The following is a 71,786-nucleotide window of genomic DNA, read 5'->3' as shown; positions in this document are numbered from 1 at the left end:
ACCATCTTCTGCACGCGCCGTGATTGGAAGGGGCGACTTTGCATGGGTGGGATGAGTAAAGACTGACCCCGCACAGAAATTCTCCCAAAATAGAGACGTTATGATTAATCCAACCAGGCAGACGAGCTCTAGATGAGATAGTGTTTGCCACCTCTGATTTCTGTCATTTCTCACCCTACTTCCACCAAGGCAGCGGGGAAGTAGACCAGGTTAATTGTCTCTTTGTGGCATCTCTGGCAGGAAGACTGTGAAAATAGCTGGGACCCCTGATTTTGGTGTTGGCGTGAAGGCAGAGCAGTGTGTTTGCCGGGTTTGCTGTTGGTGACAGCCCGGCATACCTTGCCAGTTATCCTGACTTCACCCCAAACGCCTGTTTCTGTGACGGGAGCTGCGGATGCATTTTATATACAACTCCTGTGTTTAATATTAAAGGGAGCTTGAGACTTTCACAATAACATTCCTATTCCTTGCTGAAGCCCTTGCATGGAAAGCGTCATCGTATTCCTTTCAAACATTAATTTGCATGTTTTACTGCCATTTGTGTAACAGATATTTTTTCCTTTCCTTTTTTTTTTTGGTTTGTTTCTTGATCATCTCTGATATTTGAAGTCTGGGTACCACTGTCTCCTTTCTGGTTCCCCCTTTCCTCGCTTTTTTCTTCCTTTTCTCTAAAGCACAAAAATTTGCTGGGGAATAAAACAAAGCATCTCCACGGGGCATAAGGGCTGCACACTGCTACTGGGAACACTGGTGAAATGATGACATTGCAGAAGGGCAGATTATTACTTTTGGGCCTGTTGAGGACGTATTTGCGTATTGAGGCTGGATGAGAGCGACTGGTGCTGAAGGCTGTCAGGCCAGGGCTGAGTGATGACAGACCCTTGTCATTTGCCCGCATCCAGCTTCATTGCTATGGTGACAGTATGCGGCGATGAAAGTTGCCGCTGAGGGTCGGACAGCATCCTCCATGGTTGCTGTAGCCAGCAGCATCTTTGCGACAGCGTGTTCGAGCTGCTGATGGCCCTCGGTGTCAGAGCAGCACCAAATCTCTAATGACAGAAAGTCCGCGCAGGTTTGCGGGTACGCGGGGAAATCACTCCTGGCGCCGTCACCAGCCTTGGCAACTTCTTGCGTTGGTGACAAAAATTGTCTTTACCTGTTTTAGTCATTTTTATGTCCCTCACCGTGGATTTTCTTGATTTGTTTTATGTGGCACACAGGCTAGGATACATTCTGGTTTTACAGCCTGGCACTTACCTGTGTGGCGGCACGGGATGGCCATGGTCCTCCTCCTGCTGCACGTAAAGCAAACATATTAATCAGCGTTTAGGTGATGACCACTTGCATTAAATATGCATGCAAGGGGCCCTGGTGAACGGGCTCTTTTGTTCCCGGCCAAACCAGGAGGGATCAAAGGTCAGCGGGAACCCAGAAGCCATCAGTCAGGATGGGTTTTGCTGGATCCCAGGGTTGTCGGCTCTGTAGTCACCCCTGGCAACCTGGGCGGCCGCCCGCTTGCCTTCCCCACCTCCTGGTGCAGCAGCGGAGCATCCGCTCTCCCAGTTGCCATAAAAAGATGCTGACATGAAGTCGGCATATGAAATACAGCGTGAGCATCGCCATGCACACCTTTGTTATCGAAGTCATTTGAGAGTGAGATTAGAAAAAAGATACGTTGGCTTTGTAGCAATCATTTTGCAGCATTTAGGATGCATTTTAAGGCTGCAAACTCATTTTTGGTTTAGCGGCAAATGGCAACTTGGAAAGAAGCAGCAACATGCTGCTGAAACATGCTTCTATGTTTTTGAATATAAAAGTTGACTTTTAAAAAAATTTCTGGTATGGTATTTATTCCCTTTGAGCAGATCGATTTATTTTTTTCCCTCCTCCCTGTGATGCTAAAGTACATTTGGCAGTAATCAGTTTATCCTTATTAGAAGCCGTGGTAAAAGGCATAGTTGCTGAGTCAATTCACTCCGTTTACTTCCCCTATTGAGCCTTAATGTGTCCCAGTCCCCACCCCTTACAGTGAAAACATCATCAATTATAGGGCTGACAGGAGCCTGGGACTCGATGTAAGTTGCTCCTTGGGGTTATTCATCTTGCACCAAAAAAACTGGCACTCAGCAACATTCATCACTTCCCCCTACCCAAAATGATTGAGTAAACGGTGGGGTCAATTATCAGAGGGGGAAAAAAAGGGGGGGAAAGGAGTTTGAATACGTTGGAGGCAACTTTGAGCTTATACGGCAGGAGGAATAGAGCCATCAGCTGACGTGCACGCTTCCCACCACTGTTTAATATTGCTGCTGAAGCTGGAGGGAGGCTCAGTTATCCTTCAGCCAGATGCCTTACGGTGCTGCTTCTCGTGGCCTGACCTGCAAGAGCTTTTCTATTTTGGCACCCGCGCTGGAAAAGCAGCTTCAGCACTGGAAAAGCAGCTTCAGTGCTGCTGCGGAGGTGTGCTGGGTGCCCGACGCTCTGTCGGCTCTTTAGGGTGAAGTACCTTTCAAATGCTACTAAGTTTGCTCCCACAATACATATATTTGTTCCAAACGCCCTGAATCCCTTCTGGTGGGAAATATTTCAACGCAGGATCTTCGTTCTTAAATGTGATACAGCAAACCTTTTCCCCAAAACCTCCAGAAATACAAAAGCATGGAATAAAATGTGCTTTGTTACCATCACCTCCCCTCCCAACAACACAAAGCAAAAAAGCCCGGCCAGCTGAGCAAATCTAAACATCAAAACCTCGAACTTTGGGATTATTGACATTTTCAAAGTCATCTTGAAAAAAAAAAAAAACAACTTTGCTTCCCTTTGCCCCAAAATATAATGCAGTCATGATAAAGCAGGAGAAATTCCCTTAGCCGTACACCTGGCTTTTTTTTACGCCCAGTGCTGCGGTTAGATGGTTGTCTAAATAAACAGAGATTAGGTGGAGGGCTTTATCTCAAAGCTGGCACTGGTTATCACACCGCTTCCTCCCACTCCCTCCCTCTGATTGTGAGTTGTATAAGAAGACTTAGCAAGCATAACTTACAGCCGATAACCTTTGAATGTTAGTTCAAGGAAGCTGTGCCATAGTAACAAAAAAAAAAAAATCTTGCAAACTCCATCACAGCCTATTCGAATGAGCGGTAATTTGACTGTAACGCTGATTTAAAAGAAGAAATACTTGGTAAGCTTTTTGCTTTGAGAGCCCTATTTGAATTTGGCCTGATCGATAATTTTAATATTTGAATGGTAGTAAAAGATGCCAGGAATGAACTCGTGTTTGTTCTTCAAATCATCTCTCTACTGGGGGTCTTATTTTTAACTTGGTTTAACAAAGGGAAGCTGTAATGATTCATTTGGACAAATTGCTCTAGCCCTGCCATTGGAGGTTGAATTGATCTTGACTCAGCCCTGGAAGAAACCACTGTTGACATTTGTGTTTGATGGTAAATTTTATATATATATGTATGTGTGTGTGTGTGTGTGTGTGTATATATATATATATGCACACACCAGCACGTGGGACTTTAAAAAGAGGCAGCAAGGTAACGAGCAGCTTATGGCCCTCCGTAAAAGCAAACAAGCAAACTCCTCATGGTTCTGCATGGGCATGAAATCAAAATACATCTTTTCCAAGCATATCTTGGCGTACTGATGGGTGACATGCAACATGCGAAGAGGAGGAGAAAGGTCTTTGGGTCATGCCTTCCAAAAAAAAAAACCCAAAAAAAACCCCCACAACCAGGGAGAGGAAGGAGGGGGAAGGCGTCCATGCGCTACCGCGAGGCAATGTCATCACGATGTTGGGAAGCCAACTCACAGCGAGCGGGTGAGCGCGGGCATCTCTGCCCTTGTCGTTCGGATTACCGCAGTGCCATGCGCCCAGTTACACAATGCGTAAAGGCGAGGGTTATTTCTAGGACAGATAATTGAACATTAATACTCGTTGACATTGTCGTAGGAATGATATGTCAAGCTGACAGGGCCTATGTGGTTACATCTGCTGATCGGCTGCAGATGAAGGGGATGTTTGGCAGATCAGACCCGGGGCCTTGCTGCCGCCAAGCCAGGAATGATACAGCCATTAATCATGAGCTACCATCTTGGGCTGTCTTCCCTAAAACAGTGGTCAGGTCCCTGCTTTTGGGGTGGAAGGCATAGTTTGCAAAACTACGTCTGATCCCCATACGTGCACATACACCCCTGTGTGTGTAAAGATATGTACGCGTGTATAAAACGTATTAAACAAGAGCATCCTTAATGCTGCTTACGCATGAGTGCCGCCGTTGTCTGAAACAACTGTTTTCAATATACTAACGTAAAAATAAAACAAAGTGGTGTAGATGAGAAGTTCTTCAGAAGGATTGAGAGCATGATCAAGTTTGATGAGGTGTTTCTGATTATCTCTATCTTAGGAATTAACTGACATAAAAACGGTAGCAGAATTAGCATTTTTTCTTTTTAGCATCTTTATTTTTTTAGCATCTTTTTTGTGTGTCTCTTTTTCTGGATGTCAACAGACCCTTCAGGACAGCCTGCTACAGAAAAAGTAGTTACATTGCGATCACTCTTGTCCCCTCCCAGCCAAAATGCCACACATGATGCCTTTCAATATCATTTTTTAACAAGTCTTCGGAGAGCTAATGCCTTTGTCACAGTATTTCTGCAGCCAGACTTAGCTGCACGAGGAACTGTTCAGAGGAACGAGGAGCAGACGGAAAACAACAATTACAGGGGCCTCTGACACCAGAGTCAGTTCTACTTTCTTAAAATAGGGCTAAACATCATGTTTGTAATGTCTCGCGTATAGTTTGGCTCTGCATAAAATGCTATAAAATAGGGCCCTTGAGAACATCCATTATCACATTTTGGTTAACATCACAGATTTTAAAAATCCCAGTTGCACCAAAGCCATGAAATAAAGCTTTCATCTGTAAAGATCTAGTTTCTCTTTGTTATTAAAATAAATGAAGCTATTAAACAAAATATATGCATATAATAGTCAAGTTCGTCATTTCGTATTATCAAAAAGATAAATTCGACTTTTTTTTTAATTGGAGCAGTCATCTTAGAAAAGTTCATGTATGGAATGAGATCAAATGTGTTTGGTTGCTCTTTCTTACTTTGCAACTTGTTAGTGGTGACATTTTTTTGGTCTTTAGCTATGTTCGTTTAGGTCTTTCTAAAAGAAATGTGGAGTTTTGTTCAGGAAGGAGGGGGAAGCAGAGGGACTTTGAGCTTGGTATGGAAAAAATTAATTGATTATATGTTATTATCCTTGCAAATTATTAATGGCCATCACATCACAAATATGCTGAAAGTGGCATGCTATCTCAATGCTTTTGCTTCCGAATACATTGATTGTCTCTTTTATGGTAGTATCTGTGGAGGCATCTGCACGTGCATGGTGCTTGATGTGTTCAGACCTCGAAGGAGCCCAGGCAGGAGAGGATGGAAGGGATGCTTAGACTGGGCATGGGGTGGGCACTGGCTTCTTGTAGCTGACTCTCTTTGGGTTTTTGAAGAGCCCCCTCCAAAAACCCCTGTCCTGGCCTCATCCATCCATCATCCTGTAGAAGACACCCACCGAGGGTCTTGCCTTACAAAGATGAGGACATATGCTTTAGGCACCCCAGGCTTTCGCTGAGTTTGCTGCTAATCACCATATCTAAAGTTACACAGGCTCAGACAGGTTTGCCATTTCAGGGCTGGTCCCCCCAGCATTGGCCAACGCTAAGCCCCAGGGAGTTCCATGCTCCATGAATATTCCCACCGAAATGCAAAGTTCGGTCCCGTTGACCTGCCGTGAGGGAGGATACAGTTTGGTCTTTAAAGGTTTTTGAAAGCGAGGCAAAATTGGTAGAAAGCTGCATCGACTTTGGAGAGGAAACATGTTATTTTTTATGGGGGAGCGTATTTGGTCCAAGCATGTTGCCAAAAGGGAAGAGTCACATCCTGGAGACCATCCAAGCCTTTTTAATGAGGTTTTTATAAGGACAGGAATCAATATATAGTGAACTTGTGGGCAAATGCTTGTTAATTTAGGGTTAAATCTGGAGATTTGGGGGAGAATTGGGATGTGTTTTTTCCCGGCTCTCAGATCTAAATTGCGCTTTTTTTGGTGCACGTCCTTGTGCATATAAATATCATCCTGGGAACGCACGTCTGTTTTATTCTTAAATTCATTAGCATTATCAGCCGGGTTTCTTTGCTAAGTAGGGTAAATAATTAATTAGAGCAGTTGTTTTCTTTTGGAGACTTCTTAATTCATCTCTCGGAGTTAAATTTTAGCCCAGGCTGGTCAAAAAGTCTGTATTTCTGTACAGGTCCGCACCCTGAAGCCAGCCAAAGGGATTTCACACACTAAATGGGTGTAGAAAAATGAATTCTCTAGTCAGAAAGCAGAACTGCTTAGTCAAGTTTACTGAGTTAAAACTTGGCTGTATTATTCATATATGCAATCTTACTGAACTTGGGCTATTTTAGCAGAAGGGAACTCATTAGAGCTAAGGAATGAAGGAGGTAATTTATGAGGGACTCTCGTTTTAAAGGTAAAAATAATAGAGAGTGAACTTACGGGGATGTAAAAGCTGGGATGGGTAAAATGAGAGCACCTGAAATAGTTTGCTGGGTGTTGGGAAGTAAAGCCCAGTTCTAGCCCAGGTAAACTGCATTTGAATTTCAACCTCAGATCTGCGTGCGCTCCTGTTTGGCAGATGTTGAATTGATAATGCCTGTGTGTTAAAGAATTCTGATTGTTTCTTTTGCCACCTTCGCAGCTTATGAAAATGCAAGTAGACCTGCCTAATGAATATTAATAAGAGTGATGGCTGGGTAACATAGAAACTCGTGGCTCTTTGGAGCTTGGATGAGGTTAGTTGGAGGATTGTTGTGGTTGGGCATTTACATGCTTTTTAAGAATAAACTTCCTGAATACTTTTATATTCTCCTTTAAAAGCTGATGTTTGTTCACAGTGCTCGCACATGCTTGTTTTTTCTTTTCCCTTTCCTTCTCTACACAGATAGTGAGATTAATACTACAGACGAGATGCCCGTGTTTTTTAAAACACGGCAATTTATTAGATGAGCAGAGAAAGAGGCCCCGTCTCTTAAATTTACCTTCAGTCCAGGGTTAATTATATCGATAGCAACGGTTTATTTTATTTTCCTTGTTTATTTTTGCTTTTTCCCACACCCCATTCTCCCAGGCAGCTGCGGCAGTTGTTAGCAGGACAGGGAAATGACACTGATGAATTCTGGATCTCCAAGTGTCCTGCGAGGCTTTAAAGTACATTTCATGCAGTTAGTTAATAGGGCGGCTCGTTGGGCCCGTCGACGCGGACCTCACACAGGGCATTATAATAGCAGGGAGACGGTGTTGTGGAGCGGCTGGAGGAAGGGAGGGCTCCGAGGACCCAGCTCTTCAACCAGAGCCACACGGGCAGGAGCCGCCACCTCATCGGAGCTCCCAGTGAAGCCAACGCGGCATCGGGGCTCGGCAGCCACGTTAGCAACTTCGTTCTGTTTTGCCAGCGCTGTTCCCCGGCTCTGCCAGAGCAATCCTCTCTGGAGCAATCCTCTCCAGACCTTAGTTTACTCACTTGTAAAAATCCCCATTACCAACCTTTCTGCCTGTGTCACAGGTCCCATTTGATCTGCTCTTCTTCCCTCAGACCCCGCTCCCAAAGGCTGCTAATTATGCAAAAAAACAAGGCGCCTTTTTTAATAACTTCCTGCTTATTGAGAGCTGCAGGGGCAGGCTTGAAAAGGAGGACTCGAGCGGTTCAAAACTCAAAAGGCAAATAGAATCAGAGGGATGTTTATTTATTATTAAAAAACAAACACCTCATCTCGATAGTAGGGACCTGTGCCTGACTTATGTTGCTGCGCGGGGTGGAGTTGTTTTGCGGAGTGGTGGTTTGGGGCATTTTCCAGTGCTTGCAAGTGATACAGCGGTGAGAAGGGGGTTTGTACGTGTTCCAGGTCTAGAGATACTTTTGGAGGGTTTCATGAAGACTCGGTGAGGAGGTTTTAATCAAGATTCAGTGATTTAAGATGCCTCTGCATCGTCGTTGCTGCCAAATACGTAATAAGACTTACTCTGCATTCACTTTACAAGTGAACTTATTCTTTCTAAAACTTCCGAACATGAGGAAAGCCTCCAACTTTCAAAAGAGAAACACTCAAATTGACGCAGCGCATTTCCCCTTTTGCAAAAGGCCTTTTCTTTCCCTTCCCTTGTCATGACAAAAAGGCTTAATTTTTCTTTTTTTTTTTTTTTTTTTTTTTGGTAGCCAGTGTAAGGGGAGAGGGAAGAGGGGGAGAGTCATTAAAATGCAGTTCTTTCAATTACGTCCCGTTATTTGTCATCTTTATTGCTTTTCTATAGTTTTCATTGCACCTTTAATAGTACGCCTGGTCAGAAAAGGTGAGCTGGAATGTGAATACACTTGGCTGCTGCCGCCGCCGTCAGTGCCTACGAGCTGTGCTCGAATCCTCGTCCCTGTAGATTTTAATGTCCCCGCAGACTGCTGGCAGCCTGCTTCCAGCTGTGGCAGGCATGATGCAGTGAATTGCTTTTGAATGTTCTTTACTCAAATAGGCAGTAATTACAAGCTTAAAGAGGTTTAGTGGTCCAGTAAACTACATAATCACCCCTGAATTAGCCTGGGCTCATCAGTTGCAGTCCAGCAACCTCAAGACTGCTGTTTGTATGCAGGCTTTATCACGTAGCAACCTGAGCAGCAGGTGTGGAACAGCAAGAATCCCCCATAAACACAACTGTCTACTGGGGACAATGATCTCTAATGAGATGAGGCTACAGCATCACTGTAATTTAAGTGGGAAAATTAACGCCAGAGAATGCATGCTACTTCCAAGAGTCTCTGCTTCTTCGGAGAATGGCGGTGTTTTGCTGGCTTGTTTTTTTTTTTTTTTTTTCTTTTCCCTCCTCATTTTTTTTTCCCTCATGGATCTTTAAATGTATCTTTTTTTTATGAAGAACACATTGTGGTTTTGCTTATAAGTTGAGTGGGCTTTATTCTTTTACAAGGATACGTTGTGAATATTTAATGGTGGACGGGGCATCTGTTCAAGGACTTTCCATGCCAAAAAAGCGGTGTTGCAAAATAGCAGCTTTATCTTTTCATTTCCTTCCTCGGTGGTGGTTTGTTGGGTTTTTTTTCAAATAGAAGATGTTCGAATGTAACCCCCCCTTGTCTTGGCATTGGAGATTGGCACCTCGATGCGGTGGTTGCCTTGAACTCTCTTTGCACGACTGCTTGGTCCCTCCGTGAGAAAAGGTGGCCGAGCTTATGGCAGTAGGCTTCCCAGATTGCTTGGTGGCTGCTCCAAGGGTGCTATCACCCCAGGAAACCTGCCTAAAGCTCCTGCTCCGTCCTAAAGCCTGCGGTCGATATGAGGGACCTTGCTGAATACAGCAGCCCTCCATCGCCCTGGTCGCTCCAGCATGTAGGGTAGGGGAGGTAGGTGTAGGGGAGCGTTTTTATCCCCCGCTTACAGAGGGAGCTCCTGACATACCGAATGCAGCCTGAGAAAGAGAGCAGAAAGCACAAATAAAAGCTTTGGGCTTAGCTCTGTGGGATTGCAGCCGCTGGCACTGGCGTTTCCCAGCGATTGCGGAGTTATTTCCGAGCCCACCTGTTTAGAAAGTCATTTGAGGTAGATAAGGACAGTGACTTATTGCTGAGAAAAGGCTTCTGGTTAGGAGATATTTACCTGAGCTAATCTGTCTTAGACCAGCTCTAAAAACAACAGCAGCGCTTCTACAGAGTTATCAGGTAGTCGGGATTTCCTTTAGCATGCCGAGGACAGGGATGTTTTTTCCTCCTTCCCAACAGCCGCTCACCTAGGAAAGGCTGAGGTTCACCTTCCTGCCTTTCCGCGGCCACCTGATAAAGATGCTGGCTGAACTGAAAAGCTGGGTTTCAAGGATGTGAATTTTAGCTCTAACACGGTTGGAAGTCGGATGATGCATTTCCTCAGTTTCTTCGGTGTCACTTGGATGTAATACTTCATTTTTTTCAGCCATGTGCTGCGAAGAAGAGAGTTTTGCTGATCTTTCGGATGTAATTTTTCTTTTAATTACCCTATCCTTGGTTATTTTTAGGCTGTGCTAGAGAAAAACAAACAAACAAACAAAAAAAAACCCCAGAAAATGGGGCAGAGGATGGGAAAGCGCATCGCCCATGTCACATTAGCACAATTAATCTTGATGCTAGAGCAAAAAATCACTTCTTAAGCGTATTAAGAGAAGTTAACACGTGTGTGCAAGTACTCTGTGCGTGTTTCTGCATGCGCATACATACAGGCACCAAAGGAATGCTTAACATGGGAAAAGCTCCGCTCAATTACCCGGGTATGGTGTGGGAGTGTCTGCATAGACTCGACTTAAACTGAAGGCTGGTGGGAGCCAGAGTAAGCTCCAAACACTGAGGTCTATCAGAGTGTCTCCAAAAGGAAATAGCAGAAGCACCATTGCTTGGACTAGCTAAAGCTCAACTGGAAAAGGCAGGGGTAATAATATATGGTATGGAAGGAATAATATTGTAGCAGCCAGGGGATGGATTAGATGAGTTAAAAGGTTTTTCCATTTTCTGACTTCTGTAATATCCTGTGCAAGGGATGATCTGAACTTTTTTTTTTAATGAGTGCTTGCATTATGAATAATTTGATGGGGCCACCAGAGAAGTATTGGCAGTGCATCCCAAGCCATACCATGTCTCTCCATCAGCCTTGGAAAGGATATTTATATTAGCGAGTGCCAAAACTTGTTCACAGACAACTCTTGCAAGAAAATTATTTACAAAAGGGCAAATGGGAAAAAAAGAGAAGCACAGAGCATTTTTTTTCCCCGGCATAACTCCTTCATTAAAAAGTGTTGCTGTTGCCAGTACCTCTTCCCCACCTCGTAAGCCCCCGCAAATAAAACGTCTTTTCCACCCCCCTGCCTGCAAAACCAACCCAGCCCGTGTTTAATCAGGTTGCACTGTGAACACACGTTCAGATGTTAAAACTTCTGGGGCATTGGCTCTGTATTTTACACCCCCTGTTTGCCTTAGGAGAGTCAGATTCTGCCTCCTTTCCTCACCTTTTATTTTTTGGCAGGGTTGCCAAAGCAGCCTGCAAAACCTTTTGTAAGGGAGGTGATGGGCAGTGTCTCAGAGCCCCATCTCATAGCATTTGGCTGATGCCAGAAGTTGAGCGGCAGCGTGTGGCCTTGCCGTAGCAATGCAGGGATGCAGCATCTTGTTACCTTGCATATTTTGATGCATTTTTAACTTTACAAGACCAAGCACTCCTGTTGATATTGCATTCATAGTTTGCAGTTCAATAACTCTGGCAGCACCAGGATTTATTAACAGTAATGCTATGAAAAAAATCTTACCGCGGGGATATTAAACTATTATAATAAGTTGAGGAAATATTTTCTTTTGAAAGAGGAAAAGGCTGGCTTTGTCTGCAGCATGACCGTGTCATATGGACTGCGTTTTCTTGCTGCGCTGAAAAAGCAACGAGGAGTTTTAAATGCCAAAGCCAGCTCACACTTCAACAGCATTATCAGGCTGACTCACTGCTCTTGGCCAAGGAAAAGACCGTGCAAACTTTGCACAGGCTTTTTTCCTCCCAGCCTCATGGATGCATTTCTAATAAAACAACTTCCTTCTTGGTGTTTAGTATTTCCTCCGACATGCAAGCCGGTCCCACGGGATAAACAGGATCGAGTCTGCAGCTTCCGAGTTGATTTCCACCCCCCCGGCCCTCCCTTCCTAGCAGCTCACCTCAACTTGGCAACTTTTTTACAGCCTCGCCTGAATATAAAGCAGGTCGCGGGGATGGTCTGCAAGCCGATTCACGCAGCCTGCAAAATAGGCAAGGGGACTCAACGCGTTCTCTTTATTGCTCCCTCTAAATAAGCTGGTGGCCGATGAAGAAAGCAGGTTGACTTTACGGATAGTGATCCAACCATTTTTTGGCTACTTTGCGAATGCAGGAACCCCTGTTATTCTTTCGGAGGCCGGCATGTGTGAGGATCCAGGACTCGACTGCTATAAATTCAAGCTCTGTTCTTAGACTACACCATGCACTGCTTTTGTAATGCAAATGGCAGGCACAAAGTGTCCCTTTGATAATGTGCAGTCAGGAGACAAAAAAAGCATTCACTGCAACAGTAAAACCAATTCATAAAGCTGAGAGACAATAGGAAAGCATTATGGATATTAAAAAAAAAATAATTTATGGTAGATAAACTTGATCACTAATGTAAACAGTTCAAATGCAAACCAGAAGGTAGGGGAAGGGGAGAGACCCAAACTGCTGCGCCGCTGCCTTAGCTAACCCTGGGCAAGTTTGGGTAAAGCAAGGATTCAGAGTTCAGCATAAAACCAACGTGCAGTTTGTCTATGGAGGGCTGAACCTTGGTTTTTGTTCTGGTTACTGAGTTAAGTGTAGGCTGGGTTGCTCTTCAGAAACAAGAAAATCCTAGCGTTGGGGTTTTTTTTCTTTTTATTTTGAGGTTAGAAAACAGTTAATAGACACTCCTGAGGGCATACATTTTGGGGGGGTAGTTTCCCTCCATCACCTACCAGAGTTTAGCTCAAGGTCATCTCGCCTTGATGCGTTATGCTGAGCTGTGGAGGAGGCGGAGGACTGGAGGAAGGGGATAAAAGGACTTCCGAAATGGTTCTCCCGGCACGGTCAGCCGAGCGACGGCGCTGCCGCGATAAGGGCGACACTGGACGGTTGCCACGACATCCTTATAACGTAACGTTCAACCTTTGGGTTGGGGATTGCTTCTGCCTCTGTGCTGCGGTGAGGCTGGCTGGCAGTGTTGGTGTTGAGGCGGTTCGGTGCCACGAGGAATTAGTAATTTGGGGGGTGAGAAGGGGCGGTTTTGCCTCCCGTTATCTCAGCAGTAAGCTCTGGGTAGGATTATTTCATATTTTTCTGCGACCATTACGATGTGCCACTATGGCGGGCAAGGCAGAGAGGGAGGGAGTGTTACTGATACCGGGTTACAGATACAATAAAGTCTGTCACTGTCCTGGCATCCAGCATTTGCAGCCTGGGGTGGAAAATTTGAGGAAAGGAGTACGTTTGGACAAGGGATATCATTAAGAGACAAACTTGGATGCTTTCCATCTGTATCTACTGGAGACTTCACCCATTGGCTGTAGTCAAAGGTGGTAAAAAAAAAAAAGTCTTATTGTTTGTTTTGCTAAAAATGATCTCGGCTGCGTTAAAAAGGGGCTTTTATTAAGACTGCTGCTTCTAAATACCATTCATAAAACAGTGACGAGAGAATATGGTGGAAAGTTACATTTTTCTCTCTGTCACTTTGATTTCTTTGTTACTGCTGAAACGACTGCTCTGACTCATATTTTGCATAGTTATTTTTACCTTTTCAAATGTTCCTTAACTGTTCATATTACCCTGGGCAAATCCCCCAGGGATAATTTTCATTTGCATGCAGACTTTGATGGTGTTATTAAGCAATCACTTTCTGTACTAAGTCATTATTAAAAGTAATACCACAGAGCCTCAAAAACACATTAATGGTGCCAAACAATCCACATTTCAGCGCTAGATTTATGGGAAGGGAAAAGCACTAGGTCTCATACCGCTCGGTGGAGGCTGCTCTGTAGTGCTGTAGCAGCAGCAGGCGTGATCAGAAAATACGGGAGCCAGATTCAGAGTCCTTATCTGTTGTCAGCCTTATTCTTTCAAATGCCCCCTTTTTTTGTTTTCAACCTGCCTGCTTCCTACTTTTTTTTCCCCTTGGATTTGCCCTTTTCCTCCTGCCTTGGCACGAAAGCCTGTCTGCAGTCTTCCAGTATACACAAGCTGGGCTGGTTCTGGGAAGGAGGGTCAGCCTTCCCATCTGTAATCACCATTTTATGGCTTTCACTCGAGGTGTTAATGCAGATCAAATGGAAAACACTCCAGCAAGAGCGTTACAGCTTCTCGCGCTGCCCCGGGTACGGTCCCAATCGTTAATTCTGATTATAAGACCTAAAGGTAATTCTGTTTGCTCTCCTAATGCATTGCAGCTCTCCCGGTGGTCCAGTGTCTCTGTTCTCCAACTCCCATCTTGATCAATTGTTTGCAAATAATTAAGCTTTTAAGAGATAATGGTAGGAGCTAATGTACACAACAAAGTAAAGGTCTCAAGTCACTGTTTATTGAACAGTGGTACAGTTTGCTTTGATATCCCAAAGTGATCCGGAGTGATAGGTGGGCTTGCCAACTTGGAGTCAGCGCAGTGGGTTTAGACACACACTTCTCTATATATTTATATATTTTTATATGTCATAGAATCGTAGAATATCTCAAGTTGGAAGGAACCTGTAAGGATCATCAAGTCCAACTCCCTGCTCCTTGGAAGACTACCTAAAACTAAACCCTATGACTAAGATATATATATTTTTAATATATTTATATATATTTTTAATATGTATTTTGTACATATACACACAAATGTAATCCACATATATATGCAAATATATCTACACATATCTCTGTGCATGTGTCTTTATCCCTTTAAACAACCACTAGAAAGGTGTTGGCAGGCACCTGTCCTTCTCGCACGGGTGAAATAAAGACCAACAGCAACAGTTTCGACTGAATTTCCTATTTCTTCATAAAATGGCAGTTCTCAGGGTTTCCCCCTTTCTCTCTGTTGCAATGTGATGTCTGCCTTTGCCTGTAGCACAGGCCTTCCTAGCCCTGTGGGTGGGAATGCAACAGGGCTTTGAATGTTTTTATAGCAACCTAGCCTGTGGCATGCTGATTCTTTGTCAAGTCATTTTTATTTTATTTTTTTTTTTAGCCTACAAAGGAACAACTCGTACGATCCACAGAAAGCTTATATAATAAGGATGCCCAGTGTTTAAGATATTTTAAACCACACCGAATCATAGTTAAAAAGCCTGCCACATTGTGAACCTTTAGCTAAGAGGGATTAGCTACATGAAGTCCTGGCTGTCATGTGATTATGGCAATTATAGATTTATCATGAAATTAAAAGTTTATGCTGTGCTAGGCTATGGAAAAAAAAAATCAGATGACCTTAAACATACCACAATTTGAGGAATTTAGGGTTTTGTACTTTTAAAGCAATTATTTTTACTGTGACTATATTATTCTGATGGCTAATTTTATCCAGTCTTGTCTATTTGGAAAAAAGTCCAGAACAATTGAAAATTGCTTAATGGAGACAGAGTTCTTAATTCCAATAGCTAGAGGCTGTCTAGTAATTATTGCTTGCTGCATGAAATTAGACACAGTTTGTTCAATTACTTAAAATTAGATCACATGTAAGGTGGCAAAGCGAAATAAGAAAAAGAAGAATAATTTTGTCCTCGCTTGATAGCAAAGTAATGAAATGGGAAGTAAGCTATAAAGATGAAAATGTTACAAATCATCTCTGTAGGGTTTTTTTTTTTAAGAGAAGCAAAATGTTATGTTCAGATAGATGGACATAAGTACAACTGTTTGTTGTGGATGAACGTGTATATAAGGCGGATGATAAAATTCATGCTATGTTTTTGCATGTGTAAAATGCAAATTACCCGTAAAAAAGAAGTAAAATACCCTTCCCTATGTCTTCCACTTTGCAATTCTGGAGCTGTTTCACATACATGTGGAAAATACAGGGGGTAGTTTACAGGTGTGCAGGTTATCTGTGGGCTTACTGTCAAGAAAACTGTATTTTTAAAAGAATAGGAAATTCCCCACCATTTTTGGGTGAAAAAAACTGTATCTTTTGGAGCCGATGGCCACAGCTGTGTGCTTTGAAATGGGCACGTTGAGCAAAGGGAAGTTGCTGGAGTTAAAACAAAAATCCTGTTGGTAAAGTGAGGTGATGTAGGCATGTAACATAGCCATTAGATGTCAGATTATGCTGTTTACAAGAATATATAAAATCTGCTAAATAGTTACGATACCAATAAGACTGCGGAATTTTACGAGGTTTTAAATTCTTACGCTTTACAAGGTTTCAGTTTACATCTCATGTAATATTACGCCGAAGAATACCTCCAAAGTCTATGGGAATGTTTCGGGAAAAAAAAGGAATGTGTGTATAACAGCAAATACTTTGTGACAACCAACTGCTAAATGGGGTGTTGTGATAGGTCTAACCAGTTATATCAAATTATCTTTATTGAAATGTTATTAAGTACCTTGCAGCAGACCAGGTCTGAATCCGATGTGTACTGAGACTTGGGTGTCTAGGTTAGGAGCTGAGCCAGATCCTCAAAACAGGGTTTTTACTGGGAATTATTACATTTGCAATATTTGGACATTTCTGTTCGGGGCAGTGACATTTTTACATGGAGGGAAAGGACAGAAATGATATTTCTAAATTGCAAACTTGGATGTGGTTTTTGCTGTTGATTTATTAAGCAATCTGTATTCATGCAGAAGCGAATTTTCTGAGAAAGCAATCAAGTTCTCACAAGAAACTTAACTTATGATTGAATTTTAACATTATCTTCAATTAAACCAGTATTTATTTTCTGTCTCTTAAGATTAGTGCAGCACAGCTATGTTAATGTCAGGCAAAAATGTGCTGATCGTTGACCTTGCGTTGGCCTGTGTTCAAAACCCAGGCGTTTGTTTATGTTCAGGATGCTGATCTTATTTGCAAATTATTTTGGGGCACTGGCGAGATTTGTCTTCACTATCTCAGAAAACATCACCATGTTTTAGTTCTACAGAGAAGTGCTTTATTGCATTCTTTATTGTTCTGTGAAATACAGAAAAAAATAAAAAGGTGATTTGACTCTTAATCGGTCATTCGAGACAAGCGCAAAAACTTTCAGCTAATGCAACAAATATCCTTCTTGAGTATCAAGGTACTGCCAGTATCCTAAGCAGTTATTTCTCCACTTCACTAATCTTTATAATTGGCTTGTCTTTTACTGCCATTAATTAAGTGATGTAGTAGCCCATTAATAATTATAAAAGAGTGACACACCTCAGTATTTTCACCTTTCAATAATAGATGTCACGCTTCTGTTTTTTTTTTTAATTTAAAATAAAAAGTAGGCAAAAAAAGCATTGTTTTAAATGTGTGTATTTATTTTGGTGTCTTATAGCACCCTTACCCTTCAGAAGAACAGAAAAAGCAGTTGGCACAAGACACAGGGCTCACTATACTTCAAGTGAACAATTGGTAAGTAATTTTCTTTAGTGTTTCTATATGGCCACTGGCACCCTCCGGCTAATGCTTTGCATTTTTGAGGACACACCTTGCCCTTGTCTGCTCCCCCCCCGCAGCAGTTTATTGATGCAAAAGAAATAGAGCTGGGTGAGTGGTTTCGGTTATGGGAACTAGAAGGTTTGCTACCGCAGAAAACAAGCCGCATTTATTTTCCCATCGCTTGAGCAGATTTCAGTGTCTTCGCATTTGGGTACCAGTCCTCCTTCTGGCTGAGGATGTGTCTTCTTCAATAAGAAGCCACATCCATTTTGAGAAGTTTGGTCTTGGAAGAGGTTGAGATGTTGGGTGAAAAAAAGGGGCAATTGGCCCTGTTTCTGCAGAGCATATTGTTATTTTGGGATGCTGTCATGCTTGTTTTAATGTTGTTAGTGGGGTCTTTCTTTTTGACTGACATCCTTCTATCTCTTTACCAGTTTGTATTAAAAGTCAGTTTGTGAAAGCTTGCATAAACTTTGAGGACGATGGGGCTCTTTGCTGCTTAAGTGCGGTGTGGAACAATTTTATTTATTTATTACAGCTAAGGGCTGCTGGAGCCCCTGATCTGTTGTTGTACTGATTTGTTTGAAGGAAATCGGGATCTGTGCTGTTTCTGCAGTGGATTTTGGGTTGCTAACTGTCCAGGATGTGGTGAAGGCAACCAGTGAAAATTACTTGTGATTTAAGTATCAAAACACAACACCGAACCCTTAAAAAAAAAAGTTTGATTTATTACTCTTTGTTACTGCATTGAAATGCAGGTTTCTCCCACTATCCCAGAACAAGTGTCATATTTGAAGGGTATTGCAATCTAATACCTTGTAAAACTAAGTGTATCTAATTAATTGTTCTAATATTTTTAGATTAGTGTTTATGATGGGAAACCTTATCCTCTTTGAAGTAATACCCAGAAAATGGCCAAGGCACATGGCGAGCCTGCTGGGGAAAAGGGAGGGAGGAATGCCAGTTTGCAGACAAAAGTATTTTTTTTCTGTTCAATAAGTGTCAGAGATTAATATTACTGAAGCTCTGATTACATGGCCTAATCCATTTTAGTGAATAAATTTGGTCTTGATGTCCATTGCACCTACATTAACAAACCCTCCTCTCTTAGAGAGAGTAGGAGCCTATGGGAGAGATTTCAGATATATTAAACCCCATTACAGAAAATGTAATTTCTGTCAATATAATCCCATGTATTCTTCAATTTAGTACTTTAGAGATAACAAGCTACTTACAATATATTTGCCTTTGGAGGATTAATTTACAAAGTGCACTATCTGGGAGACGCAGGCGGGCTCACATAAGCATAGCTTGTAAGGGTTATCAATTTCTGTGACCCCACAGCAGCCCTGGGAGATCAATTTTTTGAAGCCCTTTAAGACACTGAATAAAGGAAAATACCAAATACTTAGCGTATGTGAAGTATGCTTCCAAGATACTTACTTTAAAACGGAGCAATAAAAGGCACTAAACATAACATATGTGTACTAAGGAAACTTAACCTTTTTGGCTCAGCCAGAAAAAATGAGTGTTTGCTTCAGCTTTACATCCTCCAACCTTCATCCATGCGATACCCTAATTTATATGGTTGTCCTTCAGTTTAACGATAGGCGCTTTGGCCAGTTGAGAAGCTTGTGTACGTTCGTCAGGGGTCTTACTTAACGATGGGTGGAGCGAGCGTGTGCTGCTTCGGAGGGGTCCGGGAGCGTAAGGTTCGGTGTGGGCAACTGTGTCAGTTTAGGATGGGCCATCAAAGAAATTTTTCGAGATGGTGAACATGGGATGCTTTGAACTAAAACTGGTGGAATTTCTCCCGAGTGACTTTCCAGGGTGTTTTTCAGTACCCATCTCGCCTCGGATTTGTGGAGTTTTTACTTTGGTTTTGTGTCAGATGTGTTTTTATAAGTTCCTTATGTGCAAGGAAAAAAAAAAAAAGTAGGTCAAAATACATTATAACTGAAGTCTTGTGGATGTAGGGCAGGCTTCCTCTGCTTGAGCTAGTTTGGTAATTCTGCTGTGGTGTTACAATTGTATAAATTATTGAGATGATTCCCCTTCCCAGCCCCACGAAGATTTAACGCTATAGAGCCGGTCAGGGCTTTTTTAAATAACAGGTATCCATATGTGGTGGGCAGAGATGCCAAAATATGGTAATTCAACCCCTGCTTTTTGTAATGGATGCTAAGGAACAAGAAGGCTGTGTGCAGGTTGCACAAACACACATACGTGCAGCCTCAGGAAACGTCCAGCCATGGGGTGACCAACGAGCTGCTCATCCTCTCCTGAATCCTGGGGATATGGGCAACCCTCTCCCAACCTTTTCCTCAATCCCTTTTCTTCTGAGGCGGTATGCAGAAGAAACTCTTCGTGCCTAAATTGTTTGCTGCAGGGAAGAGCTAACGTATCGTTTCTGGCTAGCTTTGCCTTTCTTCAGTGGGCTCATAAGTCATTCAGCCACGACTTGCAAAAAATTTTGTCTTCCTCCTCAGATTCTTCCAAACTTGTTAACACACATGTACATTTTTGTATTAATGATGAGTCATTGTAAATCACTCTTGCAGAGATTAAATAAAATGCTGAAGGGCAGGCTGGGTGCAGATCAGTCATAAATTATTGGCAGCAACACAGCATGTGGGAATACATGAAATGTGCATGAAAAACGTAAACTCATGTCTGGTAGCATGGTCGTTAGCCCAGACTGGGAATGACGGATTTTCTGGATGGAATTAGAAGTTTGCCACAGAGCAGTCAGTGAAGAGAGCATTTGTTTTCTGCAGATTGAAAGCATTTGAACAATTTTTTTTGTCATATTTTGAATGCCTTTACAGTATGTGCTAGTTGCATACTTCTTTTCTCTGCCGTAACGAAAAAAATAGTGCTTTTCACATACGGGCTGCCCGGTGTTCAGGCTCCCCGGGTTGATGCACACAACTCCTATTGATGGTGGAGGAGTCACAGGAATGGGGTGATGATGTGAGACGTGCCAGAAAATGTATCAGTGGTAGGGCATATGTCTTTAAAAATACCATAGTTTTAACTTGACCTTTTTCCTTGGGTTGTTTTATTTTTTTTAAAGTAATGAAATAATCCATGTGGAGGATTTTTTCTTTTTTTTTTTTTCACATGCGACAATTTTGCTTGCGAATCACTAGCGTTGCCTTTTAGGACCATCTTTTTGCCACAGCTGGATGTTTCTGTCCTGGGAAGAGGGAGCACTTACCCTGTTGCAAAAAAAAAAAAAAATCTGTGGCAGGTAGGAAGGTAGCAGAGTTCAAGATGTCGTTAGTCTAAATGAACACTTCGGGTCTCTGTCTTGTTAGTCGTTTAACCTCGCAGCAGTTTAGGGTTCGAGGAATGGTAACGTGAACTAGAAGGGAGGGGCACTTGTGTGATCTTGACAGCGTTGCATACATGGACATGGAAGGGACCTGACCAAGTACAGGTTAATAAGGTGCTTTTCCCCAGCGATAAAAACTGTGATTGAAATATCCAGGAGGTGTGATCCAATCACTTCTTACCTCAGTTGAGAGCCAGCCAGGCTATGTTGAACAATCTGTGCAGTTTTCTTGTTTACTACATCCCAGCTGAATCTCTTCCCGTTAAGAACTAATGGTAAATAATTACTGGTGGTACTCTATGGAGAAGAGAGAGCAAGTCTCATCAAGGGCTGCATTAGGTGTCAGGTGCTTGTTTATGTTTCAGGGAAGTCTAGATACACACAGATAAATGTCTGTATATCTGTAGAATAATGTGCCTATATAACCTCTCTATATGTGCATGTCTATATGTGACTATCTCTCTAAATAGAGTTGCATACAATTGCATTAAAATGATCTTAAAAAAAAAAAAGATTAAGTTTGAAAATTCAAATCCTTAAAGCTCCAGCCTTTTATTAGGTGTTTCCATTCTGCTTTTTCCAAAATACCCTTGTGCTATCTAGGGCACAGACCAGACAATGATGGAGCAGCTAGTCAATATTTTATCTTACCCTCATTCTTCAGTGCTTCGTTTGTTGAGCTGTATTCAAACCGTGCTTGAAGATGGAATTAATAATTTCTGCTGGGCTTTCTTATGGCGCTTACGGCTGTAATACTCGAGTCCTCCCCTGACCTCCACTTGCCTATATATGCATACAAGGTCGTGGGTCTGCATGATATTTTTACCGTTCCCCTACAAAGAGAGAGAATAGTGTTGTCCCCATTCATAGGTGAAGAAGTGAGGCTCAGGGAGGTCCAGGTCCAGCACAGCCACCAGTTTTGGGTTGGTTTGGGACTGTGAGATGACTCAAAATGACAGCATGTTATCCACATTTAAGGTCAAATGACCACCAAGTTCAGTGGAAGCTCCAAATTTTTAATGCCTCGGCATCTTACGTTGCCAAGCTGCAGTGCTGGGCACGGAGGAGAGATGCAAGAAATCAGTAACTGCTGGGGAAAAGTTTGGGTTTGATGCTTTTCTCAGTAGCTCCCAAGCAGTCAAATGTAGACACAGAGCTGAAAATTCCCTTCTTCAGTGCAGCGTTCAGCTGCTTCAGCCAGGACTGCTTTGCTTTGCTTGCCATTTGCTGCCTTATTCGTTCAACTTTGACAAAATTTATTTCCTGTAGAAATTAGTCTTTCTACATTCTCGTGCCCTGGTTTGTTCTTATAACAAACAAAACCATCATTGGGGTGGTTGAGGCATTGGGCCTTATCAAAATTGTACTGTGAGCTGGTAACTGAACTGTTTGCGTATAAAGTAGATAGGGTGCAAGCAGCTCTAGTAATATGGTTTCCTAACTCTTTGAGTTCTTGATTTTATGACCTTGGCTTCTTTAAATGTCAATTTTGTGTATAATTTCCTAGGCTTGCAAAAAGAAAAAACAAAACCCCAACCAAACGCACTGGAAAAAATGATCAAATAATGTAAATTTCCCTAATCTCATTCTTGGAGACAGCTCAAGTTATTTTTGCTGAAACTTTATAAGGAAGGAATTAAAAAACGGCTCCAAGACGAGCCTGAAGATGAGTTTGCAGAATCTGAGCTGGGTTTGCGATAGGAAGACCAGACCACCTTACTGGTTTACTTTATTAGTCTTTTAGCCCCATCACCAAAACCCCTCCAGCAGGGAATTTTCTCCTGCCTCCATTTCTTTGCTCGTGGGTAACCGCAGTGGTAGAGCTTTGCCGCTGTAGTCGCATGGGGCAGGGGATGAAGCTCCTTGCCATGGCAAGGGCAGGCAGGGTGGCATGGTGGGGACAGGAGGATTTTGCACTTCTCACAGGGGGTTGCTCCCCAGCACTCAGCGACCAACGCGAAGCACCACTGCAAAGGGTGTCCTTCCCATCTGCTCACCGGTTGTGCCCGGCCCGGCTTACAGATGGCGGGGTTACGGATGGAGCAGACAGGGGGCTGCAGATGGGGGGGATGCAGATGCGGCAGGTGGGAGGGATGCAGATTGGGAGATGCGAATGGGGGGCGTGGGGGAAGATGCTGATGGAGCAGATGAGAGGTGCAGATGGGGGGATGCAGATGGGGGGATGCAGATGGGGCAAATGGGGGGATGCAGATGGGGCAAATGGGGGGATGCAGATGGGGCAGATGGGGGGATGCAGATGGGGACAGATGCAGATGGCACAGATGCGGAAAGCCCCTGCCCGCCCCTCCGCAGAGGTGCAGGGGAAGGAGGAGCGGCTGCATGGTTCTCCACCCCACCACCTTTTGGAAAACAGTCCCAGACCCCTGTTGTCTCACTGTGATTTTTTTTATCATAGCATGTCTGGGGTTCGGTGCATCTAAAGCACACCCCAAACACCCCCAAATCCAAGTGATAATGTTGTCTGGCAATTCCCATGTGTGGAGCCCCTTGTCAGCCCCTTGGAGGGGATGGAAAGGCTCCTTCATTGGTCTGGGCATTGAGCATAGACATCAGCCTCACTCAGTTCCTTCGCTGAGGGTGATACTCCCCCTGAGCAAAAGGCCAGCACATGAGCAGCGCACCACTTTAGTCCCACTTAAGCACTATTTTTAGGGTGTAAGTGGGGGAGGAGGCTGGCAGGGAGGGAGCATAGCAAAAGCAGGTGCTGGTCCTATACGCAGGGGTGGATTTTCACCCCCGCTGCCTACCAAATCGCAGGCTACAATAAATAGGCAAGCTGTTCGGTTTGCCACTTTGCAGAGCACGTCACACGCAGGGATTTTTAGTCCTAGGCGAGTAAAATATCTGCTTGTTTTCAGATGTATCTATTACTGCTTTTGTTGCAGTAAACAGATTAAACGAGAAAAGGTCAAGATGCAATTTGTATCTGTGTAAGAACATAATAAATACTTTTCCCAGTAATCAGATACAGTAAATACAAGTACTTATTTACTTGTAAATGTTAAAACATTCACGAATTATCCTCTCAACTTCAGCACTGCAAACTTAACTGTCAGATTTTGGAAACTATTTACTTTTCTTCTTTATGTGATTCAAGAATACATATACAGATGTTATTTAAACACTGTTTTGTTAATGGGAATACATGCAAAAGCAGGAAAAATAGAAGTAAGAAAGATAGTATGTTGCAAGTTTAACGAATACGTATTGTTTGTTATTCCAGAGTAAAATAAGACAGTAGGTGTTTGCGACGTGAAAATCATGCCGCCCCCCCCCCAAAACACAACCCCTCAAGAAAACCATTAAAAAAAGGATCTTGCTGGGTGAATTGTTACACAGTTTGAGCAATTCAGAATATGTGCAGTAAATTAGCTGTTCTAAATGTACCATGTGCCGGGCTTTTCAAGCAGATTTTTACATTTATGTTTTCACTAAGTCTTAGCTAATTGTTATGCCTTTCACCTTGAATGCCAATTGTAATAATAATATTACATCTGTAGTCTATTTCTCTGTTCTTAAATTACAGCAATCAGGAATACTCACTAGGTAAAATCCTGTATAGTTACTCATAAGAAAATATTGAAATCAGACGAAAAAATGTTTAGCTTGCATATTGCCTTAGACAGCCCTGGAGAGCTGCCAGGCAGCCAAGGTATTATTAGAAAAGCTGAGCAAATAGCTTGCAGGGGGAAGAGCTGTGAATTCAGAGCCATCAGGTACCGTTGTATCACTGGATTTTAGTCCGGTGGTTTTTTTAGTTCAGTAAAGCCATTTAAAAATACAGTGCAGTGGTTTTAACCTGCGGGGTTTCGTTTTGGCTCACGGGTTTAAGGAGTAGCAATACAGTTTTGGCACGAAACACGAGTATTTCTCCAAAGGGGGCAGATGCTCGGAGGAGGTGGATAAAGAGGTTTTTTGGGGAAATGCTCCCCTTGGCCTCCAGGATTTCAGGTGGAGCAGAGGAAGGGTGTTCACCCTGGAGAACTGATAGAACCTGGCGGTCTCCGTGTGTCCCAAACCGCCCCAAAACAGGGGCCACGACATCCAGGAGCACTAGGGGAGGATGTTGCCCCTAACCTAACATCCCCCGGATTCAGGCTGGGCAAAACCCACAGAGGAAACACAATTTATTTCAAGAGCAAACGTGGAATCATTTTGCACAAACTAACAGACTAATTAGTGGTGCCCTGAGCATTGAGCAAATAACTGGTGTTATTTTATTCACACAGATGCTTTTTTGAGAGGGAGAAAGGTCAGTTCCCACCGCAGAGCATCGTACGGTGCAAACGGGGTTTACCTGTCTTGATAACGAAGGGTGCTCAGCACTGGAGAAATTAATACGCAGCCAAAAAAAATCCTGTTTTCCCTTGGGCCTTCTATCCTCTTCTGGGGTGGTTTTGTACCTGACAAACCTTCTTTTAGTCGGTGCATTAATATTCTGTAACGAATGTGCTGTCAGGTGTCAGGGAAATAAGATGAAATGGCGCCGTGCAAACATTCACCACTTGCTCTTTTCTCCATTCCTGCCTTAGCCTTGCTCTGCAGGGTCAGGGTAGGGGTCAGAAGGCTTTGGTTGCCACTTTTTATTTTAAAAGGCTGAGATTCAGGTGTGCATTGTCTCAAAACAAGAGTTTGGCTTTAAAAAAAAAAGTCTAGGACACTGTTGTACTGTGGAAATGCTGTGTTGCAAGCAAGGAGAGGGTTCTGCACCATCTTCTGTAAATACAGTTCTCAGGGCTTGGTTCGTCTTTAGTGCAAGAGATGCTTCTGTCAGGAAAAGTACCCTTGACATATACATAAAAAAAAAAATTAAAAATATATACCCTCAATATATTAAAAAAAAAAAGAGAGAAGGGGAGAGTAATCATTTGTCATTGCTTTGCAAGTCAGGTTTTGGTCTATTCTTGTCATAGCTATCTGAAGTGTGTTTACATATAGTTTGCCGTTCTGGTATTTTGTGCTTGCACAGACCTGATCTCCACCTATTTTGTGTCAACAGTTGCTGAGATTGGTGTAGAGCGATTAACCGCTGTGAACTGAAACACCAAAGCCGTGGAGAAAGGTGCTCTCAGAGACCCTCTCTCGCACTTACATCAGGCGCTAGCTCCGGGCTGCACCTGCACAAAACAAACTGCGTGGTTAAAAAGTCAGCCTGAAATATTAAAAATGGGGCAAATGTTGCCTCCTTCTTGGCTAAACCAATTTTCTCTTCTCAAAAATGAAACACAGCCAGAGGCGCAGGGTGAGGGCGTGCTTTCGAGGGCGTGCGTTTTGCCCTTCCTGCCCTGAAATGATTTCGGTGTAAATGATGTATGGCTGGCTATACCAGTGTTAGTGCTAACGAGGCTTCTGCCTTTTATTTTACTTTTAAAAAAGAAAAGAAACGGCAGCAGATGCTGCTGAAAAAAATATTACTTCCACAGTTCTTCAACGAAATCTAGGTCACATAACAGTTTCACGGGTTATTATTTTTTTCCCCCCTGCCCAGGCGCTGTAGTCCTTGTGGCTTTTTTGGCTAATGATAAAGCGCAATAGCAATAGATCCTTTTTAATTCAGATTTATCCCAGATATGTCCAGCTTCTCACCTGGTTTATAAAGGTGGTTTATACCATCTGGGGGCTGATCCCTAAGCTTTCTGTGTCCCATGGTCTCACAAATTGTTTTTATCTTTGACATTCCTCTGACCTCCCCATGTGTGTTTTGTTTGCATTGTTTTCTGAGGATGTCTTTTCTCCTGCCCTGAATAAATGCTGTCAGGAGTAGGATTATAAGCAAAATTAATTACTTCACTTAATGGGAAATTATGTTTAGATAAAGTAGATTACAAAGTAGGTTATTAGTAGTGGTTAGAAAACAATGTTTTGAAGTAGGATGTCTTGGGGGGGACTTCGTTCAGAAGTGTGGAGTTGTTTTTCAGGTTGGCTGTGACTCAGAATTGTATCTTTTGTGGTTTCTGGGGAAAAAAAAATAAGGAAAAAAAAATTTCAAACCAGTTTTGCAGGTGCCCACATCACACAAAATACACCAACGTGCTCATGTTTGTTGTCTCAGTAGTGGTGGGGAGAACACAACCACAGGAATCACAGCTTCCCTCCTCCACCCTCAGCTGATCTCTCAGGGTATAGACCAGAGCGATGTCAAAGCCTATTTCACGTACAAATCAGTAGTCCCATATAGGGGTTCATTATCTTTTCTCTTTGGGGGCTGCGGGGGTGTTTTCCCCCAAAGACACTGGTCAGGGCTTTTGGTTTGGCCACCCTGGGTTCGCTTCTCCTTGTGCCGCAGGCTGGAGGAGCTGGTGTGGGCTGACAGGGTATGGAGTTACTCCATACTCCTTATGTGGCCTTCTGGAAGCAAGGAGGGTGAGGAGATCCGTCCAGGAGGGCAGACAGAGCATTTCTCGCATCCTTCAGTGAGCAGGAACGCACTTAAACCAGCGCCAGATGTGGGAGCAGCCTCTCTGGTTTCGCTTGGGCTGGAGGACCAGGCACGGCTTCCAGCTCCCATGTCGTATGCGTTATAGGTAGGAGTGACCAGGGAAAAAGCTGTTTGGACAAGGCTCCCAATGGGATGTATGGAAAAATCCTTGGACCTCAAAGGAGGAACCCCTGTGTTTAGACCACTTTTGTGGCAGGAGAAAGCTCAGAGATCATGCAGGCACCTCTCACAAACACTACATTCCCTTAAATAAAAAGTTATGCTGAATCAACAGAGGACAAGGAAGTTGCTGGGAGAGAGGGGTGTTTTCAAAGAAGTAGCGAGTAGTTTGCTATCAGTTCTCACCCATTCCCAGCATAATCCCTGCCATCGAGCGGGACTCGGGTTGTTGCTTTGAAGTGATCTGCTGAAGACAAGCCTCTGGGTTGCACTGATGGCGTGCACCAGACCAGGACCTGAGTTACAGAGTCCAGACATGCTTTCCTGAAGGTTCAGATGGAAAGTTGAGGTTCAGACCCCACTCAGAGCTGGGAGAAAATGCCGAGCTGGGAGATGTGCATCGCAGTCTGGGCTGCTCTCAAAGCTCGCAGAGAGCCTGCGCACTCTCTGCCACGAGCGTTTGGGAGATCCTGGGCTTTGTGGCGTGGTCTGCACATTGAAGCACGTACATCTCTATCCCAGCAAAGACAGCGCACTGTATGGCGCTGAGATGATTCGCCCTCCAAATCTGCAGTGGAAAAGCAGCTACACAGCATCAGTCCTTGGGCAGGGAGAGCATTTTTGTGGGAGGCAAGATTTTGGCTGGTAGCGTGTTGTGTACCCAACTGCAGTGTTGTATGGGGTCTGGTGCTGTCCCGGGCGTGAGTTAGAGCCGCCTTAGTGCTGCTCTACTAGATGAATCCTTGCCATATTCCTTAAAGGCTAATTGTGGCACACGGAGATCAGCAGAGTACAGCTGCGCTGGGATTTGGGAGCAGGGAAGAGACGGGAGGTCAGCTCCGCTGGCGCTTTGCCATGTAAAGATTTCCCCTTACATCATCTGGCTGCCGAGGGCGAGTTTACATCTGCTTTGCACCCCGAGGGAATTGCGGTGTCAGGGAATGAGGTTGCTGCGAGCCCTCCCCAGCGCAGCCGAGACCTGCAGCATGGCCTCTGCTCCGGCTCCCTGGCATTGGCAGGGAGACGCCCGGATGCCAGACCCGGATTTTCACTGGAAACTTTCCATGTCGGCTGAGCTTTTTGGAGGACTCAGTAGGATTTGTGGATGGGAGGGGAGGAGGAGAAGGAGGAGAGCGTACCAGAAAGGCCAACAGCAGCTCGCCTGTGATGTGGGAGGGCACTGGAGATGGGCAGAGCAGAGAGGAGCATCTCCAGGGAGCCCTTCCCTGGGCACGTTGGCTCTTCACTCCTCTCCAGTGAGTCCCTCCCTTGTTTTTCATTCAGAACTAGCTAAATAAATACAAATAGCCTTTAGCTCCATCCTGCTGGGGAACAGGGAAAATTTTGCAAGACAGGAAAAGTGTTTCCTGCTCAGCTTCTAGAAAGACCCATCAAGCAGCCACCAGTCATGAGCCCTGTGCGGAGATGGGGCTAGGGGAGCATTTGGGTCAAGGGAAGAGCAGGGCTTGTGGGTCCTACCTCAATGGAAAGCCATCAGCCATCCCTTCTGTGCTGAGAGCATGAGCCACCACTGGGCTTGCTGCCACCCCGAGGCAGTCACCGCAGCTGCGTGGTGTCCCACGGGCCTGGTGGCAGGGTGCTCCACCAAATCTGGTCTGTTTATTTGGAGGCAGGATGCGTCCCATGGTGACTTGAGAAGAAAGCATGGTACGGAGAAGGAGGGGAAGCAGGGCTTAAAGGCTCGGGAGGAGAGCAAGCACAGGAGGTGGCCAAAGGTAGAGCTGGTGCATGTTGCACTGACCGAAATGTAGGGCATTGCCGGGTCTCTTACAAGGAGCATATACCTGATCCCATCTCTCTGCTTTCTATTTTTGCACTCGATATGCTCGCTACATTAGCAGGGTTGGCTTGCGAGAGATTCAATAGCACTCTCCTGCTTTAAAGCAACTTTTCTGAATGCACAACGTGAATCCATCGGTGGGGTCACATAGTAATGCTTAAAGTCAGAAGCTATTTTTAAAACTAAATTGCAGAACCACACATGGCTTTCATTAGTGCTTTACATCAAATTTGTCAGCTAATTAGTGCTTTTTCATCACTAGTTTTTGCATAGTATTTTATTTGTTCGCTCTTCAATATTGTCTTGCGACACCCCCAGCCCTGTATACAGTCCCTGGTGCTGCCAGCGGAGGTGGGAGGGAGAGGAGAGCTTTCCGGAGACCTTCCTGATCCTCCTGATGGATGGACTTGCTGCGTTTGGAGTATATTCCAATATTACGTGTCTGGAGTGGGCGGTTAGCAGCCCGTGTGCTCTCTTCCCTCCCTACCTCCATTTAGTGTTGTAAATGATGTATTGCAGTCCTGAACTGTCTTCAGTTCGGAGGAGGAGGAGGAGGAGGAGGAGGAGGAGAAAGCAAGAAAAGTTGCCAAACATGACTTCATAAGGTTTGACTTTAAATTGAACAAAGTTTCTTGAGTGTCTTGGATTTTTTTTTTTTCTTTACAAATAAAGGGAGTACAGAGAGCATGGATTGCTAATGACTGGTAGTTACGGGTCATTAAGCTCACTAACTGACTTCAGGATCAGAACTTTCTAATAACGGCAGTAAGCACTCTTTTAACATTTATTTCTCATTTTAGGGATGGGGAGATGTGATTACCATTCGAAAGTCTGCAGTTATTTTTTCTGTTCATAATTACAGAGTGAGCTTGCTATTTTTAAGGCTGTTTTTAAAACATTTGAAAGTATTTGGTGAAATAATTTCTAGGTTTTTTTTTTCTTTTCTTTAACTGACTCCCTTAAAAAGCTCTGGAAAACAAATACACAGGAAAAAATGAAAATATGTTAAAATAAGGAATAAAGCAGTTACTGAAGTGTAATAATCCCGGTTTATAGCACACTTTCCATTTAAATTGTTTTTATTAGAGATAAACCTGTTAAGCGTTGAGGAATTAAGTGCTGAATAGAGAAGGTTGTTTCACTGCTCTATAAATGAAGGATCCCAGTATGTAGAAAAGAGTACGGCTGGTTTTACAAGTGAATTATTTGCCGGTTGGAAGGGCTCTGGTTACTTTGGCATCTTATAAAAAAATGATGATTTGTTTGTTGTCAAGAGGGATACTGTTTTTTTCGGAGGAGCAAGAGAGATTTTAGCACTGGGGTTTGTAGGTACTGTGGGCTTTCTCATCGTCTTTATGCCTGGTTTGCTAGAAGGAGCTCAAGGAGAAAATGAGGCAGAGGGATTTTGGGGAATTTCTTGGCACCGCTGTTGATACACAGACTTCTGGCTTGCCGTCGTGTGTGGCACTTTGGGACAATATTGAGAGGGAGCAGCCTGCAACTCCGCGTATCAAAAGGCAGTAATGGTGTGAAACCCTCCTAATTTGGGAGGGCTGAGGGGGAGAGAAAAATTCAATATATCACTAAGTCTCAGCATCTCCTTTCAGACAGCTGGTCCTGGAAAATTTCATTCAAAGACTGCAAATTGGAAGTCCCCACAATCGCTCTGTCGATTCTTGAGCAAAGGTGACTTTGGAAATTCGTGACAGCGGAGGAAGGTCTTGTTTTATTCACTCAACAGAAGTAAAATACAAGGGGAAGGGAGAAAGAACAGATCTGTGCAGAAAATGTCACTCGGGCTGTAACCTGAGCCTTAGCGAACTGTGCCTTTTGGAGGGTTTGGTGACCCTCTGAAAATCCTTGCTCTCTGGCTGCTATTATTGTAGCCAATTTCCAACTAAAATAAGTCTTTTGTCATCACCAGCCATGCCGCCTCTCGCTGAGAAGAAACAAAACTTGTGCGTGGCAGCGAGGGCAGCCAAGCTGAAGGTCAGAGTGCAGAGGCGGATTGCTGCATCCCCAGGGCCGGGGCTGGATCTCACCCGTGGGACCAGCGATGCACCAACCGGGGAGACTGCCAGTGACCTCTGGAGACAGACCCCGGGCGAGAAGCCTAAGAGAAAACATCCTAGTAAAATGCAAATTGGAGAAAAGAGGGTTTCCTCCTCCTCTTTAGGGTTATGCAGGTAGAATAGCTGCGTTTTTCTTGCTTTTTGGGACACGGCGGAAAGCGCAATCTCATGTATCCAAAAGGGCAAGGAAAAGTTAACTCGAAAAAAATAATAAATACTTTAAACTTCTGTGTTTGCCCAACTGTCCAAACGTTTCCTTCATGCCAGATCTTTCCCCTTAAAAAAAAAAAAACAGGAAAAAAAATGAAAAAAAAAGAAAAAAAAAGAAAAAAAGCAACCCAAAGCATTGTTTTTCAGAGTTCTCTGCTCTCCTTGGGCAGGGGGATGGGTACAACTTGTACACTGAGGGATCTCGTGTTGTTTGTGCTTGATTCTGTTCTTTGGGGAAGAAAAAACAAACCAAAAAACCCCCTTCCACATCGGAGCAAAGGTGCTGATGCATAGAGCACTGGTATGGGGAAAAATACTTTATGCAAGCCTTTGAGCCTGTGTAGGTCTTTACTCACACAAGTAAGGTTATGTGGCTGTCTTAATGATTAACTTAAGTTTTATGCTGAGTCGTATTTTGACAATACTCCATTTGACTAGCACTTAATACGCAAATATCTTCTTTAGGTCCTGATTCCTCTGAACTTTTAAAAATTAGAGTAATTTAGGGTTTCTTTCTCTTAAGATAGGTGAATGTGAACATAGGGGAAAAGGGGCAGTGGGATTTTTCCTGTTAGCTTTTCTGTTCCACCATTTTTGCTGGTGTTGCATCAGCCTGGCACTTTGGAAATTCAGAGAGTGATCAAAAGATCTTGGCCCTTCTATCAAAGGAAAAAACAGAGAGTATGAAGTATCCCCATGCCTGTATATTTCTGCAGCTACAGCTAATTTGCAATTTTGCTTGCAAAGAGTTCTGAAATGTGAGTTATAAACGTAACAGCGCTGCATTGTGCTCTCTCAAGGCAAGCCACATTAACAGTTTTAATCTGATGGGTTCTTAGGAATTCCAGGTTTCGGATGCAGGAAGAAACTTGAAAGTGAATACTTTCTTTTTTTTTTTAATGCATAGTGGTTTGGAGTCTACTATAATGCAAAGTAAAGCGTTCTGTTACAAAGGCAGGGAGGATGGGACAGAAGGTTAAAGGGCATCCTGGAAACAAACAGCTGGACCAGTTTATTTAAACAGATACAAGGATGGGGAGCTGACCTCTGTTTGACTTCTAGTGGGAGGAGCGAGAATGTCATTTTATTACTTTGCCCAGAAGGAAAATGTTCTTGCGTCTGAATTCCCCCCGAAGACATCCAAACACTGGGCTGTTTGGCAGAATTGCTACTTATAGAAAATACTTACATGAATGCGTAGGAAGAAGATAACTGTTAAGTACCTGTGTGTAAAATGTTCTTAAAGCAGATATCCCAAGCGATAGCGTGGGGCAAACAGGTGAGAATATGTTTTACTGCAGGCATGTTTTGTGGATAATTATTGGTATATTCTAGCTATATAGTTTATTATTCTAGCTATATAGTTTATTATTGAGCCCCCCTTCTTATTAAAAGCGCTTGTAGTTTGAAGGAGAAGGAAGAGAAGGTTGTGAAGTCGGGGTGTGCGTGCTTCATGTTGCTCAGGGTTTCTTTGGGGTAAAAGCTTTTGGCAAGTGAAGGTTTCGGTGACCAGCCAATCTCACGGCTACCAAAAATCCTCCCCTGCTGCTGCAGGAACAGGTCCTGGCAGTCAGGCAGGAGAAGCATGGAGTAAACACAGCAAGAGCCTGCCAGGCTTGCAGAAAGAAATGGCTGGGGCACTGGGGGGTTGTGTTGTTGTTTTACTTAGGAGAGTTACTATGAAAATTGCTTTCTGCAAATGCAGATTACAGATATTAAACAATTTTCTAATTGGTCATGGAGCTAAGGCAGCTAATGGGGGAAAAAAAGCAGATTTTTTTAATTGCTTATTTCACATGGTGTTTGTGCTACACCTGTGCTTATAATGAGAAAGGAGAATTAGTCTAACCTTCTGCTCACATGATTCTAATTTTCATGGTTTGTACAAGATAATGATAAACTGATTTGCAACACCATTTGCTGGAGTTGAGGGGTTTTTTTTATTGGAAATGTGTAGAAAAATTGATCCAATACTGTTGCTGACAAAACATGACCTAGTTCAGGTGTAAGGTTTCCAGATCGGCACCCAGAATTGGTGCCTTTGAGCCCATTTTGTCGAGACAGGTTTGATTAGGACTCAACATCTTGATTAATTTTTGCGGGAGTTTGGGTGATGGGAGTCAGTCAGGAATGGGAGATAGGAGGAGACTGAAATCGCTGTGCTGGTCTTTGATGAGGGCAAAACAAACAGCATGGGGCAGTGGGTTGTGATTCTTCTTCCCGCCGGTGTAGGGGAATGGGTGGGCAGAGTGGCTTCCCGCGGGAAGGTCCTGGTGGCTTTATCTCTGCGGTAGGAGAGCTCCTGCTAAGCCACCCCAAGCAAAGGCAACAAAAACAAGCACCAAGTAGCCCTTCGTGGACTTTCCCATTGCGTTTTGCGAGTGTAGTGTGGTTTTACCCACACTCACGCTTCTTCCTTTAATAGTAAATATTGTGGCATAAACGTTTTTATTATCCTTTTTCTCCCTTGTAAAGAATGTAAAGTCTGGTTATGAGGCTTTGCCATGATTAAATCTCGATGGAGATGTTTTTCAAATGGTTTTTAACTAAGTTTTCTGATGAGCGAAACCACAAGAGGAGTCCTTCTGACGCTCTTCAGACAGGTTCCCAGCCATGGTTTCGAGCCTCCTGATTTCAGTGCCACGAGGACTGCCCGCAGAGGAGACCGGGGCCCTGGCGATCCCTCTCCTCCTTCTGTTTTGCTCCAAATTGTTTTGAATATCCCTTTCCCAAATAAGCATTGCAAGACTAACTGAGGCGAAGAGCTACAAAAACACAAGGAGTACGGTTGCAGAGGGCTATTTTTAAAAATGACTGTACCTTTTTTTTTTATTTCCAAAGATCTGCTTTTCATTGTTCAGGGGGAATTTTCAGTAGTCCAGTAATTACAGTTTAACAAGATGTTTGCTGTAAATGGTCAGGCCTAGCTGGAGAAAACAGGATTATAAATTCAATTACTGTAAAGCTATGACCTCGCCTTGACCCCTCAGACTTTGCATAAAGAGAGAGGGGGGGAAAAAACCCACCAAGAAATGGCTAGGAGGAATGCACGGCTCTGAAGTCCCCAGCAGTGTGACTTAGCGGTGATAAAACTCCAGACGTTCCCTCATTTGATGGGGTTCTGCCATCACAGTTCATTATCTTAATAGTGGGCATTAAAAGGGAATTAGGTTTGCAAGAGGTAGGGGCAGGTTTTGATAAAAAAAAATTGGAAAAAGAAGTCAGAGGACATAAGGCAGAAATAGCACTAATGAGGGGGAGGTAGCAGATGCCCTCACGAGCATCTCGCTGGCTTCACCCGCTTTTTTTTGTGCCCTGTTCTGAATTGAGAAGAGCGTTGCTGGTATTGTTTCCTGAAAACTCTGCTAATTCCCCCATGAAAAGATGAAATGGAAGTGTCCGACTGTGGTAAAAAGCAGGCAAACATAAATCAGCTCGGAAACCCCAAGCTCGTACTCTCAAAGGTCGTCGGGGTTAGAGCTTTTGCAGTATTTGCATCCGCACGCAGCCCGGCGGAGAGGACCGCGGCGGGGTGAGAGGGCTTGGGGATGGGTGGAAGGCGTCCCTTCCATAACCATTTGCTTTCCTCTTTTTTCTTGCAGGTTTATTAATGCTAGAAGAAGAATAGTTCAGCCCATGATAGACCAGTCCAATCGAGCAGGCAAGTCCCCAATAGTAACTGTATTCAAGTCACGCAGGCGAAAACCATCCTCAAGCCATTCACCGGGAGGTCCATTACCTGGTAAATAAATGAGAAATGAATGCTGGGAGTGATGGACAATTAAAATACAACCAGCTTTGTTTCATTACAACCGTAATCATTTTAACATGATTAAAATATTTAGGGGGAAAAAAGACATTGAAAATTCAAAAAAAGAAACTAAAATGATCCGTTCCGTGACCGGACTTTCCGTACATGTTCAGAATTAGAGTTATTTTTATTTTTTTAGTCATTGTTTTGAGTTTTCCTTCCCAGCTCCTTCTGCTCCTGTGACCACTCCCTGGTGCATGGCTTGGTGTGGAATTGCTGTAAACTTTATTACCTGTCAAAAGGGCAAAGGGGTCAGAATCGCTTGTGGGACTCAGTAAAGTTCAAAGACATTCAATGAGGTAGAGCTTTATGTGCTTTAATAACCCAAGGCAGCTTACTTCTGAAGCCAGCTTTTAATGTACAGTTAAAACCTCGAGTTCAGGTAGCGGTACTTGTATAGGGTCCTTTTGTCCCTTGTCTCTTCTTTTTAGTAGCTGTCTTTTGGGATCACTGTGTGTTTGGGGTTTGGGGGGGGGGGATTTTTTTTTTTTTTCTTTTAAAATCTGAAGTTTTCTTGTGACGGTTCTGTCTGGGGTCTTGGCTCACAGCTCTGTGTGGGTATTTACCATCGAGGAATAGCCTGTTACTCCCAGTTGGGTTTGTTTTCCGAGTCTTGCTGCCAAACTATCCAAATCCATCGTTGTCCAAGATGCCTTTGGGCTACGCTTCCTCTTTGAGTACATTCGATTATTTTGTTATTAGAGGTAAATATCTGGCACAGATGTGTTCAGGTCTTGCTCTTAGAAAGGCACAGAGGCGTAATTTAACACACTGCGATTTCAGTGTGACTATTCCAGCCATAAAATCCGGCTCCTATACAGGTCTTTGCATTGACGTCAGCAGCGGCAGCAGCTGGAGCCGGGGCTCCTCGTGTCTCGAGATTTCGGATCGCTGACTTCATTTCCAAACTTGCAGTGGGAAATTAAGCCAAAACTAAGCAAGCTTGTTAGCCCGGCCGCTAAATTCGAACATGGAGTAGATGTTTTTCCCTCTTTTTAGAGCCGGCATCGATAGCCGTCTCACGTAGCCTGTGGGTGGGGGGGTTGTGTCTTGACGCCATGAGACGAGGTGACCCTTTTGGCTGTTGCTAAAAAGCAATGTTCTGCGCTTTTCCAGTAAGTCAAGGAACACCCTATAACCCCGACGGGCAGCCGATGGGAGGTTTCGTGATGGACGGCCAGCAGCACATGGGCATCCGAGCGCCAGGTAAGTCCCCAGGGAAGCATTGCCCACCGATGGGTGATCTCGGTCGTCCCACTGCAGGTAACCCCACCTCCACCCTCCGCCGTCGTCCCAGCTGCCTGCCTTGCCTCGCCTGTCTTCTGCCTGCCTTCACCACCACCGAGGGAAACCAGGCATCTTCTCACTCGAGTGGTCCTGAACCCTCTGCCGTGCTGTGTTTTGGAAAGGGGCTTTTGGCACTATCCGTTGACTTTGCTCATTCTCTGGCATCTTCTTGGATTTTTATCTCCCTCTAGGACCTATGAGTGGAATGGGCATGAATATGGGCATGGAGGGGCAGTGGCACTACATGTAACCTTCACCTAGGTAACCAATGGCAAAGCCAGGGGGAAGTAAGTACAAACGGGGTCTTTGTTCTCACTTTGTCCGAGGGATATTTGTCTCCTTGCATTTCCCTATGTTCTCCCTGCCCATAGCCTCATGCTTGTTTCTTCCTTTCCATCCATCCATCCTACGCCTGGGCTCCTTCGGGTTTCTTTCCCTCCGGTTCAGCTCAAGCTTTCCAAGCTCCCAAACCCCCCGTGTGCGCGCGCGCCGTACATTGACGCCGCCGTACATCGACGCCGCCATACATTGATGCTATTATCCATCCCCGAGCACATGACAAAACAAGAAGCAGCCGGGGAGGTGGGGGAGCCCGTCGTCTTGGCAACAGACTGATTTGCAAAATGTAAGCGGTCTGCAGCAGCGCAGGGAGAGGAAAGAGCATGTCCCCAAAGTGTCATAAATCTGTCTAACCGCAGTTGATGCATGAGTTACATTTCTCCCGCTAACCTGCAAGACACCAAAAAAGCCAAACAGAGACTTCTCGTAGGTAGGAAAAAAAAAAAAAAATAAACGGCAGCTTCACTTAGTTGCGTTTCGGAAGGCGATGGACGAAACTTTGATTTTTTTTTTCCCCCCAAGTTTATTTCTCTTTGTCTGTCCGTCATAATGGGATTACGTGTGGCAAAGGAAAAAGAGAGAATACAAAATAGAGGTGTGCGCAGCAGGCTATGGAGCTTAGCCCAGGCTAATTGACTATATCCAAATTAAGTATGCCATCACTTGCAGTGTGACAAATGGATTTGACTTATTCAGTATACAAAAATAGAGATCATTAATGCAATCTTCAGTGGCAGGCCTCGTGAAGAAAGCCTAGAAAAACTGTCCCAGTTTTTTTTTTTTTTCTCCTCTCTTGTCTTTTTATAGGGGAAAATACGTTATACAAATTTTCGGTTTGTTTTTTTTTTTTTAAAAAAAAAAAAAAAAAAGAGTAAAGCAGTTTTGAACACCGAGGCACCGGTACCATGTTTAAATGGTGCCCGATTCTGTTCCTTTCGCTTTCTTTCTGGAGTTAAAAGCAGTTTTTTCGGCATCTTTGTTGTGCCCCCAGCCTATATTAACATAGGGCTTGAAGTTACCGAGGCCAAGTGTATTTCGTAGTGGTCTTCTCTGGGCGCGAGTCAAAACTGAGTTTTAACAATTAGCTGTGAAAACATTCCTCTCAGCTTGGGAATGCAACAGCCTTATTACCTCATCATGGAAATTTCTAGCTTAGTTAATTTAAATATTGTTTCTTAGTTTCTGGGTCAATTAAATTTAAATGATGTATTTTATGCTTCGTGACCAATTAAATTAATAGGTTATTACAAAAAATATTATCATCTTTTTTGATTAAAGAGCTGTGAGTACAGTATATTTTATAAGCAATTTTCATTAGTTCAAAACTGTTCCTTTAGGCTAGATTAAGCAGCTATTCATTGCTAGAGCCTTGAGACCTGATTCCAAGGTGTTCGGCGCATTCACAGCGCGCTCTTACTTAGAACTAAAGCCAATTGAACCTACTTAGCAATAGCGTATGCCTTTCACCCTTGATGATTATGGAGCTTATAGCTCTCCGAAACAATACACCTGTCAGTTCCCATCAGCTACAGCAATCCAAGCAGAAGGCAGAGGCCCACGGAAAGCAGGAGGTTTTATTGTTTTAGGTCCAATTTTTTTCTTATTGTTCTCCCAAACCCACTGAAAGGTTGACTGAGTTGTGCGTCTGATTTTTTCGGACAGAAGTGAGCGGGGGGAAAGAATTAATTGATAGTTGTTATTGATTATATATATTTTTCTTATGTGTTTAAAAATACAGGTTTCATTTAACAATCGTCCTTAGTAATCCTATCAATTTCGGCTTCATATGAGGCCTTTGTTCAGCGATGTATGTGCTTGCTCTGAAGGGTCTGTTTGAATGGCACAGATACTTGGGACAGATTCCAAGTGATCGGGCCTGAGAGCTAGATAAATAATTGTTGATAAACCTCGACGCCGATTTAACCCATCTCTCCTCCCGAGCCCCTCATTAACTACTACAGATTCCCTGCCTTTTATTCCCAGCACGCTTTTACAAGCAGGGAAACGAAGGCAGGTAGCTGGAGCAAGGCCACGGGGGATGGAGCCCACCTGAGAGCCCTCGCAGGGCTTCCCCGGCTTGGTGCCACCACCCCGTGTGACGTTAGTTGGCACTGGGCTGGCTCTGCCTCCGGCACGCTTCCAGACTGGAAGCATCTCCACCGCATGCGTTCCTAACCGTAAAAGCAGAAAGCGGTTTTATCTCCCGAAACTTTACATTTGGAAGGGGGAGGATGTTCCTGGGGTTTTTTTTGACCTCTGGGAATCATTCCCGTTGGCATCGTTGTGAGTCCATACGTAGGCTCCGATCGCACAAAGGCAACTGCACGTGCGCGCCCGTGACTCCACGTCCCACCTTTGGCTCGAGCCCAGCCTTCCCGGGCCCGAGCGGAGGAGCTTGACGGCCCGCTGTCGGTAGCCGGTCCCCACCACTCACTGCCGCCTCTTTCTCTCCGCAGGGCTGCAAAGTATGCCAGGGGATTATGTGTCTCGGGGTAGTCCAATGGGTATGAATATGGGACAGCCAAGCTATACCCCACCCCAGATGCCCCCCCATCCCGCTCAGCTGCGTCATGGCCCCCCCATGCATACCTACATTCCTGGACACCCTCACCACCCAGCGATGATGATGCATGGAGGACCACCCCACCCTGGAATGCCCATGTCAGCATCAAGCCCCACAATGCTTCATACCGGCGAGCCGGCAGTGAGCGGACAAGTGATGGACATTCATGCTCAGTAGCTTAAGGGAAATACGCGTTGTCTGCAGCGACGGTAGATTTCAAACATTGTCTTTCTGCAATGACTATGGAGTTCTTGGCGTCAACTTTGGACCAAGGGACGTTCCGATTCTTCACAGGGACCCTGAAAAGCAGGAAAACACCAACCGAAATCAACTTCTGGGGACATGCTAAATACCTATATAAGACATTAAGAGAACAAAGAGTGAAATATTGTAAAATGCTATTATACTGTTATCCATATTACGTTGTTTCTTATAGATTTTTTAAAAAAAATGTGAAATTTTTCCACACTATGTGTGTTGTTTCCATAGCTCTTCACTTCCTCCAGAAGCCTCCTTACATTAAAAAAAAGAAGCCTTACACTTTTCCTGCAAATGACAGAAAGGGCTTATTTGCAGGATTTTTAGAGCATTAAAATAACTATGTCAGGCAGAAGAATCTTTCTTCTATCCTAGGATTTCAGCCATGCACACTCTCTCTCTCCTCTCTCCTCCTCTCCCTTGGTCTGTCTTTCTTCCCTTTCTCTCCCTTTCTCTCCCTTTCTCCCTCTCTCTCTCTTTCTAGCCTGGGGCGTGAATTTGCATGTCTAATTCATTTACTCACCATATTTGAATTGGCCTGAACAGATGTAAATCGGGAAGGATGGGAAAAACTGCAGTCATCAACAATGATTAATCAGCTGTTGCAGGCAGTGTCTTAAGGAGACTGGTAGGAGGAAGCATGGAAACGGAAAGGCAGTGTATTTGAAGCCTAATTGTCACATCAGAGCATCCTTGTCCCCATGCAGCAACCACCACCTTGTACATCACTTCCTGTTTTATGCAGCTCGAAACATGGACTGAAGATTTATTTTTAATATGTTGACTTTCTTTCTGGGCAAGACATCGGTCATGTGTGCATTTTTTTTTTTCCCATAGTCCCATCATGGAGCATTTATGTATACATTGTAAATAAATTTTGTGCAAAAAGGACTGGAAAAATGATCTGTATTATTGCAATTTTTTGTAAAAGTAGCAGTTTGGTATGAGTTGGCATGCATACAGATTTACTAAGTGGGATAAGCTAATTATACTTTTGTTGTGGTTAAACAAATGCTTGTTGATAGCCTTTTTCTATCAAGAAACCAAGGAGCTAATTATTATTAATAATAATCATTGCACACTGAGTCTTAGAGTTTCTGATTGAAACAGTTTGGATTGTATAATAACTCAAAGCCCAGTTGTAGTAGTTTGAGTGCAGTAATGAAATCTGAATCTAAAATAAAAACAAATTATTTTTTGTCATGGTGACTCCACTGCTTGCAAAATTTGTTTCCTGCCCCCCTTCAGTATTTGTAGCCATTCTATCTCAAACTGGGAGCTGAGCAGCTACAAAATTCAGCTAGCTCCAGAGATACACCTATCATTTGCTTTTTAAATATCGGCTTCGTATTTAAAGAATGTAGAAGTAATGCTATGCTGCATAAAGAAACTTTCTCGGCGCTTGCACTGTAAATTGTCAGGACGGGAACTGTTGCCTGCTAATAAATGTAATATTGTAGGGCATTATCGGACAGAAATTTGTAAATAGCGTTACCTCCCCCCCGCCAAATTACAGTTCTAATACGCAGTTTAAATTATTTGAGCCACTGACACATTACGTTTCTTTCTGGAATTGAACATATTAAGGAAGGAGGAAAACAAAACTTGGAAAACATTGCATATTTGCAATGGATGTTTGTAAGTAAATGACGTGCTGGTGCGAGGGGCTGCTGGACCTCTGCGACGGAGGCTGGTGCAGGCCGTCCTCTCCTCATTAACCAATTTCCTCGCACAGCTGTACTTTCTGCACCGCGGCCAGTGAGTTAAATAGCACCAAATCGCCCGGGTAGGCTGCCGTACCTTCTCATTTTCTTTAAATAAAGTCGCAGCTAGATTAAAAAATCGTTTCCCGGGGGTAGGAAAAATACACAAATATTTTAATTAAGGCAAAAGCATGCAATGCCCCCCCCACCACCACCCTCCCCAGCCGGCCGGCACCCCCCGGCGGGCCCGTCTCCGGGGGGGAGCTGCCCGGCGGCGCCCACCGGCCGCCGCTGCCCGCGCCCCGGCCCGGGCTCCGCGTCCCCCCGCGGGTCCCCCGTGGGTCCCCTGTGGGTCCCCCGTGGGTCCCCCCGGCTCCGGCCGGGGCTGGGCAGGGCTGGGCAGGAGTGCAGGCAGGGCTAAGGCAGGGGGCAGGCAAGGCTGGGGGCAGGCACCGTAGACCTTTCTAAATTAAGCAAGCCACCAAAGTGGGGTCCTCTCCCCCCACAGCCTGGATCTCCTCCCCCTCCTCTTTTTTTTTTTTTTTTCTGTAACTCTGAGTTTTCTTTTTTTTTTCCCTTTTCCCCCTTGTTTTTTAAAGGGCCGCCGTGCCGCCAAAGCGGCTGCACATCCCGGCTCCCGCTTTGTGAGCCCGGAATAATGACACTTTTCTGCCAAAACGTGAATGAACGGGGCTCGCTTTTTGCCTTTTTTTTTTTTTTGGTGTGTTTTGTTTTGTTTTGTTTTGTTGTGGGGTTTTTTTATGTTTCTTGAAAGACAAAAACAAACCGCCCTCTTGCATGCGAGGGCACACGCGTCCCTTCCTCCTCGCAGCCGCAGAGAAGCGGGGCACAGACCTTCCTCCATCGGACCTTTTTTTTTGGAGGGGGGGGGCAAATTTCAAATTAAACCCACTATTATATCCCAAGACATTTAATCAGCTGTAATTATAACACATTCAAAATGAAGAATATGCCTTGACAGTATTTTTATTGTTATTGTTCATCGCATGATGTTAGACAGCTTCAGAGGCACAGGAAAGAGAAGTAAACGGGTTACAAATAGGGAATTATCCCTCGTTTAGCATTAAAATTCATTTAGATAAAATTGCCACAAACATTTAAATGGGGAGATTAGTTCCCCCTCACGCCTTATTGCACTCTCTCAATGGCTCCGTTAAGAACATTTTACACGTTGGAAATTCCGCCTTTTCGGGCCGCTCGCTGTTTCCTAGCTACCCTCCTTTCACCGCACCGGGGGAGGCCGCCGGGGGGGTCGGGGGGGGCCGCCCGGCTGCGCCCCAGCGCCTCGCCCCGGCCCCGCGGGCTGCGCGCTGGGCTGCGCGGCGCTGCGCGGGCGGCGGAGCTGGGGAGCGGGCGGGGGGGCGGCTCGCCGCCCCGCTGTCCTGCCGCTGCCCGCCGCGGAGGAGCAGGAGCAGGAGGAGGAGGAAGAGGAGGAGGAGGAGGAAAGCCGGCTTCGACTGCCATCTCTTGGGGGCTCGGGAGAGTGCCGCGGGGGGGGCTCCGCGGTCGCCCGCGCAGCGCCGCGGGCGTTGCGCGCCGCCGGCCCAAAGTTTGTGCAGCCCCCGGCGAGGCTTTATTCTCCCCGCCCCGCTTTTTTTTTGAGGACCCCCAGTTTTCCGCTTCCCCCGTTCTTTTTGTGCGCCGCCCCCCGCCCCGGGCGCAGCGTCCCGCGGAGCCGGGTGCGCGCAGTGCCGCGCAAGGCGGGCGCAACGCTTTACTCCCCGCGTTGCTCCCCAACGCTTTACAGACCCGTCAGCGCGCTATTTGCGCGCATCGCTGCGCGGGGCCTGCCCCGCGCCTGGGGTGGACACCGGCACCCCACGCGTTTTTTTTTTTTTTGGGGGGGGGGGGAGCAAATCCCAGCCCAGCCCAGCGGGGAGGACTGAGCCCCACGCCGGGCAGAGGGGCTCGCGTGGAGGGGTGCCAGCCCCACCGGCCCACGGGCCTCCCGCAGCCACAGGTACTTTTGGGCTGAGAAACGGCACTTTTCGGCCAGGCGGTGAATATTGCCACCCCCGGCGCTGTTGCGCGGAAACTCCCCGCTGCCGGGGCCTCGCTCCGCGCGTCCCGAACCCGCGTGGAAGACTGTTTATCCCCTCCCCTGACCTTGCTATGCCGCCCGGGGGGATAATAAAATATATATCTATATCTATAGAAGCAAAGCAACGTTTTCGGAGCGCCGGGAGGAGGCGGCCGCCCGCGGCCGCGGGCAGGGGCGGGCGGTGCGCGGCGCGGCGCGGAGGCGGTCACGCGTGGGGCGGGGCGCTGCCGCCGAGGTGCCGCCTGGAGGTGGCTGCTCAACTCCGGGCCGGGCTGCTGCTTTGTGTGTGACAGCCAGCAAACCTTCCCCGTCCCTTTAATGCGTGTGGAAATAACTGCATGCCTGTGTGGCAGCTGCTTCTAAAGCCCCAACTAACTCTTTTGGAAGAGCAGGGGGAAAAGAGTGAAAGGCGAAAGAAAGACTGTTCATTTTTTTTCCTTTGGTGCCATTTTGGATGTCATCTGTTACCTTGGTGACTGTGCTCAGCCCCCAAAGCCCCTGGATTGTTAGAAAAAAAAAAAAAAAAAGCATGCTATTTCTGCACCGTCATTTATCACTGTCACCGCATAATGATTCCCCTCGCAGCTCCTTATTGATGTTTGTAATTGCATTATCTCATAAAGGGAGGGGGTGGCGGGCCGGGATGATCAATGGAGCCGCGCCGTGCATGCCGGGGTCAGGGGCTGCGGGAGGCGGCGGCCCCCCCGGGCCCCCCGGGCCCCCCCGGCCCCGCCTGGCAGACAACAAGTCCCGGGCACCGCCCGGAGCGCGGCCCCGGCAGCCGGCGTGCGGGGCCAGGGCATCTCCCGGGCGGGGCCGTCCTTCTGGGACACCCCGATTTGGGGAGGGGGGGCGGAGGAAAAAAAAAAAAAAAGGCCCCTCCGAGGGAAAATTTCGAGTGGGTTTAATACGATTTGGGTGGGAAAAAACACCCGGTGCATTCCGCCCCCCCCCCCCATCCCGGAGCGTTTGGCCGGGTACCTGCCTGGAGGGCGGCGGGGGGGCTGCGCTGGGGCTCCGCGGCCCCTCCGCGGGGGCCCCTTCCCCGGCAGCGTCCCCGCTGCCCCGCCGAGCCCGGCCGCGGGGGATGCGCGGGGGATGCGCGGGGCCCCGCGGCGCGGAGGGGCGGCCGGCCCGGGGAAAGGCCCGGCGGCGCGGAGCGCGGCCGGGGGAGGCGGGGGAGCGGGGGCAGGACGGGGCCGGGCCCCCTCGGCGGGGAGGAGGAGGAGGGCGCAGGAACGCGGCTCCTTTCCCGCCTTTAGTTGCCTTTTACCGGTTTCTTTCCACCGCGGCGAAGCGGCGCCGAGCGCTCTATAGAGAGGGCAGCGCTGCTAAAAACCCCCAAACCTGAGCAGCCGGCGGGTTTTTTTTCCCCTCTCCCTTCTCTCTCCCCCTGCTCTATGAAGATTATCAACGAAGTAAAGATTAACTCCTTCCCCCGCTCCTCGCCGCACAAAATGAACTCCATGTGCAGCCCCCAAACGTTAAAAGAATTATTTCCCCCTCCACTTGCGCAGAGGATGAGCTAGTGCACCCCCAAACCCGGGACTTGGGGGACCCAAAGCCGAGCCTGTGTCAGCCAGGGCAGAAAGCTGCCGAGTTTGCCACGGCCACCCCAGGCAGCCCCGGCGCCTCCCTGTACCGCGCAGCGCTAAAGCGGGGGGAGCGAGCAAATCCTCTCCAGCTCCTTCCCCGCCTTGATCAGCTTTCCCCCGGGTTTCCCCCTCCTCAACCTTCCCCTTGGAAATTTAGCAACGCTTTAGTTTGGAAGTAATACACTTCCAGCCTAAGTGATAGTGTTCTTCCCCCTATATATATATATATATATATGTATTTTAATCTTTCCATATTTCCTGCAGGAATGAGGGCTGGCGCTACCGTTAGCCTTGTAAGGAAACGCCGGTTGTCTGCTTCTACATAAACATTCACGTTTCCAAATAAACTTTATAAGGATTTCAATTGGAAAGTAAAGCGGGCGGCAGCGCGAAGCAGTGGGGCGAAGACATTGCACTTGAAATTTCAGCTGTGAACTAACCCAACTTAGCTATTTTTTCCCCCCTTTTCTGGTCTGATAGTTTGCAATCTGGAGTTCCATACTTAAAAAAAAAAAAATATTTAGTGCCATAGCCCACGGTTAAAATAGTGAAAAATTAGTCTCGTTTCAGAAATTATTTATTTATAGAACGAACATGATTAAAACATAAAAAACACACAAACTGCAGCTGCAACAAAAAAACCCCACCGTGATTTACGATTATTAAATCTTTGATTGCCATGTTAATGTTTCTTTTTCTACCTTTCATTTGCATTTTAATCTATCGAATCTTTACAATTTTGCTGCCTCCTACTCGAATGATTGATTACACATCTGAAAGAGAAAAAAAAATACTAAGCTTTCTAGGCGAGCTTCTATTTTTCCTCCCCCCTTCCCTTTGCTGGTTAGCTTTCTGAAACCTTCCTCAACAATGTTAATGCAAGCAGGACAAATTAATTATGCTCTTTTAAATGTCAAAGGTATAAATAAAAGTGCCCCCCCTCCCCTTTTCCTCTCCTTTACCCCTCGCCCCAAATGGGAATATTTTTCCAAGCCGCTTGTTTTAAAAGCAAGAAGGAATCACCCTGGTAAAATACAATTAAAAGAAACATACGCGCAGCATCCTGACTGTAAATAAATATTATTGCATGGACATTTACCTATGGAATAGGGAAAAAAAAGCCCCAGAGAGGCAGAGGGAGGCAGGGAGCGGAGGTGAGGGCTGCCTGGCGCAGCGGCAGCGCTTCCCTTCGCTGCTGAGCCTCAGCTTTGGGGCGGTTTCTCCCCCCACCCAAAAAAAAAGAGGGGTGGTCAGGGAGCGGCCCCCGAGCAGAGGAGCACCCCCGTGGGCTCCCCCTTTCCCCGCACCCCACGGGACGGGGTGAGGGGGGGTAGAAAGCCGGGGAGGCGGTGTATTAGCGGGGTGGGGGGTGATCCCCAAAAGGGGTTGGCTCCCACCTGCCGGGCTGCGCCCCACGGGGCCGTGGGTGCTCAGGCGGGGATGCCCGGGGGGGGCTGCCCACGGGGAAGACCCGGCCGGGGGTTACCCACGGGGGAACACTGACCTGGGGGATGCCCGTAAGGGGACAGCCATCCCGGGGAGATCCCCCCGGGGCATGCCCACGGAGGGACACCCACCCAGGGGCTGCCCACCCGGAGCACGGGGCCGGAGGCAGCCCGCGGGCAGGGCTGGCACCTGCGGGGGCCGAGGGGCAGTTTTTTGGGGGGGGATCAGCGGGAAAAGGGGAAAGGAGCGGGCAGGGCGCGGGGGGGCGGGGGGGGGCGGGGGAGGCAGCGGCGCGGAGGCTCCGCACCTGCGGACGGGGAGCGACGGTGCGGGCCGGCGGGCAGACAGGGAAGATTTAGAGGTGGAGAGATGGCAGATTGTTAAGAAAGTAATAGTAAGGTGTCCCATATACTACGGTTTTATTGTGGGGTAGTAACTACTAGATTTATTTATTGCCGAGGCTATATAATAAAGATAATGACCGCAAACTCAAGATAAATGCTTACGCCCATCGCTGGTCAATTCTTTTTTATTTAAGAGAGTGATCCGGAGAGGTGAAAGTCATCTTCTCCCGACCACAAATATCAGTCTTGGTTTCCACCAGGTTATAAACATGACATGCAAATAAAGGAGCCGCTGCCGGGCGCGGAGGGTTTGGGGTCGGGGTGGGGGGGTGCCCCCTCCCTTGGCTTTCTCCCCCGCCGGAGCACCCGCAGAGCAGGGCACCGAGATGAAACAACGGGGGGAAAGAGCCGCCCCACGGCGGGGGGTGGAATAAATAACAAAGAACCCCCCCAAGCCCTTGGGGAAAGGCCCCTTGCGAGGGGAAGCGCCCGGGGGAGCGGCCCCGGGGTGCCCCCGCACCCGCTGCCGCCCCTCGCCCCTGCCCAGGGCGATCGTGTGTCAGCCCCACAATGAGCGCTTCTACTCCCGGCCGCTTTGATCCCTGCACGGCCGGGAAAAAACCCACCTGACAGGGAGCTGCGACGGCGGGGAGAGAGGGGGAAAACAGAGAGAAAGAAGGGGGGTGGGAGGGAGAGGGAGAACAGAGTCATACAATTTCGCGGTTTGCGCGCAGGGTAAAATTATAAGGTTGAAAAGTGCGAACAATCCTCCCCAATCTTTTACAGCAGCAGCGCTGCTCTCAGCCTTAACCAGAATCTCTCTTCGCAGCCGAACGTGAGTTACGATTCCCCCAGCCTTCAGCCGCTCTCCCCCGCAGCTCCGGCTCCGCCGGCCGCGGCCGAGCGCATCCCCCCCGCCCCGGCTGCGCCGGCCCCTGCGCGCCGCGCAAGGAGCGGGCAGCGCCGCGCCTTCGCCTCCCGGCACCACAACTTGTCTGTCGCACTTCAAAGGGTGATAACCTAATCGTTTCCAGAGTTTAAAAGTAATTAAGCTATATTAAAGGAACTTAAATAAAACCGCTCTGCCGCGCACTGGCTCCCCTGCTCCTTCAGAGGGTAAATGGGAGCCCCGGTTCTCGAAGAACTGCATTAAAAATCGGGCATTTATATAACATATGCGAAAAATGTAAACAGATTTCGTTTTTGAAAGGGTATGGGTAAAGTGGTGGTAATTATGTATAATTAATGCTGAAGGGAAAATGAACACATAATAGGTTCCAAAGATTAAACCATCTGTAACTATCAGGGGAACTTTTAAAGTTTTTCTTTTATTTTTTTTTCTTTTAAAATACATCTATTTCTTTTCGCTAAGCATTTTTAGATGTAAAAATTCAAGCTAATGTTTGCTTCTCTGAACTATTCTGATTTGAGAAACAAATCCCTAAAAGGTTTCAGCAATTCTCAATCTACAACTTTGAAGATCATCCAGTATAAAAATAAATTGAATGGGAATTTTAACCATTATTAATGTTTGCGGCACTTAATTTAGTTAGGTGCTGGCTTTCCATTTTTGATTACACCATAAGGAAGTTATTTTACTCAGAAAGGTTAAGATAAAGTATAGGCATTCCCACACATTCTTTGTATTTTTTCTGGCACGTATTTATTATAGTCTACTCAATCTATTTCAATTTCTAGGTAATGCATAATCACCGGAGCCAATTTTTTTTCCAGCAACATGTTTGCAAGGGTAGAACCAGACTGTGAAGATGTAGGTCCTGCTTATCTGTATGTGACATTCGACGCAAGTGACTGTACATTTAAATATATTTTTCCCGCTATCTCGGATCGAGTTCACGGAAGTAAACCCAGTGCATTTAACATTTGCAAAGTTAGGAATAGATCTGGCTTTAGCAATGCTAATAGATGTTGAGATGTTGTGCGAGCTGTAACTTCTGTCAGAGACTGTGCCTTTTCGATAACGGGAATTCTTAGGGTGTGAAGGTAGAGTTGTTAAACCCCGTGTGTCAATGGACCAGTCGCCTGAATGGTGGGTTGCAGGACCGATGCTTGGAGAAAATAAATGCATTTGCGTAGAAAGAACAATTACAGTTAGCAGGAACGGAGGCTTAAACTGCTTTGTTAACTCTCGCATCCACTTGAGAGGTAGAAACGAATCTGCTCCTCTCAGTCCTAACTTCAGGTCTGCTTCTGCTGCAGTTCTGGCTCTTTGGGTTTGTGGGGGACGTTTTCTTCTCCTTCATAGATACCGCCTATGGGGAATTCACCAGCTGGCAGTTCAAGATGAGGTTTAGGTTGTCACTCCCACTCCCCAATTATTGTGTCTAGCTTGCAGAAGCAAATTTTTAAGCAACAGGACTGCTTTTTGAAATCCACCATACTGCAGCGGTTTGCATACAGCTTAACCCCTTCAACTTAATTCCCAGACTCTTTCTTTAATGCAGAAGCCAAGCAGCTGAGTTTCAGCTTGGCAATTCTGACAAACCCAGGTGAAGATGCTGAAGACCCTGCAGCAATAAAGGGGTTTGCTCCTCAGGGACTAATCTAGTTTAGCTTCTGGAGTAGCTTTGGTGCCGCTTGCTCCTCAGCCTACCTGGAGGAGGACAAGCTGATGGCAGATCCCAGCCCAATGACTCACCCAATAACTTTTCCTGAACGACGTCCATGTTGCGCAGAGATCAAAGCGAGTCCTTGGGCAAACGTGCATATGGGAAGGGGGTGGAGGAGAACAAGGCTCAGATGGGGCTAGCAATCTCAGAAGCTTACTTTTGGGGGATGAAAGAGATTGTAAGGCCCAACGTGAGCCGAGTACTCATAGAAACTATAGCGGCTTTTAGAGCTATAAATATCAGTTTGCTACCAAAACGCTCAGCTATTTGCTGATATCAAACAAGGGCAGTGTGTGCAGGCAGGTGTGTTGATCCCTGCTGCTGGCCAGCACCTAGCCACAGTGGATTTAGCCGGCTCCTACTTGGTTCCTGATAACACACAACACCAGAAACACAAACTTCAGCCAGAGACTTTTTCCCAAGCCTGGGAAATCCCCTGCAAAGCCTCCTGTGTTCAAAAAAACCCCTTTCCCCCCCTGGTGTCCTGGATGGAGATAAAGGACAAAAACCCTCACAGTTTGTCACTGTCTTTTACCAAAGTAAATTAACAGCATACTTCCCTTTTCAATGCCTTTTGATGTGCTAATCGTCACTCAGCCGACCACCTTATTCTTGCAGGGTACCTAATATGTTCAAGCACAAGTTGAACTGAAAGTCAATGGGATTTCGGCTTCCAAGGGCACTTTTGGGTGATGCAGAGCCAGGGGTGGATGATGCTGCCTGACAGGAGGGCAAACCACCTTGGAGTGCCTCAGTTTCCCCTTTGATGGGGAATGCTTGGTGGCTTTCTCTCTTTTCCTCTGACTCGTTGAGATGGGTTGCTGCCCAGGGTTTGAGTTGCCACCACTGGCTGCTGGGAGCATCAAGCCGGTGATGAAAAAGCAGACCCGGTTTCTGCTAAAATGCTGTTCTCACAATCCCTGTGAATAGGATTTCCACCCCCCACCCCCCCCAGCTGCTTTCCATGGGGTATTTTTGGTGATATGTGGCAATTAAGCTGGCCTGGCAGAGCTCTCACACACCCTTGGGTCCCAGCATGGGAGTGAGACTCAGCATTTATTTGCTGTGAGCCCTACCCAGACTACAGCAGAAATGGAAAGCACCACCGAAATTCTCTTTTCTGGCTGTATTGCTCTGTTTTTTTGCCTTATCTTAAAATCCTTTTGCCCAGAGCAGAATTAACAACAGGCCTTGTTAACGAAGGGATCAGCAACATCTTCCCTGATGGCATTAAAACCTCCTACCTGGCAAATTAGTCCTCCCACTAACCTTCTCCTCTTACAAAATGTTTTCTTTATTGGAACTTGTTAGTGGTTTGTTACTTGCACTGATGCTTTTTGGCAGTAATTAGAGAGACGCTGAGGAGGCAGAGCCCAGGTTTGGACCCAAGTTTAGCTTTCTGCTGAGTTTGAGTTGTTGCTTGGCCACTGAATCAGAGCCAGGACTTGCATTTCAATAGGATGATGCTGAAAGGCAGTGAGTGCTTGCCGTGGGATTTTTGCAAAAATGTGACCAGCTCTTCTCCTGAATCGGTGCCCCCACCCGTACCAGAACAGGGTACGAGGCAAAATTGAAAGGTAAGGGGTCTGTTCCATTTAGCATCTGTCCTTGCATCTCTGTTGAACGTGGCAGCTGTGACCTCTCCTTCGGTGCCACCGTGCTCGTCTAGTGGAGGGCACCGTCCCACAGCAGCTGGAGGACATAAGGGACCTCCTCTCCTCAGCTGGCCAGTACCAAACCACCAGCTCAGGCAGCTGGTGGCGGTGGTGGTTAGCTCAGCTTTGGGGTTGTGGGCAGGGAGTGACCAAAATGTGCGGTTCAGCCTTATGGTAGGAGAACCCCCTTTTCCTATCATTGCCATATATCTCCTACTTGATGCCTGCCCAGGGACAGAGCTATAGTGCTTTACCAAATCTCTCTGCCAAGCAGAGCCGTGTGGCTCGTGTAGGCATCCATCAGTATAGGTGCTGAGCCTGCTGAGATGGAGGGTGTTTAGCAAGAAGCATGTTGTTTCCACCAGGAAACAGCAGATAGCGATGGCTCATTTTGGAGCAGAGGAAGGTCCCTCCAGACCCATGGACATGGCAGCCCGAGGCTCTGCAACACGCTCTTTGCAGAGAACCGTTGTCTGAACGAGTTGCTGGACGCAGTGGGAACAGCCGAGGTGGAGATCTTTGTCCTGGGGAGGAAGAAGGAGCCCTTTTAACCTCCCTGTTCCCAAGCCCTGCAGGGAATGCTGTGCTGTGGCTCCCCTCCCAGCTTCCTTCCCCCTGCCCCGGCCACAAGCCCTGGGGGCCAGGCTGGAAGGACACCTTATCTTGTTTATATAATGTGAGTGCTGGAGGGTCGGCTCTTTTCCTTGGCAAAACGTTCTCATGCCCCGGGCACACCTCCTCTGCAAGAGGCAGAGCGGTTACAACTCAGGCTGGTCTCTTTTTTGGGGGGGGTGGTTACAGCCACGGCATGGCTGGGTGTGCTGGGACAGCTTGGCAGCACCCTGCAGCTGGGGGCTCTTGCCTTCCCTTGGGAGAGGCACCCCGAGTTTTTCCCAGCATGAGGGCTGGGAAGGTCTTGCAATGAAGAAGCTGAGGACGGAGAGAGTGAGAAATGTCTGGGTTTTTTTTATTTTTAGCAGGCCTTTCTCGGCATCCAAGCGAGGAGACGTGTAGTCAGCCAAAGGACCTTCTGTATTAGAGCAGGGCAAGGTCCTTGGCCCTCGTCACCAGCCAAGCGATGCATCCGTTCACCTCTGACCAAAGAGGACTAGACACAACCCCATCAGCGCTAACGAATGTCTGTCTCAGAAAAGCCCTGGCCAGGCAGGCGAGACAGAGGAATGTGCCGTAAAACCACCTCCTTGGCGGCGCAGGCTGCAGCCTCGCGATGGACGTGACCCCAATCTGCTTCAAATGGACTTTTTATGGCCTTACATCACTGCAGCCTGCCCTACCTGCCTCCCTTCTCTCAACCACCCTAGCCCCTAGGTAGGCAAATTGTGAGGCTGATAATCGATGAATTTTAGTGCATTTCTTGATTAAAAACACCGCAGCTTCTGCTTTATAAAGTCCCAACTGCTCGGCTGATGCACGGCGTAAATGTAAATATATATATATGTATTTTAGCCCATCTAACCATAGGAATTCTCATTATCTATCTAAATGTATGCTCCATTTTGGAGGCCTCCAAAGTTCTTCAAGACGATGTCACTAAACCATGTTATCATCTGAGCAAGGGAAGTGAGAGCTTTCAGCACACAGACACTTAGGAGTTATTACTTAAGCAGTTTGTCATTCTTTGCCAGACTTTAGGATTAAATACCATTTCATTGTTATAATTAGAAAAGCCCTTCAGCAATAATAATTAAAAATTAATAGAATATATTTATTATTATTATTATTACTATTATTATTATTATTATTATTATTATTATTATTATTATTAAGATGACAATTCCTTGCTTTTTACTTCTTGAAAGTATCTTTATGGACTAAGTTTTATGCAGGCAGTAAGAAAATGTTATTCTGTGTCAACAAGCAATATTTCCTTCCCTGCAAAACTGGGAATGCTGAAATACAGAGCAGCTGAGTGGAGCTTTCCAGGGAAGTGCTCTGACCTTGCTCTTCACGCTCTCCAGGTGGACAAGCCCTTGAATTAGATCAAGTCCCAGTTTCAGAAGCAATGAAAATGTAGCCTAAGTTTTTTTCACTGTGCATATCCAGGTTGAAATACCACTCTTCAAATTTTGGCTCAGGGAATTCCTCTTAGACCAGAGCATAGAAGAACTTGGTGAAAGATTTGCTTTTTGAAACAGGTTGACCCTACAAGTGTATGGGAGAGTGAACTGTGCAATTCAGAGTACAGAAATCCCTGATTTATTAAAACTCTCCAAGGCCTACGATCCTTAATAAAAGGGGACTAAATCAAGGCTGTACTTTCTGCCGCTAAAAATCAAGGAATTTGTATGGATGGCTGTTTATTGCTGTTCGGAGACAAATTCAGCAGGAAATTTAAAGTTGCCCCCTGAAATAAAGGGGTAACCCCAAATTACCCCCAATGCAGTTGAATTTGATGCTAGATATGTGCAAGTAGGAATGGCACATAGTTGCAATAAGACATTAAGCATCCTTTACAAAAATTGATTTCTTATTACTTATCTTCCCTCTCTTTCTCATCCTTGCCTGCTCTCTCGGGCTCAGGTACCGAAGTCTCTCTACTGGGGGTGTAATGCAAAACCAGGAGATGTGTAAGAAAAAACTTGTAACTGAAACTACTCACTCTCTTACAGTACACATAATCAAAGAAGGTTGGTATTAACTTTATGGTTAGATGAAAAAAGGCCTTTGAAGGAGTTGAATGGAGCTGTTTGTTTTCCCCTTTGGAGCCCTGTTCCTCCAAGGCATGCTGTCATGCTCACCGGACCTGAGTTTTATAGGTTGGACTGGAGCCTTTGACAAAACTGAATTTGCTTTAAATGACTGAAATTAGATACTTATAATCCAAAGTAAGAGCCTAGGGGCTCTCTTGTGTATTATCCTTCACTCTCAGTCCTTTGCTTTGTAGTGTCAATGGAATAATTTGTTAAGAAAGTAGAAATATAAAGCAATAATTCTGAAACCGAGAAGGAACACGGACTAACCCTTGTATTTTGCCGATACTTGTTACCTCCTTGCCTAATATGACAGTGCCTCTCCCAGAGGTAGCCACTTCAGAGCATGATTTTGTCAAATTTCTGCTTTTGAAATTATGATTCAAATATTATTTTGTTCTTTGAAGTATTTAAGTGACACCACCCCTTTCCTTTTCTCCCAGGGAGGCAGGACATCCATGGCATGGATGAGCATTCAGGTTGGAGAGCAGAAGAAAGATTTCTTCCTACTCATGGTGAGTGCTTGGATGCCCACTTTCCAACCAATTTTTCAATGAAATTGAGGTATCTAGATCTCCCATCAGTGCTCAACAAGCTTTCCCAGCAACCTCATCACATGTCGCGCTCTTCCAAATCACTGGGTTGCATCTTTCAGCTGGTCTGAATTGTGGTGGTTTTATTGGCCTTGCAGCTAGTTTATATTAGCTGAGGATCTGACCCTTTGTGTTTCCAGCTTGGCAAGGTGAATAGTCTCCAAATCATCCAACTTTTCCTTCTCTTGCTTCTAGCATTAACGTGTGCATGTGTATGTATATAGACAAGGGAGAGTTCATGGGTTTTTCCCTATATACCTGCATGCATGAGCGCGCACACACGCACATACTAAACTGAACATGAAATGTGTTGGGTTGAATGGATGCTGTAAAAATAGCAAGGAAAATCTTTAAACAGATGGAAAATATTGGGACTGGCTTTCCAGCTGTGCTCTTCTGCTAGCAATGGAGCATTTACTTGGGCGGCAGTGTACACCCTGCGCCTGTTTCCCATCGGTTGAAAGTAGAAAGTCCCGCTAAGGTGCTCGCTAAAACCACCAATGCTGTTCACATGGTTCAACAGAAACCCATGAAATTTATACCATGATTTGGTTTTGACGGATTTAGACTACTTAACAGTAATTCTCCGTCATCCTACACTTGAGTGATCCAGCCCTGTTTATCACATTTCCCGATGTGCTGCTTCAGGAAGCTCTACCTGCATTTCTCTCTGTATCTCTACAAAAGCATTTAAGGAATTTCATGAGGAGGATTATTAACAGATTACCCGAGAGTGACTCTCACATGAGGACAAAGAAATACCCTTACGTTGGTTTACACACAGGCTATGCTCCAGCCTGTAATCTGGGCTGTGCACTTCACGCTGTTAAACAAATGGGTTTGCTACAGGATGCAAAACCAAGGAACTTCACAGTTTGAAAGGGAAGCGCTGCCTTGAAATCTCTTCTTTAAGGTGTTGTTTGGCCTGCCGGTGCCTTGGCATGTGATGAGGTTGTAGCTTTCTTATCAGTTTTATAAGAGTAATGACCTTTGGCATATGAGACTGTGCTTTAGGCATGTAAAGAAGTTGTAAATTATTTTTGAAGTGATAGAGCTGATCTGATCAGATGTCACTTTAATACCTACACGCTCTGCAGTAGGACTTGTAACCTACTTTTATGACGGGAAAAACCAACATATTAATTTGCTACCATTTCTGCATAGTGGGGTTTTTGCGTGCCTTACTGTTAATTGGAGATTATCACATCAGGGCTCTCATATCACTAATAGAACAACCCCCTAAATCACAAAACATTTAATCGTTGCCAATTGAAAGGCATCCTACTCTTCGTGCTTGCATTGTGGAGCTCTGTAAAATATAAAAACTCAGGGCTATCCCTGAGAACAGGCTCAGGCATTGATACTGAGGTGGGATGGGGAATGTGGCTGGAGATGGACTTTATCAACACGTTGGAGGGAGGAAAGTGGAAAAAAGTAAGTCCTGGTGGGATTCATCCTTTATCTTTTTTCACTTAATGATGTCCCCCGTGAAAAAGCGTGCACTGGCTCTGCATCCCACCAGCGCTGGGGCAGCAGCTCGGTGCTTTCCGCCTCCTGGGGAGTGGAGGGAAGTCTCGCACATGGCTCCGCTCTCCCCCTCCTCATCCCATGCCCTCCTGCACGGCATGTTGCAGCCCCATTTGCAGCCTCCCCAAAGGTGAGGAGGTACAGCCACATCCCAGCCCCAGCTGCAGAAATGGGGGGAGCATCTGATGGCACATGGCTGGGTTTTGCGGTGGTGGCTGGACACTGGGGGGCTGTGCTCTTTCACTCTTCGTTTAAGCCCAAAAAGGGAATTTGTAGGCTGCTATAAGATTGCAACTTTATTTACCTGCCCTTCCTGAGCTAGCTCAAATATTTAGTGACTAAGAAACTTCCTCCGAGTCCAGTTTAAAAACTTATATTTTTGTTAAAACACAGCTCTGTAGGCCAAATTTAGCACTGAAGAGGCATCATATGGATCATATGGAAGGCTGGGAATAAAATTAATTAATGCATGGATTACAATGACCTATAAATGTCATTGTTTCATCTCAAAGATATATTGGTACTGTAATTTTTACTTAACTCTTTCAAAGGACCACATGTGAGCACCACTGAATGGATACGGAAATTATTTATACAGCATGTTAAAGGGACATTAAAGCATTTCATAACATGTGGTAGGCCTCTCAGCGAGGCGAAAGACACAGATCAGCTATCCAGCTGTGGTGTGCTGCTTTGGCTGTGCCAAAGCCACCAGATGATGTAGCTTTCCTGCCTGCCTGTCTCTAAAATAAATGTGAGCTGCATTCTCCAGGAAGGGTCTGGATGCATAGTCCTGGGCGGGGGATCCCTGTCTTTAAATCCACAGAGGGGACAAGGGCAGAGGTTTCATTTTTCAGCCTTTTTACTGCCTGTTTTGTGCCCTGGCTGTATTTTCTACCCCAGGGTTTGCCCCGTGTCAGGTAGGCACCAGCTTTTGCATGGCCACTTAGTACAGGAAATCCAGCATCCCCCAGAGATCAATGACTTGTGGCTGCTGCCAGCTTCAGTGATTGTAGTGGTTAGGAAACCCTTTGTAGCTGTGCCTCCTCTGCAAAATAATAATAATAATAATAATAATAATAAAAAATAAAAAGCAAGCATCCATCCTGTATGGGCTCCAGCTCCCCAGGGAGGTGGCCAGATCCTCTGCTCTCCTCCTGTGCTTCTTCCAGCTTGGGGTACCGGCCCCCCTTCCCCAGCTTGTGCCTCGGCAGTGAGCACTGGCTGTGACTAGGTTATATATATACTGTATATATACACACACACAAATTATATGTATATATGAAATATAGATGCAAATTTTATTTTTATATATATCCAAAATATATACACTACATATATGCAATATATATATGTAAAAAAAAAATCTATATACACATGAAAAGAAGGCTAATGTGGACCGGAGCCCTGACGGGATGCAGGTGCATATGCACCTCCTGTTAGAGAAAATAATGACCATGAACTATGGCAGCAACCCGGAGAAACCTCCTGGTGACATCATAAACTAGCTGAGCTTTGCCCTCTGGGTTTATGATGATGTCATCAGAACGCCTTGATAGAGAGTATCTTTAACCTCACAATTCACACTTGACCATCATTTATTTGATAATCTATATGCTGGGTGACACGGCTAACCAGTTTGTAGGCTGAATCCAGAGCGGTGCGTGCAGTCCAGCGCCGCCTTCCCCTCCATGAAGCCTCGGCAGGGGCTGGGGAGCAGAGCCTGTATTTTCGGTACAAACCTGAGCGCAAGTTTGATTCACAGTTTGGGCCAACACGTAACTTCACATGTGTCTAAATGGCTCATGAGGTGTTTTTCGGAGGGAAAGTAGAGTGATTTTTGATGATACTGAGCTATTGATGGCCTGAGTAGTGCATGCAGGATGGACAGAGGTGCTTGCGGTCCAGTTTTGGTCCTGGCCCTAAAACCAGCTCTTAAAACCTAAGTACAATTTCAGGTGCCTAAAAACTACCCCCAAAAATAGAGCAGTAAGGCTATGGAGCCCATAGTGGCTTTTGAAAACTTGGCTGTGGCTCTGTTGGACCCTGGGACCCCAATCACATCGTCTTTTTGGAAAATCATATGCAATGCATATTCCAGCCAGCCTGTGTCGACGTTAAACTGCGTAGTCAGCATATAGATGATCATGACCATGGTTAGAGGAAAGAAACTTGCATAACATTTACCAGAATAGCCACGAAGTGAGCTTGGGTAACATGCTCAGTAGGATAAAAAAAAAAAAAAAAAAAGACAGCAGGACAGTTTATATTCAATTTTAACTATATTTGATATTGTGATTTTCTTCTTTTGGATTTACATGCTGGAGAAGATTGTAATGCAACAACATTGCTGCCATGAATACCCTTTGGCTGGCACCTTTGCTTTCAAAACAATGAGGTCAGACTGTTTTTTGCTGAAGACTGCAAAAATTATAAACAAGGCAGGGACACGTGCAAAGTGATCTGACTCTCTTGATGGCAGCAGTAAACCAAAACTTGGAGTCGGCGCAGGGATTTCAAAACAAAGCAAGTTTTGGGTCATCTACATATTTGCATAGCAAAAAAAGAAAAAAAAAAAAAGAAAAATTAACAATAAAAAAGAAAATGCTGTATAGGTACTTGGGAACTGTAGGTTCCTCTCTCAAATTCCTATAGATTAGTAGGGAATAAAAAGGTATCGGTTTCCGAAATAACCATAACAACATGTTTTCATGAGTTCCCATTGAGAAGCCAAAAACCTCTGTGAGCAATAAATCAACCAGTTTATACCTCTGAACTTAAATCTTTTATTGGTTACTGATTAACTTAACTGTGCTGCCTGACAAATCTTCATAATAAATAAGCTAACCAGCAAGCCCTTAAAAAAATCCAGCTAACTTTGTTTAGAGGACTATCACTGAAACATGCTGTACATTACAATGAATTTGGCAGTCGGCATGTGGTCATGTGCACGTTTCAACATGGATCTAAACCCCAGAAATCACAAGATGTGGAGTTACAAAAAAAAGATCCCTCTGCAACTACTTTAAATAAATGTACGTGTTGATACTTATCAGTGGTGTTGCTATGGGCAAAATAATTAGTAACTACTAATTAGTGTAGTCCTTCTGAAGGAATACAGTGGGAAAATGTCTATTGACTGTCAGTGCCGGGGTTGTCTGTGCTAAAGATGATGGGATAACAGCAGAAAGTTATACCGGTAAATTGTGGGATTTTAGATATTTGCTCTGTGTGCATCCCGTAAATGTATAGCCTTCCTGAGGTCAGGATGTTGCTGGCTACATTTTGGGAGGCTTTTCTTTTTATTTTTCCTGTTTTTTGTGGAAGGTTTATGTGGGTTGTTGGCTTCCACAGTAAGTCTACATTCAAATTAATTAAACTGTTGACAGTTAAATTGTACTAAGTAGCTTCGATATCAAAGATGATTCCCAGATTTTTTTCCATGCAACTTAAAAAAAAAAAAGAAAAAAAAAAAGAAGAAAGAATCTGAGGAACTTAGTTCTAAACATCTGTCTGGGCAGATGTCAAAATGCAGAGTGTTACTGCATTATAGTGTGTGAGTATATGACACCATGTTATTACTCTTGGCTTAAATATTCACAATGTATTTTATGATCTATTTAAAAGAAACCTTTGATGAGAGTGTAAACTCTTATCTTTTGTTATACAATAAGCACCTTTGTGGAACTAATTCTAGAGTAAATATTGAAAAATAACACAATGTTTTCTACATCTTATTCACAGCACATGAATATTTATACAAAGGGAATTACGGATATGTGACAGCGGAAAAGATTTGGCAGATTTTCTTTGAAAATGAATTTTGGTGAATAAACTCCTTTTGAAGTAAGATCATATTGTTCCCAATTGCTCTGGATAAAATCATAAGCTTTGAGCTGTACGTTAGCCAGCTGATTATAATCTAGTACAATAATCTGCATTTCTTCAAGAAATGAGAGAGAGACAGTGTCAAGGACATTACAAATCCAATAGTAATTTAGGGAATTGAGCTAGAACGAGGCAATGCTTATAACGCTAATATTCCAGAAACATGTTGTTTAATTTTTGTTTCCAGATTGCATATATTAACCCATTTTATTAACCTGTCTATAGCCTTGATTCAATAAACCATTCCTATTCAGCAGAGCTCTAAAGCATATGTTTGCCTTTAAACACATGCTTAAATCCCATTGACTTTTTAATGCTTAAAGTTAAGCATGTGCTTAGATGTTTTTCCTTGGCTCTGCGAAATAAAATAAAATAAAATAAAATAGTATCCTGGGAAAAAAAAGCAATAAAGGATGAAATTTTAAAAAGCTTAAAATAAGAAAACAAACCCCCAAACTGTTCATTCCCCCCACTACTCTCAAGAACCTGCAAACTATTTTTAACTAAATACCTGAAACAAACAGAAACAATTTTCATGCCTTATTTTGGAGCGTACTTGGACCTGAAATCGCTGAGACTCTCTGCTAAAGAGACAAACAATAGTGGGAATATCTCGCTGTTTGCTTAATGAGCAATGAATGGAAGTGTGAAAGTGAAAAGACAGATTCTGGGCTCGAGACTGACAAGGTGAGACTGCTTCTTTATCACACCTTTCTTTTTTTAAACCCAAGCATCACTTTCTAAGCAGTAAAAAAAATAATAATAAAATAAAATCTGTGGCTGGGAATTGCTCCGTAGCTTGCAGCCAACTGATTTGCGTTTACTCCCATTGCTTCCTTCATGGGAAATGTCAACTTGCTACAGAAAGTTTTAATTGGTTTATGAGTGATATATTCAAGCTGCTTATTTCCTAAAACATCTGTTTTTATTTTAGTTCCCCAGTGTCAAATGGTTGGTGATATCCCAAGGTAGCACGCTGTTTCCAAGTCATATTTCCTGGGGTATCTATCAATAAAAAGCCCCTTAAATTGAGCATAATGAAATTAGTACAAGGTAGTCAAGAAGTCTCCAGAATCAAGATATCAAAACATCCCTGTTCCCATTATTTTTTTCCATATTGCTTGTGATTGACTGCTTTTGGGGCTTGGAGGGAGAAAACCATGAGAGTTATAGCTTATTTCATCTTTTTTTCCCCCTACCTCTCCGATGGCCTTGAGCAAGTCTAATTTGTATTGTTATAGAAATTGGAATTAAGCCAGGGGAAGCACAAGCCTTCTGCTGCACCTGATGGCAAAATCCAGTCATTTTTCTCCTTGGTGGACAGGGAGACTACAATTTGTTTGAAGATCTGTCTGCTCCATGTGACAACAGGAGTCCTAACATAAACAGGCAATTGTGAGAGCTAAAAATGAGCAAAACATTCATAAGAGGTTTTCATCTGCATGCACACACACAAAATCCTCAGTTTCCCACCATCCTGTGGCTTGGGCCAGAAAGGGAAAAAAGATTTTTTTAAAGTAGTTATTGCTCCCAATACCTGAATATATGCAGGAGTCTTCTATTCGGATCACAAAACAGAGTAGATTTGCAATATTTATCTACTAGGCGGCCCAAAACCCAATTGGCTCTATTTTCATCCATCATTTTTTGTGAATTTTGTTTTTAAGCTTTTGGGGAAAGGAACACTTGAGAAGTTTTTTCCTGAGTTGAAGAAAGCCAATTTGAAGCAGAGGCGGTCCAACTGAAATCGGTCAAAACAAAGCCCACCTCAAGAGTAAATCAAGTAAGTGTTACTTATCAAAATAAGCCTAAAAGCAGAAGACAGGGGAGGAAAAAAAAAAAAAGTTTGCAGATTAACTTTCTTACCAAACTCATTTGCGCCCGAATGAAATGAAGTTATAAGGATAAAATTCTCAGCAGATTTGCACAGCACAGTAATAGCCTTTATGCTTGGAAATTTATGGGCCATGGACAGTTTATAAGAAACGATGTAGTTCATCAGAGAAGCAGACTGATGGAGCACATGGGAGCATTCTGCACAGGAAGTTGGGTTTTGGAATAATACTTACTTTGATAGAGTTGTTTTGTTAGCTAAGTAAAACAGTAGGGAAGCCAATGGCCACTTAGGCTTCAAACATAAATATATATTTATAAGTCACCCAGCTGCTTAATTGAGATCTCTAGTGTTTTCCCTAAGTATATCTTATCCAAAAAAACAGTAATGCAGAAAACAACAACAGCAGCAAAGACCTGCTGTATGCTGAGGTTCATTTAATAAGTCAGTAGTAGTTAGGGGGAAAATGGAGCATTATTTTAGGGGCAGATTTGTTGAGGTTCCTGGAGGCTCTTCAGCCCAAGTAGTGCTTCAAATTGGGCTCAAATTGCTCTTTAGGAATTGCCTCCCCAAGAAGCAGCAGGATAGATGCCCTTGGCATAATTCTGACCTCTCTTGGTGGCTTTTCCTCTAGAAGAAGAGTCCAGCGTTAACTTGTGTCTGAGCAGCGTTACCAAGTCCTTGCAACCCAGTTTGGAAAGATAAACGCTGGGGTTCTTGCCAGATGCTAGCTGTGCTGGCTGTGGAGGGGGAGGGAAGTACATGGGGCTTCAAAATGTTCTCCAAGGGAGGTTACACAGGGGATGGTTCATTAAATTTGAGCAAAGAACTGGAAAATAAGATTTCACAGTCCTAGGCTTGAACAGCCTGGGTGAATTTGGGATCCCTGAAAAATCTTGAGGAAATTTGGCAGGTTCTGGGAAACTTCAGGAAATACTCTGGAGGTTTTTGTGAGGGTGTTTTATTCTTGGTGCACACCTCCAAGGTGAGGCAGAGGGGAGGGCCTCCCACTCTGAGCACCCTGGGGTGCTGGCCAGCTCTCAAAAGCTGCGTCTGGCTTTATTTGTGGAGTCCAAGGTTGGGGTCTTGGGCTTGGCTTCAGCAATCCCACAGTCAGAGCTCTTCTCACACCTCTGCTTGTTTGATTGAGAGCAATGGTTTTAATCCATGTCTCCTACTTTCCAGGTAAATACCCTAATTTGGAGGCTGCTGAATATTTAGAGATGTGGCTTTTGGTCTTTTCTCCCTGTACAGGCAATTGTTTCTCCCTGTACAGGCAGTTTAATATCAGTTCCAACAGAGACTCAAAACCAAGTCTTTGACATCTCCTAGATTTGAGCTTGAGGCTTGACCTGAGCGAGACTTGAGGGCTATTTTCTCTCCCTGCCTCCCTCTCTCTCAGCAAGAGATAGGGCTGAACTGGCTTCAGTATGAATCCTAGTTCTTATGCATCTATCCTTTCCCCTGACGGGGGTACCCACATCCTCTGATAAAGTCTAATTTTAGGAAGACGTCTCTGTTCGACCAGGGCTTTGAGCACAGGCTGAGATTTAAATACTCATTACAATAATTTACTTAATTGGGACCTCAGAAGCATTAGAGGGCTTTAGTAGCAAAAATGGACAGATTTGTGAAGAAACACGATGGCTGAGTACTGCTAAGAACTGCTTGCTAAGCACTGAAATCTCACAGACATGTTCAACCTGGCCAGCTTCTGGGGCATCAGGGCCTGCTCCTGCAGCTGGTGGTCCTGGGATGACCCCGCACATTCACCGCAATGCCCGATGGCTGGAAAGATGCTCTCAGACGATCATCTTTAATTTCCCTCTCCCCCCGCCAGTTCTCAAGTATATTTGTGTTCAAACCAGGGTTTGCTCCTTATCATGCTTGCAGCCCATTTCCTCCTCCTGTTTTATAGGCAGTGAAGTCTAAATGGTAAATTAGTGACATCTTCATTATTATGGCAGTAGAGTGCAGTGCCATCCTAATGCTATTCCCCGTAGGAGCGAGCAGAAGGAGAAGCTAGGATGGAAGCGATAACAATCGTATTCCAGTATAAATATCTGAAACGATAGCCAAAAACTGCTGTGCCGCTCTCTGGCTTTTCCTGTAGCTTTGTTTTGCCAGCTGAAAACATCTTGGAGAACATTTGCTCGCTTCAAAACTGTCCTCCTTTCTTGAGGTGCAGCCGAGTTTATCCATAGCTGCTGAGCCATGTGGCTGGAAATAGAAATGGGTATTTTGGAGAGCTCGGCTCGCTGAGGGGGTGGACTCGGGGGGATCGACTCTCCAGATTTATAAAGAGCTCTTCCATCGCTGTTCACACCTTCCTTGGGAAAGATGCTATCAGTAAAAATGCCCCAGAGCTTACCAGAGAGTAGGAGCCAGACACTGTGGTGATTTGCTGCTCTTCCTTTCTTGTGTGAAGCGGGGGAAATGTTTCAAGGTTGGGTTGTTTATTTTGTTTGGTGGTGCTTGCCCACAAAGGAGGGGGGTTGGATCTTAAATAATATCGTGGTTCAGGCAGCTCAAAGGTGTTGAAGAGAGCTGCGTGAAATCAGCTTGTAGCATTTTAAAATGTGGTTTTGGCAAAGCCAAACTGGCAGGTTCATTTCCCATCCCACAGAGTTTGCCTTTGAGACCTGTGTTTGCCCGAAATCTGAACCTCTCTGTGGACACCAGAGAAACCTTGTCATTTCTGGAGTGAAACTGGGGGACGCGACAGTTGTCCTCTCACTTTGCCCCCATTCCCAGCTCCCACAGGCACACGGGTGTAGCTTCCGAAAAGTGTGCTGAAGCTTGCCTCTGTGCTTGTGCTAGGAAGGGATGTCCATGCCATGCTTAACCCCATTGGCAACCTGGTCCTTCCAGTGAGGAACAGGGGTTTTAGCTCTGTTGCTTCTCGATGTACCATCAGCTGCAAAAAAATCCTGTGCCTGAATTCAGGGGAGTTTGCCCTTTGCAAAATTTGGGTCTCAGTTTGCTCTGGGACAGATGACATGCATCCTATAAGTTGTCCATCTGAAGGAATGAGCAAATAAATTAAGCACTTCTGGTCCCAAATGGCTTGGTAAGTTGGAGGGGTATTGGCACCTGGGAATAGGATGGCATTGCTGAAGCGCATCCCAGGGACCAGCATTGCTGCCTCTTGCACTTGTAGCACATACATCCATGCAGAGCTGCCCCTTGGACATGGTGTACACAGACACCCACATCTGTGTCCCTGTGCTTTGGCACCAAGTCACTGAGCAAAGCTGCCTCCTGCCTAGTTTTATAAATTTGCCCTTTTGTAGTCACATGTTCACTTATGATTTGAGGTCTATGATTTTGACAAGGCACAAGTTTACTTTTTAAAGTCAGGGATGGAAGAATTTGCTTTACTCACTTTTTGCTCACTTAGAACTTCAATGGGTATTTCTTTTTTTCCTTTGAATTAGAGGTCTTATTTTAATTAAGACTTTAATATTGTGCAACTTGAACAAAGCTTTAGTTTGTATCCGGAAGAACCACAGACTTATAAAACCAACAAATAAGGTAGCAAGAAAACAACTGGTCATTTATAAGGAGGAAGACCTTTGTCCCTAAAATGCATCACAGCGCTGGAGTTTGCATGGCTCTGTCTGAGCACAGTGCTGACACGCCAATCACTCAAGACCAGGAAGCAAAATTACCTATATTTAAGCAAACCAGATGATATCACTACTGGTCTGTAGTGATATCATTTACACTTTTGCTTTCTTGACCTGGGTTCTTATTTTTGGGGGTGCCTCTCATTGCTAGGTGGGAGTTGCAAAGAGGCTGGGGGTGCTTTGTCCCTCTGCAGCCCGGCTCCTGCTGTCAGCCCTCACCCTGAATTTTCCAAATCTTGCTCCTATTCCCCAGGAACCAGTGACATGACAGAGGGTCTGGCGGTGGGACAGCTGGCAGAGCTTAAAGGTGCTGGAGCTGTTGCGGCAACCATCTGACCCAACGATGTGTCGCCTGGCTCTCTCTGCTGCTCTCGTGGCCTCCTGCTCTCCTTTCTCCTCATGTGGCATGTCCTCTTCAGCGTATTCATCCTGCCTTTGGTGTGTCATGGTAACTGTGTCAGATGTTTTATTAGTACTTTTTTTCTTTTACCCTGCAACTGAACCCGGTCTCCTGGGAAATATGGGCTGAGCCCAAAAGACATTAATGTGCCTGCCAAAATGTCATTTTTTGAACCTATGGAGGAAAGGAAAAAAAGAAAGGCAAAAAGAAGGATCATCTCATCCTAGGTATGGCTATGTTTTGTGACTTTCATCACATTTATAAGGTGGATATTTCTCAAATGATAGGAGCTACTGCAGAAGCAGCATTGCAGAAGTCATGGCAAGTGGTGCTGGAGGAGACCTTGGGAGGTCACTAGGTCCAGTTCTTCACCTGCATAGAAGTAGCCATTCCTGGACTGGACTAAAAAAACAGAGGACTGAAGGCTGGTTTGCATGGTCCTGTTTGGACTTCATCCCTCTAAATTCAGTGAGGCTCAAACATTGGAAAAAAAAAAGCAGAATTTTTAATGAATGGTGTGCTCTACTGACAGTGTATCAACCTATTGTGTTGCCATCACCGAGCCCAGTAAAAGAAAAAAATATCTACCTCTCCTTTGCCATGGTCTTTCTCAGTTTTGCAGCTTGACACTGCTGCCATGATATCACCCAGGGTTCACCACTGCTTCAGCATTCAAGAAGACCATGTTTGTTCTCTGGGTGGTTTGTAGCCATCCTGACTGATTTTCCTATGGACTTGCTGGTTTCTATAGAAGCTACTCAGCACGTACCAATGACCTCCCATCACTGAACTCCCATTTGTTGGAGGTGGCCAGAGTTTTGCAGAGGATGGGAGGACTTTTTTTTATTTTTTTGGTCTTTTGGATGTGGCAACCTTAGGGGAAGCCCAGAGCTTTCTCACACCTCAGATCCCACAGTGGCCTTCCAGGCGCCCCCACCAGAGGTGTGGGATATGGCAATCAGGATTGGAGAAATGTCAGATGAGTTAATAAATACATAGCAGGCAACACAGCTTCCCAATGAATTTGCCGGTAGGTGCTCCTGGCCCATCAGGCATGGGAAATTGCAGCCCTCAGGGTGATATCGGGCAAGTTTTGCTCCTCTGCCAGCAGAGCTTGTTAAATGCCAGCAAGTCGGCACTGACTCAGGTTTTCAGCAAGTGGGAGAACAGTAGGAACTGAAGATCCTGGAGGTGGTTGTAGTTGACTGCTCCAGCAACAGCATCACATGCTGGAGAGGGGGTGGGTAGAAAAAAACGTGTTTTCCAGGGAATCTAATTGCACTGAGTGGTGGCTGGAGGGGTCCTGCAGTGCATTTCATGAGAGTTTACATAGTTCTGGATCCTCTACCACTTAGAATGGAAAAAAGAAAGCCAATCTGTTTGATCAGGCCTCTCCCACTCGATATGTGTATTGGATTCTACATTAAAGCTTTTAACAGTTACGTACACATCTGAGCTGGAGCTATTGTTAGCCCATGTGATGGATTAAGATCAAGAATGTTAATGTTATCCAAAGGAACGCTTTTTAATGTATATTGCGATTGTATAAACAGGGTCACCAGAGCTAAATGGGATGTCAATGACCTATGAAGATCATAAAGTAAACAAAAGATCTTAAAATAAGCATGTAACCTGAACACGTCGGGGATTGTTGTATATCAAAGGCATTTGCTTATATAAAGTAAGGGAAAATTACTTACGGGTAATGTTGTTTGCCACAAGTCTACCTCTTCCCTGCTCTACAAAGGAAACCTACCCGGAGGGACTGGGGTATGTCTCCATCTACCAGGAAGCACCGAGTGCACGGGCCCCGACTGAGCAGAGCCTAGCTTTTGTACACACATAATAAACACATGCTTAAATCTCGGGGAGGAGTGATAAGGCGTCATTCCTGGTGAAGAGCAAGGCTTCTCCTGCCCTCATTGAAGAGGGAAGGAGGACGACCCCACCAAATATGGCTGCCAGGCAGGTTTCGGAGCCCCACTGACACAGGGAGACCACGCAGGTCCATGGGGCCAGGCAGCTGAGTGGGAATTAGCATACACCAGATGGTCGAAAACACTGGGAAGAAACTAGGAGCTTTTTTTTTTTTTTTCTTTAAATACATTAGCATTTCCCTCCTTGCTTCCACACCATTGGAACTGAAGAGTAGGGGCTTTTTTGGCTTGGTTTTGCTTACTTGGTAGCTCCTACATTATTGCTGTGGGAGGGTGATCTCCTTTTCGAGATGCCTTAACCAACAGGGGCTTAAGGGGTTTCTTGTGAGATAGCAGGTTAAAATCAGGGATTTGCCATGGAAGAAGGGGATCCTGGGGTCTTCCTGTCCTGTCCTCAGTGCAGGTGGTCATCCTGCCAAAGTGTGAAGCCTTTCATTTGTCCTCGCTGAATTTCATCATATTTTCTTCAAGCGATTTCTCCAGTTTTGAGTTCTAATCCTGTCCTTACAGTCCCTTCCAGCCTGGTCCCCTCTGCAAATTTAATAAGCACGTTCTATCCCATTAGCTGGAGCCCTCATGGAAATAGTGGCCAGGACCAGAACTGACACTGGAGAACATTTTTGCCATTGCAACCAGGAGTTGTAGAGAACATCTTGCTGATGTTTAAGAAATCATTTTACACTTAGCCCGAAATAGTTCTATCAAGACCATGTTTTCCTGATTTGCTTGTGAGAATGTCATAAGAAACAGTTTACTGAAGTCACAGTATGTTTACTCATTGCTCTTTCTGTACAGGCTGCTATGTTATCATAAGAGGAAATTCTGTTAGTCTGGTAATATTCTGGCTTTTGGAAAAAGTCTGTACTGGGTAGTCCACATTTCCTTGTTATCTTCTAGGTTGTTTTCAGATTATTTACTTGTTCCAGATTTTTTTTTTTTTCTAGCAGGGTAAATTACTGGTCTAGAATACTCTAGCTCTTTAAAAAATAAAAGAAAATGTAAAAAAAAAGACTGAGAAACAAACCCCCAAAAGACCTTCACCTGTCTTCCATAAGGTCTCAGATTAACCTTTGAGAGATGGCCACAGCTAGCTCCTTAATTACCATCAGGTGATGTTCATCAAGCCCAGCTGAGCTGGAAGCTTCTAGTTTATTTAAGCTCTCTGTGAGTTTATCCTACTGTGACTTCAGGCTGGGAGGTTCTCTCTTTATTTCTGGAATTATTTGTATGGGGTCCTGAGTTATGGTCGATCTCAACAAGGACTGATTGGAGCAATTGGGAGAAAACAGGGGATTAATCAGTGATTTTTTTTTTTTTTTTTTTTTTTTTCATTTCTGGAAAAAAATTTTGCTACTATTTTGCTGGCTCTGCAGAAATCCTTCTGGACAGGAGAGCTCCAAGTAAGAAGGTGAGGCTATGACTTTAATTCATCCTTTAACCTCTGTCACTCTCTACCTGAGACTTAGATCTCTAAACATCATGCTGGATAGCAGTGTAGGTGAAATGAAGCCTGGTGCCTGTGGTAGGGCAGGTCTAAGTGCTCCTCCCTGAATAGCTGGGCACTGGGACTGGGGGAGTTGACTGCTCACAGTTGCTGGCAATAAATGATCCCTTTGCCTGCAGCCCTGACCCTGATCCTTACCATATGTATCCTGTCTTGCAGTCCTGCCAGGGCTAAGCTCGCAAATGCAAGCCCAAGACAGTGCAATGCTGCCACTAAGGAGTCAGGGGCTGTGGAGCTTCTGTTCCCTGTGGCTTGTTGCTTCTTTCACACTTAGTAGACCATTTCTATGGCCTTTCTCTTCCCTTTCATCAGGGGTAGGAATTTGGGGTCTTGGTGCTCTAAGTGGCTCAGGGAGGCCAATACCCAAGAGCTATTCCTACCACCTCTGGGGTTTTGCTGCCATCTCACCTGCCCCAAACAAACGCCTACAGGGCCTATGCCTCGCATGTCCCATGACTGCTTTCCCAATTGCTCTCCCTTTCCCAGGGGTAGGAAAGCGCATCCAAGACAGAGGAGGCCTGAGAACAAGGTTCTCCCCTATATTGTGAGCCTAAACCTTCTTCCAGCTCTTGGGAGAGAGATACTGATGTTTGAAGCGGTTGCTTTTGTTGCCAGCTGCCCAGCAGCATCCCTCGTTGTTCCTGTATTACCTCTGGGTGTTTCTTTGTTTTGGTGTAATTTGTTGGTTTTGTTTGTTTGTTTCAGTGAAAGTTAGTTTCCATTTACCTTTGCGAACTTTCCATTAAGTTAATGTGAACTGGAATATCTGCATTTCAGAAAGATGACATAGAGAAATACAGGCTTATACTGGAAAAAAGAAAAAGTTCACAACATCGATAGCCCTTTGCTTTTATGTTTCCCGTTAGGTATGGGCATATAGTTTTGATTTCTTCCTGAGATACATGTACCAATGCACCACCAAGGAACGTAAATCTCCCATATACAAAATGGTCCTTGCTACTTCAGCAAGCTCTTCATAGCATGCAAAAATTCAGCTGTTCTCCATTACAGATATTACGATAGTAATCAGCAATTTAAAACTCTTTCAATAATTGTTAGCCCAAAAGGTTTTGTTTATTTGTTTATTGGCATTGAATGATGGTTATTATCAGCTTTGAATGACATTCAGCATTCATTTTGCAGCTCTGTCTGTTTTCAAATATTTGGGGATGTCCTTGTTAGGATGTTTTCAATGCAATTTCATTCACAGTAATTCCAAAGCACGCGCGCTGTATGTGATCAATTAATTACTGCTTGTAATCAAAATTTTTCTTAACAGGCGGAAACACAGACAGCAAATGTGCCTTAAAATGTCTTTGTTTTGTCAGGGAACGACCTCCCAATGTGCTTTAAAATATGTAAATAGGTTTGTGCTCTATGATGAAGCATTGCTGTGTGGTTTATCCAAAGAAAGACTACTCCGTGGAAGGGCCATAGTGAATAGCACTTTGCATAACTTAACTTAATAGTGGGGCTGGTGGCTATGCGATGTGGCTTTGGTCCTCCTGACTTTGGGGACTCTGATAGTGGATGTGATAGCTACTGTCCTGAGTTTTCTGGTGGGTACTTAGGGCTGGAAACCCAGCAGGTGCTCAGGAGGAATGATGGGGTTACTAAAGGAAGAGAGCAAAGAAAGCTCTCAGCTGATTGAATGACTTCCCTTGCTGGTAGAAATTAAATGCATTTTTTAAACTGGTCCAAGTGACTTTGGAACAATGTTCACATGTCAGTGGAAGTTAAGCATCAGATCTCTTCAGGTGTTCCTGTCCATCCCAGGTGGCTTCTAGGTGCTACTTCTGCTATGTTTTGCATGATGTCTGCACAGTCATTTTTTCTCCAGAAAGTAACTACTGAACTGTAATAAACCAGCTTAAAGCAGGAGGTGAGTTTTGGGGTTAAGGTGAAGAACTGTTTGGGAGGGAGTAGATGTCTGCCCATTGTAGGGCTTTTCCTGTTTGTTTGTCTGCATCATCTTCCAAAACATCTGGTGCTGGCCTTTGTTGAGATAGCAGGATCTGCAGGTTAGATCCTGTGTGGTCTTGTCTGGTGGGAAGAAAGGGCATTTGGATAAGTTAAGTAGCTGGGAGTCACAGAAAGGGCTGGTCTTGAAGGGAGTTTTCAGCTGAAGATGGATGAGCTCCCCTGCTTTGTGGACCTGTTCCCCCTGTTACCCGATTTCTTTATGACATGCTGGCAGTCACCTTAGCTGGGATCTCGCTGCGAGACAGTCAGCACCGCACTCACAGCACTGCAGGAAAAATAAACCCATTCAGACCAAGCAAAATACTTGGAAAAACATGCAGATGTCTTTTTTTTTTGGTAGTGGATTTTTTTTGGTGAGTCCTGAGTTGTGCTTCCTCTTAAAGCTTTGCATACAAAGACCTTTTTGTGAAGGTTGTCAGCCTTTGCACTAGATTTGGCAAATTTCTTCTGACACCACTATCGTAGAGGAGGAGGGAGGAAGGGGCTGATGACAGAACCCCATTAATTAAAATTAAATACTGTTTTAATTTTGGTCACTGTCTTGAAACTGTAGCAATAGAAAAATGCCTTGGTCTTTTTTTCTTCTCTGTTTGATTAGAATGAGAGGTGAGGTATCTTCCTTGTGCTGAACCACCATCCAAAGCACTGAAATAGGGGTCTTAAGAGATCTGGTTAGGCTTTCTGGGTTGTCCAGGCAGATTGATACCATCTGGAAGTCTAGTGGGGAGAGGATTTGAAATCTGGACCCTGATACTGGCTTTTTAGTCTCCCATTTTTCTAAAGTAGCTTTTCAGTGGGAGTAAATGACTCTAATTGTATTGAAGGAG

General features: G+C 45.0%; 1 protein-coding gene across 1 annotated transcript; it reads left to right on the top strand.

The window, feature by feature from the left end:
- Positions 1–12,696: 12,696 nt before the first annotated feature.
- Positions 12,697–40,721, top strand: LOC309588275 (homeobox protein Meis2-like; the record flags this gene model as incomplete). The annotated part of the gene is made up of 5 exons (XM_082307328.1): positions 12,697–12,780; positions 17,118–17,194; positions 34,863–34,921; positions 36,188–36,277; positions 39,154–40,721. The coding sequence occupies 5 exons, from the start codon at positions 12,697–12,699 to the stop codon at positions 39,435–39,437; spliced, it is 594 nt and encodes a 197-aa protein (XP_082163454.1). The 3' UTR covers positions 39,438–40,721.
- Positions 40,722–71,786: the final 31,065 nt, after the last annotated feature.

The sequence above is a fragment of the Platalea leucorodia genome (genome assembly GCF_965183815.1).
Source record: "Platalea leucorodia genome assembly, chromosome: 3".
NCBI classification, from domain to species: Eukaryota; Metazoa; Chordata; class Aves; order Pelecaniformes; family Threskiornithidae; genus Platalea; species Platalea leucorodia.
The sequence above is the reverse complement of the archived record's forward strand: the minus strand, read 5'-3'. Positions and strand labels throughout refer to the sequence as shown.